At 48.7% G+C, this 71,659-nt stretch overlaps 1 protein-coding gene across 10 annotated transcripts; it reads right to left on the reverse strand.

Moving 5' to 3' along the window:
- Window positions 1-6: 6 nt before the first annotated feature.
- LOC139361282 (SH3 domain and tetratricopeptide repeat-containing protein 1-like) lies at window positions 7-25,373 on the reverse strand. Of its 10 annotated transcripts, none has more exons than XM_071089896.1 (5): window positions 16,854-17,698; window positions 9,804-10,042; window positions 6,992-7,248; window positions 3,154-5,363; window positions 7-978 (listed from the first exon to the last, which is right to left on the reverse strand). In XM_071089896.1, exon 4 carries the CDS (start codon window positions 4,372-4,374, stop codon window positions 3,829-3,831), a length of 546 nt encoding a protein of 181 aa, XP_070945997.1. In that variant the 5' UTR covers window positions 4,375-5,363; window positions 6,992-7,248; window positions 9,804-10,042; window positions 16,854-17,698; the 3' UTR covers window positions 7-978; window positions 3,154-3,828. The 10 variants fall into 10 exon arrangements, with proteins under 10 accessions (XP_070945997.1, XP_070945999.1, XP_070945994.1 ...); XM_071089898.1 differs by lacking the exon at window positions 6,992-7,248 and adding an exon at window positions 8,286-8,608 and having other exon boundaries at window positions 3,154-5,344; XM_071089893.1 differs by lacking the exons at window positions 6,992-7,248; window positions 16,854-17,698 and adding an exon at window positions 25,183-25,363 and having other exon boundaries at window positions 3,154-5,344.
- Between the last annotated feature and the right edge of the window lie 46,286 nt (window positions 25,374-71,659).

Raw genomic sequence — 71,659 nt, forward strand, 5'->3', positions numbered from 1 at the left:
GGCCCCTGCGCCGTGCTTGCCTCCTTCACACCTCTGTGAGCCTGGGCCCCATAGGCGGGGAGCCTGAGCGCAGACAGGCCATGCACCTGTGCCAGGATAGATGCCAAGCACACCGTGAAATGGGCACAGCTTGGTGCAGATGCTCATGGTACAGGCCGGCCTTCTTTACAACTCCCAGGGCCGAGGTCCTGGCCAGTCTCAGCCCCCGCACCAGGCCATCTATTTCTGCTTCACAAAGCCCCTCTGGCTAGGACCAGGGCCGCCTTCAGCCTGAGCTGATGAGGCCAGGGGCACAAGTAGCCGCTGTCGCAGATGGAACCCTGAGAGAGCAAAGCCAAGCGTCATGTCTGCCACACACGGCATCATGTTGGGGGAATGGGATTCAAAGCCAGCCCCTGGCGTTCCCACACATGCTTCTCTGATGCAACCAGTCTCCAAACCCACAGGCTCACTGGCCTCTCCCAAAGCCAGTGTGCTGGGAACGGTGGAAAGCTTCTGATTTTCTAGTGTCAGAAACATTCCGGAGATTCACACAGGAAACCAGGTACGCCGAATGGACATCTGTCACACACGCCACCCAACAACAGCTGAATACACAGTCCTCTCGAGCACCCACGGGACATTCCCCATGACGGACCATGTGCCAGGCCACAAAACGAGCCTCAGTGAATGGAGAAGGACTGAGACCAAAGCAGAGGTGTTCTTCAGCTGTACTGGCATGAAACTGGAAATCGACAGTGAAGGAAATGTGGGAAATTCAAAAATATGTGGAAACTACACACTCCTACACAACCAGTGAGTCAAAGAGACCATCAGGGAAACCGAAAACTAATTTGAGAAGAATGCAAACAAATGCACAGCCCGGGCCAGCGCAGTGGCTCACGCCTGTCATCCCAGCACTGTGGGAGGCCGAGGTGGGAGGATCGCTTGAGTCCAGGAGTTTGAGATCAGCCTGGGAAACACGGTGAAACCTCGTCTCTACAAAAAAAAAAAAAATACAAAAATTAGCCGGGTGGGGTGGTGCACGTCTGTAATCCCAGCTACTCGGGAGGCTGAGGCATGAGAATGGCTTGAACCTGGGTAGAAGTTGCAGTGAGCCAAGATTGCACCACTGCACCCCAGCCTGGGCAATAGAGCAAAACTCTGTCTTTAAAAAAAAAAAAAAAAAAATAGCACAGCCCATCAAAAATTCCAAGATGCAGTTAAGGCAGTGCTGAAAGGGAAATTTATTACTGTAAATGTCTACATTCAAAGAAAGAAGAAAAATCTGAAATCAAAAACCTAACCTTCCACCTTGAGAAACTAAAAAAAGAATGAACTAAACCCAAAGCGAATAAAAGGGAGAAAATAATAAACATAAGAGTGGAAACGGGAAGTAAAAATACAGAGAATGGAAAAACAAAAGAGATAGTCAACAGAACCAAAAGTGGGTTTTTTGAAAATAATAACAAAATTGACAAATCTTTCACCAGACTGACCAAGAAAAGAAAGATAGGACACAAATGACTAAAATCAGACTGAGCACCATGGCTCACGCCTGTCATCCCAGCGCTTTGTGAGGCCTAGGGGGAAGGATCGCTGAGGCCAGCATTCAAGACCAGCCTGGGGGAACATGATGAGACCCCATCTCTAATATAAATAAATAAATAAATAAATAAATAAATAAATAAATAAATAAGAACCCAAGTTTCTCAAATCAGAAATGAGAGAGGAAACATTATTGCCAACCTGACAGAAATAAAAGGATTCCATGAAAACACTACGAACAATCGTACACCAACAAATCTGACCATCTAGACACAACAGCCAAACTCCTAGAAGGACACAAACTACGGAAAGTGACTCAAAAATGACCCCAGGTAAGCACGTGGGGTATCAGCCCCGCCCTCGGTCTCCTCGACCGATCAGCCCAGGGTGGGGAGACAGGGAAGCATGATCCCCGTTCCCTGGCCTGCATTTCCAAGTCTGAATCCCCCAGCACCCGGGGGAGGGCCTCGTACGAGGAGGTGCCACAGGCCATTGTGCCAGGAGCCACCGGAGGCTGCAGTGGGGGCTGGGGCACTGGGTTCCTGCAGGGTCTCCTTCCAGTCAGAGAATGCCCCTGGGGAAGAAGCCTGGGTCTGAACCCCCCAACCCTCCTTGGGCAGATGTGTGGGACCGGGGCCCCTTCACACGGTCCTTTCCAAAATCTCATCCCTCCTAGGGCCAGGAGTGGGTGCCAGGCCTGCGCTGGGAAATGGGCAGATTTGACCACAGCCCCTAGGGCTCTGGTCCAGGCAACAGGAGGCACCTCTGAGTGGTTTCACTGTGCCATGACGTCCATCCTGGGAGGATGGCCAAAGTGCTGCAAGGCAGAGGGGACCCACAACAGTATCCCTTGTCTCAGCCATTTCCCTGGACTCAACTTCCTCATCTATCCTCTGTGGCCTAGATTTCGGACAGCCCTGCCCACCTACTGTCCGTTCACTGCTCAGTCTGCAGTGACTGTTCCATAGCACTCCATGGCTCCCCAGTGCTCTTGGGGAAAAGGCCAAGCCACAGTCTGAGGCCTCAGGCCCTGCTTAGCTCTCCAGAAGAGCTCACCATCCAGCACCCAACCCACCCACTCCCAACTCTGCACCTCCCTGCATAAGCCCTGCTCACTCACCCCCGCTCACACCCCACTCATCCCCGCTCACACTCCCGCTCACTCACCCCCACTCACTCACCCCCACTCACACCCCACTCACCCCCGCTCACCCCACTCAACCCCGCTCACAACCCACTCAACCCCACTCACTCACCCCCACTCACACCCCACTCACCCCCGCTCACACCCCACTCACCCCCGCTCACAACCCACTCAACCCCACTCACTCACCCCCACTCACACCCCACTCACCCCCGCTCACACCCCACTCACCCCCTCTCACACCCCACTCACCCCCGCTCACACCCCACTCAACCCCGCTCACAACCCACTCAACCCCACTCACTCACCCCCACTCGCTCACCCCTGGGCATTCACACAGGCTACACCACCAGCCCCTCCCCCACCACCAGCCCCTCATCCACCACCTATTACTAGACTAAATCCTCTCAACCCTCTGGTCCTAGATAAAAGAGGCTTCCCTAACCCGGGGCCAAGTGCTGCCCCACCATCACGCCACTCACCCTTTTGCGGCTTCTGTGGCCTGAAGCTCACATTCCCACGCTCAGTCTCTGTCACCCGCGGACCCCACAAGCCCCATTTGTGGGTGGGGCCTGGCACACTCTGCACAACGAGCTGCTTTTGCATGAACTACTCTGCGGCTTTGGGCAATCACCCGCCCGTGTCCTCTGTGAAGTGGGATGACAGGTGCGCAGGCTGCCGACATACCAAGCAGATAACACGGGCACAAGAACTGGCGTTCAGGGCCTGGCTCATGGAGGGGCCCCAAGTCCCAGCGCAGCAGATCCTGCCTTGATCCCAGGGTTATGTCTAGGAATTCCCAGCATGCAGGACTTTCAGTGCTCAAGGCAAGATGGTCCCTGGGCAAACCAGGAGGAGCTGGCTGCCTCAGAAGGGCACAGAGGGCCTGGCCCTGCATGGGAACCGCCTGTCTCCAGGGCGCTTGCCAACATCTGCTGCTGGCCATGACTCAGCACTTTCGATGGTGGAAAAACCACCACTTGTTTCTGAATCACAAACCCCAAGTGTGCCCTGACCCGAGTGGCCCCAGAAGGTGCGCAGGAGGAACTGGGGCACTCACTCTCCACATGGCCCATCTCCACGGCGACCAGAAGGGCTCACTCATAGTAGCCCTTGCCCTGCTGGGCCAGGCCCTGGCGGGTGCAGAGGTGGCCCAGCTACAGGAGCACGTGGGTGAAGTCCCGGCCACACTCCCTGCAGGGCAGGCACAGGGTCCTGAAGTTGGCCAGCACTACTGCCTGGTTCCTCCGCTGGCCCAGGTCCCAAGCCACACGTGAGGCACAGTAGTAGCCCTCGGCTGCCTGCCTCGTCCGGCCCGTCCTCTTCAGAGCCACGGCCACCATGTTGGCAATCACACCCTCCTGGTCCTCGCTGGCCACCACTGCGTCCTGGACAGACTGCAGGAAGTTCAGGGCCACAGGGCTCTGTCCATGAAGCACGTGCAGCCAGGCCAGGCCCACCAGGCAGTCCACGATGGCACGGACTCCGGCAACAGCACTGGCTTCCACCGCCTGCGTCATGAAGGTGATGGCTGGGCCGTGGTAGCCATGGTGGCTGTACAGTTGGGCCAGGCTGGCGTGGAGAAGGCCGCGCAGCGCCTGGCCTGTGCCCGGGGTTAGGGAGGCCAGCGCTCGCCTGAGGTAGTGGGAAGTCTGGGTGAGGAGGCTGTGGGGCTGGAGGGCGTTCTGGAGCACCAGGTTCATGCTTCTCAGCGATCCGGCCGGCGAGTCCTGTGTCCTCAATGAGGCCACCTTGACACAGCTCAGCACCAGGTGGGACAGGCACTTGCGGCCAGGAGTAGGAGCCAGGAGTAGATGTCAGCCAGGAGTGGGGAGCAGTCTGAGAGCCACGCAGCCTCTGGGGCTCCCGAGTCCCTGTGCAAAAGCAGCAGCCGCTCTAGGAAGGGCAGGGCCTCCTCGGGCTGCTTGAGGCGCACATGGTGTCTGGCCAGCAGGAAGCAGGCCCGGGCCTCGGCCGGCAGGCTCTGGCCACCCACCGCCTGCTGCAGCGCCAGCTGTAGGAGCTCTCCCTCCACCTCGGTGCTGCAGATGTTGCCGGGCGTCCCCAGGAGCAGGGCCATAACTTTGGGAACCGCCTGTGTACACTTCTCCCGGTTCTGCTTCTCTTAAACGCTGGCCAGGTTGGCGTACACAGCCACCACCAGGAACAGGTCCCCAAAGCTGCCCTCCAGGGCCCCCAGTGCTTCCTCAAAGTACACCCGGGCCTGGGACAGCTTGAGTCTCCTGCTGCACAGCCACCCCAGAAGGAAACAGAGTCTGGCCAGGGCCATGAGGAGGCCAGCTTTCTTGGCTGCCCCTTGGGCCTGTGCCAGGCACCCAGTCAGCTCCTCTTCGTTGCTAAAGCTGCAGAACATGCCACTCAGCCATGGCAGCACCACGTCATACAGGCCACGGAAGCTGGCCTTGTACCCGGGGGCGTTCAGGAACAGCAGCAGTGAGCTCAGGGCCTCCGGGTCCTCCCAGTCGTCCTCAGCTTCCAAGCAGAAGGAGGGCTCCTCGGGGTCCTGCAAGCTCACGTTGCTGGATGCCGCACAGAGACCCCAGGACGCTGGCTCCTGGGGGCAGCCTGGGCAGGTCTTGCATTGTTCCAGAACATTCTTCACCTTCGGCAGGGTCTCCTGTGGCTCCGGGCCCAGGCAAGGCGGAGGTATTTCTGCAAGTCACAAGAACACCTAGACAGATTAGAGTCCAGCAGTGAGTCCTTGGTCCACTGGGGGCAGGGTCCCCGCATCCCCGCCCTCTGTGTCCCTGGCGCAGCTTGCCATGAGCCCTTGAGAATTATGTGCAATGCAAACCCGGGGCCTGGAGCACGGAGGAACTCCGGCACTATGGGGACACAGAGAACACGCAGGCCCGTGGCCCGACTCTCCTACAAAATCACCCTTCTGTCCTGCTTTGTCGCCACCTCACAGCATGGTTTGAGGAGACTATGTCAGCTCAGTGATCCCTCAGAGATGCCTTTCCCTTTAGAAAGAATCAAAGCCTTCTAACTGGACCCATGTATATGCAGCACTACAACTACAAATGCAACTTTTGTCAGCATATTGGGCCCCCCGGTGCGGTACAGGAATCCATGAAACCCTCAACAGCCAATCAGAGCTATGGATCAGCTCAAAAGCTGCTATGCAAAATTGGTAAAGCCACCGACGGCACAGGACAGGGGTGTTGTACCCATGTACCCAGCTCCGTGCAGGGAAACGGACCATCCCTGCAGGAAGGATGGGAAAGCTTCCAGGCCCCTGTGGCCACCTTCACCTTGGATGGTCTGAAAACCTGAAGCCCTCAGTTCCTAAAGGGTTAACAAAGGCCAGCCTGCTCAAGCAACCCACTGGTGCCTGCTGGCTTTGGTGGATTCCTAGCCAAATCCCCCTCCCAGAGGTGAGCAAACAAGCGCATTTCCTGTCGGAAAACCTGGGATGAAAGGAGGCATTACTGGGAAGGAAAAACCTAGATTGAAACAGACTCTCTGTTTCAAGCTCACACGTAAAAAATATTTTCAATACAAACTGCCTCCTTATTCATCTGTAAAGCCTTGGAATTAAAAAAGTAAATAAATACGATTTCGAGGCAAATGTCTGACTTGACTACACTAGATGAGCTAAGAAATCTCCCCCACCCGGCAGAGGCACACAGCCCCTCCCAGCCACTACCCTGGCCTCCGGGGCAGCTGGAGAGCCACGTGCCTTGGCTCCAGAGACTTTGGCAGAGGGTGGAACCACCCCCTCCCCGAGGCAAACCTACAACAGCCTTCCCTTCCTCTCTGGCTCCCCTCAGGAAGGAGCAGACCCTTCAAGGACCTCAGTTGAGGCCCCTGCAACCTAAGGCTCTGAATTCTGCTACCCGCTGAGGACAGTGTGGCCTCCCATCTCTGAGGCGGAGCACAGGGTGAACTGTAGCTTCTCCAGGTCATGAAAAAGGAACCCACAGCTACATGTGGGCCCCAGCAGTGGAAAGGATGCCCCACCTCGGTCGGGGACCAGGCGGGGGTCAGCATGTTCATTGGAAGAAGTGTGGGACCCCACGGCCTCCAGTGCCAGAGTAGACGGGAGGTTCAGGCCCACCTCAGGCGATGTCCCTCAAGTCCCCGGCCCACACCACAGAGGGGTGACAGCCGCATCCAATGCCCACCGTACTCAGCTCTGTCCCCTCCCCCGGCGTTACTCCAAGGCCCAGCTCATAACCAGAGGAAGCCTGAGCCACGGGCAAAACCTATTTTGTTCCCGAGGCTGCTCGGTCTCAGCTTCCTCTACTGAGTCTGGCAAGGGAGAAAAGAGAAGCAATCAACACCCCCAGCCAGCACCTCTGGGCCCATGTCAGGTTGAGCTGGTGTCGGTGTTGCAGGGTGAGAGCATCGCAGGGTTCAAGGGTGGAAAGTCATATCATCCTCCTCCCTCCTGGATCATGGGAACAACATCACTGGGGGGTGGACACTTTCTGCGATATTGGGAGTAACATCGTCTTCTGTGCCTTGGAATATTCAGGACAATATCACGGGGTGGGGCTTGTACATCTTCTGCAGTATTGGGAATGAAATTATCCTCTCTCCCCCTGCAAATTCTGAAAGATATCACAGAGTGGGTGTTCACCTGCTGCGATATGGGGATTAGCACCATCTTCTCCCCTTCCGGATATCAGGAAGACTATCACACGGGGGTGTACGGTGTCTCCGATACTAGGAGTAATATCAACCTCTCAGCCTTGGAATATTACGAAGAATATCACAGGGTGGATGTACACCCCCTGCCATATTGGGAGTAATATCAGCCTCTCCTCTCCATGGATATTAGGAACAATATCCCAGGCTGGGTGTACGCCTCCTGCTCTATGGGAAGTCATATCATCTTCTCCCTTCCAGGATATTAATAACAATATCACAGGGTGGGTGAACACAGCCTGCGATACTGGAATTATGATCATCCTCTCCCCCTCCAGATACTAGGAACCATATCACAGAAGAGCTGTACCCTCCCTGCGATATTGGGAGTAATATCATATGCTGCTTCTGTGAATATTAGGAGTAATATCACCGGGTGGCTGTCCATTCATTGCTATGGTGGGAGTCATGTCATATTCTACCCCTCTCAATATTAGGATCAGTGTCACAGGGTGATTGTACCCCTACTGTGGTATTGAAACGAAAATCATGCTCTCTGTCCCTGGATATTAGGAACAACATCACAGGTAGGTGTTCACCCCCGGCAGTATTAGAAGCAATAATATGATTAATTAGTAAACATCAATGATCGATTTTAATAATTATCAGGCTGGTCTCGAAGTCTTGACGTCAGGTGATCTGCCGCCTCAGCCTCCCAAAGTGCTGGAATTACAGGCGTGAGCCACCGCGCCCGGCCAACACTTCTTGACATCCCTTTTTGGACCTCAAATTTAGCATGCCGAAAACACACTTTAGATTCCCCCTGCTATAACCCACTCCTCCCATAGTCTTCCCGATCCCAATAACAGCATCTCTAGTCTTCCAGTTACTCAGGCCAAAGTCCTTGACATCATTCTTAAAACTTCTTTTTCTCTCTCTTGTCATCCAACCCATTTAAACTCTCCTTTCAAAATATGTGCCAGACCTAACCACTTCTCACCTTTCTTATCATTTCCAACCAGGTCCAGCTCTCATCATAGCGCTCTGGGTTACTGCAAAAGCCTCCCAATCGCCAGGCACAGTGGCTCACGCCTATAATCCCAGCCCTTTGGTAGGCCAAGGCAGGTGGATCATCAGAGGTCAGGAGCTCAAGACCAGCCTGACCAACATGGTGAAACCCCTCCACAAAAAATATAACACATTAGCCGAGCATGGTGGTGGGCGCCTGTAATCCCAGCTATCCGGGAGACTGAAGCAGGAGAATCACTTGAACTCAGAAGGCAGAGGTTACAGTGAGCCGAGATCCTGCCATTGCACTCCAGCCTGGGTGACAAGAGCGAAACTCCATCTCAGAAGGTTTAAAAACAAAACAAAACAAAACAAAAAAAGCCTCCCAACTCACCTGTCTCCTTCCGCCTTTCACCCTGCCCTGCATTCTACCTTCCACTCTCAAATATTTCAGAAAAAAAAAAAGAATTATATCCACAGAGAGAGAAAGTACAAATGGGGTGAAAGGTTTGGGGAATCTGAGGGAAGAGTATATGGGAATTGTCTGTACTACTTTTGCAACTTTTCAATAAGTATGAATTATTTCGAATTCAAGAGTTAAACAAAGAGGAAAAAAACAAAACAAAAAAACACTATATCCCTTTGTGAATCCATCCTGTCTTTCCCCTGGCAACTTAAGGACGCTCTCGACTAAGCACATCTATTTTTTCATGAACACTAAAAGAACTCTTGCCTAGTTTTGACTTTCTGTGCTTGGCAGTAGAAGTATGTGTGTGTCTGTGTGTGTATTTCATATATATGTGTGTGTATATATATATGTGTGTGATGTGCATGTATATATAGAGAGGGAAATATATATATATGAACATATATATATAAATATATATTGTTTATTTATATGGTAATGTGTATGTATATAAATATATGTGTGTGTGTGTAGATATATATAATACATACGCCATAGCCTGTCCTTAACCAGTTTTAAACTTAGTCGGAAAAACACATACCTAAGCAGAGAATTTCAAAATAATATGATCAACATTTTGATAGAGGGATGTGTTGCTATGGAACACGCTGCTAAGACACAAAACCTCCTAGATGGGGCAATGAATGAACAAAGTTTTGCACCTACAGGCACCCCCTCTGATATCCCCTCCAACCTTTATAGTTATATGCATTTGCTTCCCCCAGGACCCCTATTTCATAAGGGTTAGTCCTAGAGTCTAGCAAGTTCCTACTACAGCTGGCACACATATGCCATTCAAGAAACAGTGGTGGAGTGAATGACGAGTTAAGAACCATTTGTCAGCCAGTGCTCAGTAATACAACATGCACTGGTATGCAAATTCTATTTTTGTTGAAAGCAACAGCAGGATCACAAATTATCTTTCCAGAGAAAGCAAACCTCAAAAGCTTCTTTACCCTACTAGAGCACGTCATAAGAAGCTCCCCTTATATAAAAGAAAACCTCCTTCGTTATCAATGGCATGTAAACCTAATAAGCCTTCACCTCTGATGACATCTCTTCCATCCCCAGGGCTAGAGAAAGGAGGTTCCGGAAACCCTGGTAGTTGTGAAGGTGGCTCCGAGCTCTGACAGTCTTGAACCCTGCGGGCGCGGAGGTCACACAGCAGAACAACCGAGGCAAGCATCATCAGGCTTCGAGTAGGTTTGAACCAGAGGTGGCAAATAGGCTGCAGCCAACCGAAAACACCAGAGATTCATGGTGGCCACCTGAGGGGTTGTGCTCTTAAAAAACAAAAATAAAAAATAAAAATTAAAAAATTAGAAAAGGAAGGGGTCAAGAATCCATCAGGTCTGACTGAGACGTGTATCAGTGACTAACACCCCGTATGACAAAAGTACTCCCGTGCGCTTTGGGTACTCACAGCTTCAGCAGTATTCAAAGGCGTGCGCTGCCCTAAGACTAAGCCACGGGAATACCCCCAGCAACACTGCCAGGAGAAACGTCTCCCATGGATTTGGCTAGAAATACAGTTGTCTTTAACAAATTAACATGGAATAATTAGAGCCTGTGAGAATGCCCTTCTCAATGATAACAGTTATCACTACAATCTCCAAACATCTGCAATCCTGCAGGGAGGAGCTGTGACAGTGCAGGCCACATGTTCAGATTGCTTCCCAGATTGCCTGTTACAGAATGAAAGAAATGAAACCGCCCTAAGAATGTCTTCAAGTCACATTTAGCCAGTTGTTCCTTTGTGTGCATCTCTGTGCTAAAATGGCCATTCTTCCCCACAGCCTGAAGTCATATGCTAAAATAAATGAGACTCACATGAAGCCAGAAACGTGCAGATGCGAGGAAACCCACACAAACGAAATGGGCTGGAGAGTGTGGCCAGGAGGATGGTACTTCCCAGGAAGCAATTACTCCATCTCTGCCCACGAAGCAGGCAGCTGTCATTGTCCCCAGGCCCACGCCAGCCACTCGAAGTAGGTTCTAACCAAACTACCTCCAACAATCAACGTAAATACACCACACAATTGGCTTCTGAAAGGACACCTTGCAACCAACAAGAAACTGTGAGCACAACTTTGAAAAACTGTGCAACTAAAAACCTTGGAAAGGGATCAACACTGCCACATTTTGACTCAAATACTGTTACGTGGTAGCACCGCAAGAATTCACTGAAACAAAAGAATGAATGAGGAATACGTTTCTATAGGAATCAGAGGAAGCATGACTAACCATTTAAAGAAATAGGTCAAGAAACTGCTAGGTTCAAATGCTACCGTGAGACACTGTCAGGGCCTTAGGCAAATTCACTTCTCTTGGTCCTGTTTCTAGGTTCATCAAAAACCCGCTTTGGATTAGGGAATCTGTTGCTTCCCAAAGCCTTCCTTCTGTGATTCCAGCCTAGATTTTAGGACTGCTCTCCCACTTGGTATATGAAAGCACTTTCTATGTAGAATAGCAGGAGTACATTTCTGTGTTGAATGCGGTTTGGGACCTACTCTATGAGGCAGAATATCATCATGGAACTTTAAGCATGTCGACAAGGTGCACTCTAGATAAGGATAACACAAAAGATGTGGCCATACACCTGTGCATGCCTGGCAGGGAGATGGGGAAGTCTCATTTAATGAAGCCGGGGTGCCCGTTGCACCTGAGCATCCTCAGTCCACGTCAAGTTCACAACGTCCTTCTGACATCAAACCACATGTATCCCATACTTTCCCATACTTTCTACCCAAGATTAAAATATGCAGAGCACCGTGATAAAGAGGCCTCCAACCCCAGCATGTGGGCTCTCATTCTGTAGAATTACATACTTTTGGTGCAAAATGATCACCAGGCTGCAGCGGCAAGCAAGACTGGGCTCCGTGGGGACAGCAGGCCCTGCAGCAGCCACCACTCCTGTCGCCACAGTCTGATGCAGCTGCAGAGAAGCTGTGGCTGAGGCCATTCACTTTGTGAGAGAACCACACAGGAGGGAAAAGGTAGGGAAGGTAGGGAAGAGGCCAATGTCAGGCTTCTGAGCCCAATCCGAGCCACCGCATCCCCTGTGACTTGCAGGTATACACCCAGATGGCCTGAAGTAACTGTAGAATCACAAGCTTGCAGTGAGCTGAGATCCGGCCACTGCACTCCAGCCTGGGTGACAGAGCAAGACTCCGTCTCAAAAAAAAAAAAAAAAAAAAAGAAGTGCAAATGCCCTGTCCCGCCTTAACTGATGACATTCTACCACAAAAGAAGTGAAAATGGCTGGTCCTTGCCTTAAGGGATGATATTATCTTAAGGGATGATAATTCCTTTTCCTGGCTTATTCTGGCTCAAAAAGCTTCCCCACTGAGCACCTTGTGACCCCCACTCCTGCCTGCCAGAGAACAACCCACCTTTGACTGCAATTTTCCTTTACCTACCCAAACCCTATAAAACAGTCCCACCCTCATCTCCTTTCCCTGACTCTCTTTTCGGACTCAGCCCGCCTGCACCCAGGTGATTCAAAAGCTTTATTGCTCACACAAAGCCTGTTTGGTGGTCTCTTCACACGGACACGCATGACAGGCAGGTGCAGAGCCAGGGAAGGACTTGTGATGAGAACGGAAAGGAATGCGTCTCCCTGTACACACACTCGGATTTTATGACAATGTGCGCAGGGGGCTGAACTGGATGCCTGAGAAATTCCTACAAGTTCTTTTGCTGATTTTCTAAATATTGGTGTAAAATCTGAACTCAGACAAAATTTTTTTAAATCACTTCAATCAACATTTTTGTCTAGTGCTCAGCATCATGTCTACGTGATCATCTAGAAAACCAACTTCTGTTCTAAGGCTCACATCCTCCTATAAAGTCCCAGGGATTTTACGGGGGAATGCACCTCTCATTCGCATCAAGAACACACACAACTACCATTCAAGAAATGCTTAATTTGCTTACATAATTTTTTTAACACCCAGATTTGAAATACAACAGAGAAGACAACTTTTTGATAGCTCTGCTTTCCAACTGCGAACTGTGGGTGGAGAAAATAACCTGCCATGATTTCTAACCAGTCAACAACCTGTCTTCCCTGGCTGCAGTAGGAGCAATCTTTCTGAGCTCAGGAGGAAAAAGAACCCAGCTGGTTAGGGGACAGATAACCATCAGTTCTCAGCGGGCTTCCCGGGTCCCAAATCCCCATGTGATACTGGAAGAAAAAAGCTATCAATGACCAAGCATCTGAACGCTTATCCCACCTCGCCATCTGCTTCTCCTGCCATCCAAATTTGAAATTAATACGCCTGCTATTAGGGAACAGAGTTGGTGCTGCATCTGTCTTCCTAAAATGACAGATAATTACCAGCCCACAATGGCTTCTAATCAGATTTGAGTAGTCCCTTAGACAGGAAGCTAAAGTGCCTCAGCACTAAACTGAGAAGAAAACAGGAACTGGAATGCTCTAGGTTTGATTTTTTCCCCCTTGTTCGAAAGTGGCTGTTCCCGAATCTCCTTCTACTGTCTTGTTTATAAAATGTATGAGAAACAGGGATATTCAAAGACATGATAGAAATGGCCACTTTTTCTAGGTACAAACTCGTGAACATTATTTTCAGCTGCTGGGCTTTTTCTCCACAAACTGTGAGCCTGGAGTACATTTTCTCCCTCGTGGTTACACATTCAGAGTCAGGGAAGGTGGCTTTAGCAGTAAAGAGGGGAGTGCAGTGAGAAGTGACCGGACACTGAGAAGGACAGACAGGGACTCTACCTCGGTGGCCTACAGCATTCCTGGGCCTCTGCCTTTACTTTTCTATCTGTACAAGGGATCTAAAAGCCCGTGATTCTAGGCCACGACAGCTCTTCATACACACATACACTAACATCACACGCCTATGTGAAAAGCTGTGACACTTGGCTGATTTCCTGAAGAAGTTATCTTGTATCATTTCCACTCAAGTACTCCACGTCCTTCTGAGGATGATGGGCTATCCCACAGCCATGTGTGTAACCTCTCCTGCTTACGATCCCTGTTCACATAGCATTTTCCAAAAGCATTTGGTGTGAAGTGACAGAAGAAAGAAGAATAAGGTTCTTTCAGCCCATTCATTCATTCATCCATTAACAAATATTGACTGACTATCTATGTGCCAGGCACTGGTGATATAACAGGGAACATATATTTTTGTAGGTAGAGACAGACAACCAAAAAGTATGTTAAAGAGTGATCAATGCTGTAGAGGAAAATACACCAAGAAACAGGAAAGAAAAATACCCCTAGCCACCCTACACTGGGGTGATGCTAGCATTACAAAATGGAAACAGCGGCCGGGCGCGGTGGCTCACACCTGTACTCTCAGCTCTTTGGGAGACTGAGGCAGGCAGATCACTTGAGTTCAGGAGTTCAAGATCAGCCTGACCGACACGGCTAAACCCTGTCTCTACTAAAAACATAAAAATTAGCTGGATGTGGTGGCACATGCCTGTAATCGCAGTTACTCAGGAAGCTGAGGCACAAGAATCACTTGAACCTGGGAGGCAGAGGTTGGAGTGAGCCGAGATCATGCCACTGCACTCCAGCCTGGGTGACAGAGCAAGACTCTGTCTCAAAAAAAAAATTAAATTAAAAAAATGTAAACAGAGAATAAGATACCAAAAGAAAGAACATGAACGATTAATTGTAACAAAAGCCTTTGTAAGCTGATACTTTCCTTCCTGGATCCTTGTCCCTTACAAATGGAAAAAAAGGGTGGGTAGGGGGTAGTATCTAGTCCAGGGTCCATCCCCAGCCTCCTCACTCTGGCAATCACGAGTCCCCAACTCCTGGGGAGGGGTACTTTCTCGGCTGGCTTCACCCACATGGAAGGCACTGCCACAGGTGTTCAGAAACCAGGAGTACCTTGAAATGGGCAATGTGCTTTGGGTAGGAGACCTACAATTTCCCCAAAGAAACCACGGCACAAAAGTGACCCACATAGGAGGAACCAACAGCTGTTAAATACTTGGTGGCAAAAACTGATGTCATACCTTCTGTACAGTAGACACACACCCAAATAAAACTTGCGAAAATAGCAGAGAAAAAGATACAGCAGACATCCAGTGCCATTCTGTTACAGAAATATTTTTATCCCAAAGCCAGGGACCTCTCTGGAACACTGTTTATTTCCATGTTTCATGGAAGATGTTTGAGTGCACTCACGTGCGTCTCAACAAACTTCCAGTCTCTGTTCTAAACCCTGTGGCTCCTCAGCAAAACCCAAAAACAAGTATCAGTTTTCCTTCCAAATGGGAAATTTCCTGACCTAGCGAAACCAGCATCAAATCCACTTATTATGAGATAGCTGATTACAGGTGAAGCCCTCTAGTCCAGGATGACTCCCCTCCTGCAGGAGCCGGAAGGATGGGCAGAGCACTGGCCTGCCAGACCACATCTCCAGGCAGTTTGAAACCATGGCTGCTCAGGTAAGCCGTGATAAAAATCAAAACCAAGTATTTCTGAAAAGTGTTCATGTCAAGAACCAGGCCGGGCGCGGTGGCTCAAGCCTGTAATCCCAGCACTTTGGGAGGCCGAGGCGGGTGGATCACGAGGTCAGGAGATCAAGACCATCCTGGCTAACATGGTGAAACTCCGTCTCTACTAAAAATACAAAAAACTAGCCGGGCGTGGTGGCGGGCGCCTGTAGTCCCAGCTACTCGGAGGCTGAGGCAGGAGAATGGCGTGAACCTGGGAGGCGGAGCTTGCAGTGAGCCGAGATCGCGCCACTGCACTCCAGCCTGGGTGACACAGCGCGAGACTCCGTCTCAAAAAAAAAAAAAAAAAAAGAACCAGACCTCGGACCAGACTCAGCAGAAATGGATGTTGCACGGTTTGTTCAGAGAGACCTCCTCACCATGTCCCCTCTCCGCGGGACCTCCCTCCTTGCACTAGGGGCCCAGGGACAATGGACCACTCTTTTACCCCTAGCCCAGTGCATTTTCAGGAACAGCTCCCAGACTGTACCAGACCCTGAAATGTATTCACTGAATGCACTATTTCTTGAAATGATCATAAATCACCTACTATAACAAGAATTGTTTTAAAAGTGTTCTCTCTCTCTCTCTCTCTCTCTCTCTCTCTCTCTCTCTCTCGGGAATCGTGCCATGAGTTGGAGCAAGCAGCTTTGCTTCTCTCTACTGCAATTCTATCACTTGCAAAATGTTAACAATTACTGTGTTCACCCATAGCATTGTTGTAAACAGCCTTAAGACCCACTTCATGTAGCCTGCCTGGAGCACAGACCCTGTCACATGGTAAATGCCCACTGAAGGTGAGTTATCTGTAGCTATTATTACCTGCGACTCCAGCGAACAAAAGGAGTCGATCAGGTCTCATCGTATCACCATGAAAGGATGTCCATGTAGACTGCTGAGTGGGAGTGGGGGGACTCAATGTTTATCAGGTACTATTTTGTTTTTTAGAATGTGTACATATATATTTGTAGGTACACTGGAAAGGATCTGGAAGGAAATACACCCAGTGTTAATCGTGACTACCCCAAAGACACATTCATACAAACACATAACAGAAAAACACTCACTATCTTTCTGTCTTCCATAGCATTTGAACTATTTTCAATAAGCATCTATGACTTTTGTAAAGTTTTGGAAAGGAATTTATTGCATTTTTTTCTGGAGAAACAAGCAGGAGCAGGAAAAAGGTGGAAACAGAAGGTAAAATGGAATGGGACTCAATGGAATGGAGTCCAAGCCAGGCTCGGCAGGCACACGAACCACACACCTCTCACTACAACTCAACACCAGCTCTCTCTTCTCTTGGTCCAATGGCCCAAGACTTAGAGATAAAATGTTTATTGTGATCACATCAATCACACCAAGGAGCTTGGAACCACCCTTCCACACTCCTCTGGTTCTGTATATCTGCCCGGGGCTGTTAGCTTTCCTCCTGTGTCTTTGGCTGGCCTGTAATCCCCTAGTGGCGCAAATGCACCCTGACATTTAGCCATCATCCCCACAACACTCAGCCCCGTATAGAGACCAGGGCAGTGATGCCCACTCGGACTGTGATTCTACTTATAAAGCAAAGGACCAGGGGCCAGATGCGACTTGTCTTTGGTAACTCACCAGCTGTTGCTTGAACCAGAACAAAGCCAGGTCTCCTGATGCCCAGAAAAGAGCTAGTGCCTGTCCCGCTAGAAACGTGGTGAAAATGTTTTGCTTGCTGTGAAAAGATGCACTACTGGAGAAGATGGGTGCAACTTCCCATGGAGGCACTCAGTCCAGATCACCAGGAAACAGGGCTGCCGGATGAGACACTCGGCCCAGATCACCAGGAAACAGGGCTGCCGGATGAGACACTCAGCCCAGATCACCAGGAAACAGGGCTGCCAGATGAGACACTCAGCCCAGATCACCAGAACACAGGGCTGCTGGATGAGACACTCGGCCCAGGTCACTAGGAAACAGGGCTGCCGGATGAGACACTAAGCCCACCCACCGGAAAGGAAATCTGGCTGGGCAGTGGAGGGAAATTCACACAGCGCAACCTCAGCAACAGCATGAACAAAACAAAAAATACCTGACTGGAAAGTCATAGTCTGGCTAGCAAATTCGAAACAGAGCCACAATCCTAGCAGCACACATCACTGCAACACAGAGCTTCAGTCAGTGTGCGCACACTTTAAGGAGAAATGTAGAATGTCCATGTTTTTGGAACAAGGGTGCTATTTGTGTGTGTGTGATGTCAAAGAAAACAGCTGAGAAGAAACTGTTGGCAAGGAAATAGAAATAGGCGCCCTTACACATTGACAGTGAGATAACAGTATGGCCCTAATGGAAGGGAATCCAGCAACACCCATCAACATTTAAAATGCGCAGAACCCTGGATCCCACAATTCCATTTCTAGCAATGCATCCTATGAACATATTCACGCAAATATGCAAGAATTAGAACTCAGCATTGATTAATCGAAACGGTTGGGAACAACCTAAATACTTACCGGTGGACAACCGTGTTTATCTTATGCCAACATCTGTGTTTTTAAAAACAAGACACATAGGCTTGGCGCAGTGGCTCACGTATGTAATCCCAGCAGTCTGAGAGGCTGAGGCAGGTGGATCACGAGGCCAAGATATCCAGACCATCCTGGCCCACATGGTGAAACCCCGTCTCTACTAAAAATACAAAACTTATCTGGGCGTGGTGGTGCACACCTGTAGTCCCAGCTACTCAGGAGGTTGAGGCAGGAGAACCGCTTGAACCTGGGAGTCGAAGGTTGCAGTGAGCTGAGATCACGCCACCATAGTGACAGAGCAAGACTCTGCCTTGGAAAAACAAACAAAAACTGGCAACAGTGGTCACAGGGCAGTGATGGGAGTAGGACTGCCTTTCACTCTCCAGGACCTTTTGAACGTCACTCATATTACATCTTCAAAATATGACTACAGTAAATATTTTCAAAGTAACTATGAAAAACTGGGAGAATAATAATATCTAACACACAGGACTGCTGTATAATTAAAGGATGAAAAACATTAAGCACTATCAGAGTTCAAAGGAAGAAAGATTAATTCTAGCTTGGATGTCAGAGCGGGGATCATGTAAAGGAAGTGAGTATTTCAAGTCTTGAAGGATGGAGAAGATTTAAAGAGGCAGAAGTGTGGAGATGATGCCCCAGATGGAGATAAGAACATAGGCGAAGACGATGAAGAGATGAGAAGGTATAAATTCTAAGTGCAGCTCTCAGGCTGGGCTTCAGAACAGGGCTTAGGCAACAAGCTGGAGCGCGAGGCTGACGGCGGGAATGGAAACACTGAAGCCCAAACTTGCGTATCACGCCCTGATCATGAGCCTTGAATGCCAAGCCAGGGAACCCGTCCTTGATCTTAACAATGAAAAATCACTGGGCCGGGTGTGGCGGCTCATCCCTGTAATCCAGTGCTTTGAGAGGCTGAGACGAGAGGACTGCTTGAGGCCAGGAGTTTGAAACCACTCTGGACAGCACGGCAAGACTCTGTTCTTACAAAAAATTTAAAAATTAGCTGGGCAGGATAGCACAACTGTAGTTCCAGCTACTCAGGAGGCTGAGGCGGGAGGATCACTTGAGCCCAGGAATTTAGGGTTACAGTGAGCTGTAACGGCACGCCTGCATTCCAGCCTGAGCAACAGAGCAAGGGCATGTCTCAAAAATCAAATCAAATGAAATGAAATCACTACAAGTTTGTATAGACATAAAGTATAAAATCATACCATATATGATTTAATCCAGATATATAATATAAATTAGAGGGGGAAAAGAGAATTTAGGAAGCTATTATAAGAAAACAAGACTCAACTAAGACATGAGCAAAGGCCCTGGGCTCACAGCACTATCTTTATATAAAGGAATGAACTACCACATTTATTTTCATGGCATCACCAACTTAGATGCCAACAGGCTACAGTATTCTGGAACCATCTCTGTATCAGTCAAATCAGATGGCCATAATACCATAGGCAAATACCATCAAAAACACCATAGGCTGTATGGTTGAAACATTAGTTTATTTCTCACAGCTCTGGAGGCTGGAAGTCCAGGATCAAAGTGTTGGCCAACTCAGTGCCGGGACAGGGACCTCTTCCTGGCTTGCAGACAGCCACCTTTCTTCTTGTTTCCTCACACCAGGGCAGTGGGAGCTCTCTACTTTCTCTTTTTTCTTTTTTTGAGACAGAGTCTCGCTCTGTCACCAGGCTGGAGTGTAGAGTGGCACAATCTCAGCTCACTGCAACCTCTGACTCTCTGGTTCAAGCAACTCTCCTGCCTCAGCCTCCCGAGTAGCTGGGATTACAGGCACGTACCACCGCAGCCAACTAATTTTGGTATTTTTAGTAGAAACAGGGTTTCACGATGGTCTCAATCTCCTGAGTTTGTGATCTGCCCATCACGACCTCCCAAAGTGCTGGGATTACAGGTGTGAGCCACCACACCCGGCCTGGTTTCTCTTCTTCTAAGGGCACTAATCCTGTCAGACCAGGGCCCACGCTCATGACCTCATCTAACCCTAATCACTTCCCAAAGGTCCTACCCCCTAATACCATCACACTGGCAGTTAGGGCTCCAGTACAAGAATCTGGGGGAGACATAAACATTCAGTGTATAGCAATGTCTTTTCAATCCTGTTGAAAAAAACAACCAAATGAGTAGGCAAAGAAGTACCTTATATGTAAACAAGTCAGGACTTTTCATATTTCTGCTAACACATTAAGGTCAATTTAAAATGTCTGATAACAAGAGTCAGCAGCAGAGATAAATGCAAGTTAGTTACTCTGCATTTTAGACCCACATTGAGCTGCCTTTCAATGACATTGTGGCACAAAGAACACTGCTTTCTATTCCTGATTTTGCCACCAAAAAAGCTGGAACATTTCCCTGTATTTCCGTTTATCTTGAAAATCACTGGGCTGACCTAGCAGACCTCTAAGGTCCCTCCCATTCACAAATTCCACAAATAACTTCCTACCAACAGATGCTATACAAATAAATTACACTGATGAAGGGGAAAGCTAACACTAGCAAACAATGAGATGCACACAAGACAAGACATATAGAGAAGTGGATCAACCAGAAACTGGTGGACGATGAGCCAGCGGTGGATAAAAACACATTCCCTAACGACAGACAGAGAGGCAATGGCGCCGAGGTAGTATTGTTGAAGATTTCCTATTTTAAATCTTTAAGATAAATGCCCAATTGTTTATATTCATTCTGATTAAATGTGAACGTGAAAACTGCCTCCAGGGGACACAGACATCTCAAATGTTCCCAATGTATCCAATTTGTCATTTGATATGTTTACTGACAAGAAGAATGCGGGACTGAATATACAAACGGACCATGCCTGATCATATGTATAAAGACAGAACTCAGACCACAACCTGTAGCTGCCCACCCAGGAAACCAATCCCCTATCTACAGTCAACAGCCAGGAGGCCAGCCAGGCTAGCACATCAGACAGGAAGTCAGACTGCTCTCTCTCCACAACCCAGAAACTAAACCACGACTCTGTCCCACGTGGCCAGGACTTGACTCAAAACTGACAGCCACCCTAATTTTGGCCCCTGTTTCCAGTTAGGATCATTTAGAGAAAGCCAAATATGCCCCTAACCAATCACATAGGACACCCCACTTCTGCACAGTCGCCTCCAGCCCCCACAACAGCCCCACTGAGAGCTGTTCTTTTCCATCCTGAAGTTTTCCCACTCCTCATCCGCCACTCACCTGCATGTCAGTCTCTGCCACACGCAAGTGATGGTACCGACTCCCTTGCCACAGCAGCTCTGAGAAAGTCGCCTCTACCTGTCTCATGTGGGCGGCCTTCCTTTATTTCCCCCAAAGAATAAGTCTTCAATGAGGGGCTTCTCTCTATATGGCCAAGCTATACAATTCAGAAGCCCAGCATGGCCGATTCCAAGCCTGGAAAGACCATACACCCCTCAGGTCCTCTTTCCACAAAACACAGCTTCCTGGAGTTCTTAGTCACTCCGAACAACCAGGGAAGGAACCACGTGTTATGGAAAGATCAAGGGCCTTGAGTCAAACTTCTGAGTTCATCAAGTACTTCATCTTTCCACTTAAGAAATTACGTGGCCTTGGCCAGGCCTGGTGGCTCACACCTGTAATCCCAACACTTGAGGAGGCCGAGTTGGATGGATCACCCAAGGATGGGAGTCAAGGCCAGCCTAACCAACATGGAGAAACCCCGTCCCTACTAAAAATACAAAATCAGGCAGGGCGCGGTGGCTCAAGCCTGTAATCCCAGCACTTTGGGAGGCCGAGACGGGTGGATCACGAGGTCAGCAGATCGAGACCATCCTGGCGAACACGGTGAAACCCCGTCTCTACTAAAAAATACAAAAAACTAGCCGGGCGAGGTGGCGGACGCCTGTAATCCCAGCTACTCGAGAGGCTGAGGCAGAAGAATGGCGTGAACCCGGGAGGCAGAGCTTGCAGTGAGCTGAGATCTGGCCACTGCACTCCAGCCTGGGCCACAGAGCGAGACTCTGTCTCAAAACAAAAAAAAAAAAGAAAGAAAGAAAATCAGCCTGGTGTGGTGGCACATGTGTGTCATCCCAGCTACTCAGTAGGCTGAGGCAGGAGAATCACTTGAACCCGGGAAGCAGAGGTTGTGGCGAGCCGAGATCGCGCCATTGCACTCCAGCCTGGGCAACAAGAGCAAAACTCTGTCTCAAAACAAAACAAAACAAAACAAAACAAAGCAAAACAAATGACGTGACCTTGAACAATTTTCTTAACTTCTCTAAGCCTCTATCTTCATGTTCAATAAAATAGTTTTCCCTCCAAGATTGCATTAAACGGAATCCCACATGTAAACCAGCTGACAAATATCAGGGGCCCAACAGCTGTGCGCTCCTACTGCCGCCCCACTTTACCCCAAGGGAGAAGCGCAAGATGTCCAGAAAAAGCCTGTTGATCCCTACACCTCAGCATCCTGTGTTTACACAAGGCGCAGTGGCATCCAGACTTACCGGGGTCACCCAAATGCAAGACATGTTTTGATTTTTCAACTTAGGTACACATGGCTTCTAACGTTCACCATATATGATACATTATTTAGAAGAGATTTTCCTACACTACCCCGTGGTTCTATTTTAGCAGACTTAGATGTGCCATAATAGCTCACTCTCTTAAGCCCTCTTCAGTATCAAAAACAAAACTTTAATCTGTAACACAGTTATCAGCAGTGAAAGTGGAAAAGGCACCTAGGAGTCAAAATGACCCTCTGCCCCGCCCCGCCCCACCCTACAAAAAGCTGTTCAGGAGTATTTGGGCTGCTTATGAGAATGCTGTCTGTATTCCCAGGGACAGACAAACGCCTACCCTGGTTAGAAGCTGCGCTCCTCAGCCTCCGGGGTAGAAAGCTCCCCATACCCTCTACCCAAGGAGAAGAGAAGCAAATGGGGTGGCCAGGCTCCAGGACGTGGACTGTTTAGTGTGGTTTCTGCAGTGCAGGTCACCGCCATGAGTGAAGCTCTTCCTTCCTTCTTTTCCACCCAAGTGGCCAAGTTCCTACAGCTGCTGTTCGGCCTCTACCCTATGAGTCAGCCTAGCCATTCCTCTTCCCCATTCTTCTTCTTTTTTTTTTTTTTTGAGATGGAGTCTCACTCTGTCACCCAAGCTGGAGTGCAGTGGCGTAATAGTAGCTCACTGCCACCTCTACCAACCGGGTTCAAGCAATTCTCCTGCCTCAGCCTCCCAAGTACCTGGGATTACAGGCACCTGCCACCAGGCCCAGCTAATTTTTATATTTTTAGTAGAGACGGACTTTCAACTTGTTGGCCAGGCTGCTCTCGAAATCCCGACCTCAGGTGATCCACCTGCTTTGGCCTCCCAAAGTGCTGGCATTACAGGCACGAGCCACTGCGTCTGGCGGAGTCAGCTCAGCCATCCTGACATTTTGTTCTGGCAAAATTACTCTCTTCTACATCTACCTTCCAAGTACCTAAATCAGAGATGTGGCCCTTCGGGCAGGCTTGAAGAATCCCTGTTTTTGGACCTCAAGAGGTCCTACTAGGGTCTGGGACAATTCCAAGACTTGTGTTCTTAAAGAGGAAAGAAACCTCACATACACAGCTCTCGCAGAGCTCAGGCGAGCCCATATCAGAGGCAAGGCTTGGGAGGCGGCCCTAAGGTTTGGGTGTGCCGTCTATGATAACAGCTAAGAGATCTGAAGCCAGCTGTCTGGGTTCAAACCTCAATTCCAACAGCACTGGCTGTGTGATGTTAGACGACGTCCCCAGCCTCTGTGTGGTTCAGTTTCCTCACTGTAAAAGGGCCACAATAATAGAGCTGCCCTAAAAATAAAGTGAATTGGTGCATATAAGGTATTCAGAACAATGCTTGGCACATGGGGGAGTTCAATAAACACGTATAGAACAGAGTAATTTAGCAATTACTAAATATACTCATGCAGGCCAGGCGTGGTGGCTCACGCCCGTAATTCCAAAACTTTGGGAGGCTGAGGCGACAGGCTCACTTGAGCCCAGGAGTTTGAGACTAGCATGGGCAACAGAGCAATATTCCATCTCTAAAACTGTGTGTAACATACATATATATACACACTCAAATGTTCACAGTGTATTTATAGTATACAAAATAGCTGGAATACAGACTTAACTATTCACTATGGTTACTTCTAGAGAAGGGGGAATGCAAATTTCAGCTTTTTAGCTCACACATATATTCTTTTTTTTTTGAGACAGAGTCTGGCTCTGCCGCCCAGGCTGGAGTGCAGTGCCGGATCTCAGCTCACTGCAAGCTCCGCCTCCCGGGTTCACGCCATTCTCCTGCCTCAGCCTCCCGAGTAGTTGGGACTACAGGCGCCCGCCACCGCGCCCGGCTAGTTTTTTGTATTTTTTAGCAGAGACGCGGTTTCACCGTGTTCGCCAGGATGGTCTCGATCTCCTGACCTCGTGATCCGCCCTTCTCGGCCTCCCAAAGTACTGGGATTACAGGCTTGAGCCACCGCGCCCGGCCCACACATATATTCTTGTATCATCTGAAATATTTTAGCAAATTGTGTGTATAAATGTGCCCCGAAACACATAGCAGAATAATGTAGTTTTGACTCAAAAATCTTCAAATCGTGATGGAATTGTCCTGTGAAAATAAAGTTATAGAGATGAAAAGTCTCCCTCCAGCCTAAATGCTCTTTCATATGACCTATATTACACAAACCAATGCAGACACCCCAATCCTTTCCCCACTGTCCGAAGAATTTTTCAGTGAACTGCATTCCCCTTTACAAACTAGATGATAGTTAGAGTTACCAGGCAAGAACGTGGATCCAGTTCTGCTTTTTCAAAGCCCAATGTTCCTCACATAATAGCAATGCATTCTTCAACCGGTCAACTGCCCCCAACACCTGAGCTCTCTGTTGTACACAACTCAACGAGGCCTGGGAGAAAGCAGGTACAAATTTCACTTACTCAGTAACAACACATCCCACCTGATTCCTCTGCTGGGCTAGTTCTCCAGTCATCTTTTTCTAAGCTTTCACTCGGCTCTACCACACGTACCTAGGCTGGGTAAAACGCTTTGCCAAGTTTTTTTTTTTTTTCGAGAGGGAGTTTCACTCGGTCGCCCACGCTGGAGTGCAGTGACGCCATCTCGGCTCGGAAGCCAGCGCCCGGGTCCATGCAGTCCCCTCCGCGGCAGACGCGGGGAGCCGGGGAGCAGTGGGGACCGGCCCCCACCCGCAGGGCGACCGGGACCCCCGCGCGGGCCCAAGCGGTATCGCAGCAGGCGCGAAGCCCCCGGTGCCACCCGAGGCCGAGACAAAGCCCAGGCGCAAGGACCTCGGATCCCGACCTCGGACCCTGCGGAACCCAGCTCGGAGCCGCCACGCCCGGGGCAGAGACCCCCGCCCGGTCCGGAGACCCGTCGCCCGGTCTCACCTCAGGCCGCCGGCTCGCAGCGCTCGCTACTCGCCGGGGCGCCTGGGCCGACTGGAGCGCAGCTGAGCAGCCGACAGAGCCGAGGCAGCCTCAACAATGGAGTTCCGGGGCGGGGCCGCCGACGCCGCTTCAGCCAGTGTTTCCCGCTCAGGATCGGGCTCGGATCAAGGAGCTGCAGCTGGCGCAGGGCTGCGGCCGGGACACACACCCTGCAGGTGCACACGGCCCCGCCCGCCGCCCGCCACCCGGCCCCCAGCGGAGCCGGGCGCCCAGGGCCCGCCCCCCGGCCAATGGAGAGCGAGCCGCGCGGAGAGGGCGGGGCTTGGGGGAACAAATGGAGGTTGGGCGGGGCGGCGCTGGGACTGGGCGTAACGGGTCCCGCGGGAGGACCGGACCCAAGAGCTGGCTGGATCCTGGCCTCCTAGAAGACCTGGCTCAACGTCCACCTGCAGTCTGGTCTACAGGACGCGCTCATCTCAAGCCCAGAACTCAGGCTTTTAGGACAGAGAGCGAGAGACAGGCTTGCTTTACAAAAAGTGAAACTCAGGTCCAAGGAATAGGATTGCCTGCTGCCCGAAGTCACGTAGTCCCATTCACTCGTTCCCCTTGTCATTCAGCAAACATTTGGAAGCACGTATGGTGGGCGTTAGGAGTGAAGTAGGGCCGGGCGCGGTGGCTCGCGCTTGTAATCCCAGCACTTTGTGGGGCCGCGGCAGGTGGATTACTTGAGGCCAGGAGTTCGAAACCAGCCTGACCAACAAGATGAAACCCCATCTCTGCTTAAAATACAAAAACTTAGCCGATCGTGGTGGTGCGTACCTGTGGTCCCAGCTACTGGGAAGGCTGAGGTAGGAGAATCGTTTGAACCCGGGAGGTGGAGGTTGCAGTGAGCTGAGATGGTGCCACTGCATGCGCTCCAGCCTGGGCGACAGAGTGAGACTCTGTCTCAAAAAAAAAAATTAATAGATGGGAAGTAGAAGCGAACTTAGGCTTTCCCTGAAGGAGCTCGGCCAAGGAGTACCTGAAATGTCTCTGCATCTCTTTAAGGTCTGATAAAGGAACCAGGAGCGAGCACTAATCACTTCCCTTTCCTGCCTCAGAGCTTTCATGTGCTTGCTGTTCCCCGCCTGAAATGCAAGTACCAATGGTATTTATTTATTTATAAAAATGGGGTCTCCCTATGTTGGCCACGGTGGCCTCAAACTCCTGGTCTCAAGCTATCCTCTCCTCTCAGCCTCCCAAAGTGTTGGGATTACAGGCATGAACCACTGTCCCCAGCCCTGATCGTCTTTAAAACCTCTGTCCTCATCTTATTTGAGCTTCCTGCTTCATGTGCCCCCACACCCTCGGTTTTCCTGTACCTCCATAGCTGCTCTGCCCAACTTGTATATGTCTGGGCTCAGGCCAAATGCCCTTCCATTTGCAGTGGGCACTGCCACAGGAAATCTCATGCCCTTCCGGGCTTCACAAACCATCCACATGCTCTGCTGTCTGCCAGAGACATCTATCCCAGTCAGATGCCCAGCCCTGACCTTTCCCAAAGCCCCAGCTGGACACAGGGAAGCATCTCCAATTTTCCGCGGGCCAAAACAGAGTGCTTTATTAGTGCCCTAACCTGCTCATCCACGTTCTTGTGATTCTCTGTGTACAGCCCCTCCATCCACCCAGCTGCTCAGGTGAAAATCTCAAATCCTCCTCCAGTCCTTCCTCCCCGAACCTCTCATGCAGCCCTCTGCCTTCCTAGGACGGTGAGCACCCCTCACTCCCAGCACCAGCTGGGGTGCTGTCTGAGTGGCTGTCTCCCACTTGGCATGAAGTGTGACCTCTCGCCCGGTGTGGTGGCTTATGCCTGTAGTCACAGCACTTTGGGAGGCTGAAGCGGGCAGATCGCTTGGGGCCAGGAGACTGGGACCAGCCTGGTCAATATGGTGAAACTGAAATACAACAAGTAGCCAGGCATGGTAATCCATGCCTATCATCCCAGCTACCCTGCCCAGGAGGCTGAGGCAGGAAAATTGCTTGAACCTGGGAGACAGAGGTTGCAGTGAGCCAAGGTCACACCACTGCACTCCAGGCAGGGCAACAGATTGAGACTCTGTCGCAAATTTAAAAAAAAAAAAAAAGAAGGAGAAGTGTGACCTCTCTAAGGCAAGGCAGTGTCCCACTCTGATTCACTTCCATGTGTAAAACAGGACCTGCGCCCTGAAGGCGCTCACTCAGGGAGGCTGCTGGGATGGGTGGATGCACAGTTAATGTCTTCATGGTGGCTGGGGCTGACCCCATCCCCATCGCTCTTCCCACACACACCTGCACACTCTTCACTCCCACGCTCACACGCACCACTGAAAGCCTGGCCCCTAATCTGATTTGCCTAACAAGGTCCCCAGATGAACAACACATGCTTCCCTACCTCTCCCCTGCTAGGGCCCCACCGTGTTCTGGGATGTACTCAGGGATCAGGAGAACAAAACCTCAGGGAGTGAAAGGACATTCCAGGGTGCAGGCCTCTGCATCCCCCTCCGTGCCCTCACCCCTGCCTGACACACCCTCACCCCTGTACCTGGCCAGCTCCTACCAACCCTTAAATTCTCACCAAGTTCAGTGGTGGCAACCACACCCTAAAGTGACTGACCCCCCAATGACCTATGCCCTTGCGCAGTCTTCCTGACCTTGAGTACGAGCAAAACCGGTGACTGGCCTCTAACCCACAGAGCCTGGCAAAAGCAATGGGATGTCACTGTCACGGTGCATCACCTTTGCACATTAGAGAGAAAGGTTCCGCCTGCAGACGCTGCAGTGGGGAGATGCTGTGCTGAGAAAGGACCTTTGGAGGGGCCCCGTAGGCAAGGAAGCAAAAACCTGGGCCCTTGCCAAGCGGGTCCGAGGAAATGAATTCTGTCAGTAACCTCAGCGGATGTGGAAATGGATTCTGCCCTGGCGGAGCCTCAGATGAGGATGCAGCCCAGCTGCTTAGCGTGAGATCCCAAGCACAGGACCCGCTAAAATGTGCTCAACTCCTAGCTTGCCAAAATTGGCTTAAAGGTGTGTGGTGTTTTAAGCTTCTAAGTTTTTAGTTATTGCCTGTGAAAGTGTTAAAATATGAGACAATAACTTAGGTCCCCTCCCCTTCACACACATTCTTCTTTCTGACATTCATCACAATTATACTTATTGACTTAAAATCTCTCTCTTGACTGGGTGCAGTGGCTCACGAGTTCCAGACCAGCCTGGCCAACATGGTTAAACTCCATCTCTACTAAAAATACAAAAATTAGCTAGACGTGGTGGTGCAATCCTGTAATCCCAGCTACTCCGAAGGCTGAGGCAGGAGAATTGCTTAAATCCAGGAGGCAGAAGGTGCAGTGAGCCGAGATTACAGCATTGCACTCCAGCCTGAGTGACAAGAACAAAACTCTGTCTCAAGAAAAACAAAAAAACAAACAAACATTGTCTCTTGCCACTAGCATGAAGGTCCTATGAGAAGAAAAATAGAAACTCTTGCTCATAACAGTGCCCCAAATGCCCAGCACGGTGTAGTTCTAGGGCAGTTGGTCGATGGTGGACGCTGCTGGTTGGAGGGCCCAGCTGGCCCTCCCAGCTGCCTTCTCCCTGGTCAGGTTCCATTATAGAGAAAAGAATAGTTTCTTGCCTTTCCAGAGTCCCTCTTAGTGGAGGTTGGGCAAGTGACATTGTCCTGCCCCAGGAGACATAAGTGGAAGTTGGCTAAAAGGTTTCTAGCCGTGGTGTGCTGGGTCGATTTGAACCAGGACATGAGAGCTGACTGTCCATTGTTTGGGAATTCTGCAAGTTGATTGTTCAACACATTCAGTCCTCCAAAAGATTAAATAATATAAACTCGCAAATTAACAAATGCATTAGACCACATGCGGTGACCCACGTCTAACACATTGGAAGCCTGAGGCAGGAAGATCACTTGAGCCCAGGAGTTCAAGACCAGCTTAGGCAAAAACGGAAGACCCTGTCTCCACAAAAAATTTTAAAATTAGCTGGGCATGGTGTTGTGTGCATGCAATCCTAGCCACTCAGGAGGCTGAGGTGGGAGGATCGCTTGAGCCATCTGTTCAAGGCTCCAATGAGCTCTGATAGTGCCACTGCACTCCAGCCTGGGTGACAGAGCCAGACCCTGTCTCAGAAATAAACATATTTCATATATTAATAAGTTTATTATAAATGTATATTTATATACACATTTATGTATTATAATTATATATTTAGACACAAATATATATATTTATTGTTTTATTTATTTATTTATTTATTTATTTATTTATTTATTTATTTTGAGACGGAGTTTAACCCTTGTCGCCCAGGCTGGAGTGCAATGACGCAATCTGGGCTCACCGCAACCTCCACCTCCGGGGTTCAAGTGATTTTCCTGCCTCAGTCTCCTGAGTAGCTGGGATTACAGGCACGCACCCCCACAGCTGGCTAATTTTTGTATCTTTAGTAGAGATGGGGTTTCTCCATGTTGGTCAGGCTAGTCTCGAACTCCTGACCTCAGGTGATCTGCCCACCTCGGCCTCCTGAATTGCTGCGATTACAGGTGTAAGCCACTGTGCCCAGCCTATATGATATATTTATATGTTATAATTATGTATATTAATTTTATATAATTATATATAAATATAAATATAAAAACTTTCCTTGTCTTCTCTTGTTTCTACTTACAGTCAGTTCCCTGACTTAAAACACTATCTATATGTAATAATTATAAATGTATATTTCATATATATATATATATATTTTTTTTTTTTGAGAAAGAGTCTCGCCTTGTTGCCAGGCTGGAGTGCAATGGCACAGTCTCAGATCACTGCAATCTCTGACTCACGGGTTTAAGCGATTCTCCTGCCTCAGCCTCCCAAGTAGCTGGGCTTATAGGCGCACACTACCACGTCCAGCTAATTTTTATATTTTCAGTAGAGACAGGGTTTTGCCATGTTGGCTAGGTTGGTTTTGAACTCCTGACCTTAATTGATCTCCCACCTCGGCCTCCTAAGGTGCTAGGAATATAGGCATGAGCCACCTTGGCCAAAATATTTTTCTGTTTCCAAACATTTTACATGAGAGGAAAGTGGAGAATAAATCACCCGACACTCTATTGTAAAAAAAAAAATGTTCGTGCGTCTCTTCTTTTCATCTTTCCTAAGTGTACATATTACCAAAATCTCTTTAGGTTGAGGTCTCCCCGTGAAAAGTTTACAGGGCATTGTGTCCTCAGCCACCCTCCTGTCTTTTCCTAGTCCTGGCATTTTAGAACCGTCTGGGGATGACCCAGGATACCCACAGTGGCCATGCGTATTGGAGGGTCTAGTGAGTATCAGCCCCGGGGTCATCTCACCACCAAGGACAGCCTGAGGTAGGGAGTAGAGTCTCTCAGGGGAGCAGCTGGATGCTCTTAGCCTTAGAAGAATCTCCTGGGATAGTTTCATCTAAAATGGTGACCCCTGAGGGTCATTAAAATTTTAGGACATTAAAATGAATGGACAATACAATGTAATGTCGTTAAAGTTAGGTCATTAAAAGTGTTCGTCCAGCCCGAGGTTTTATTCCTCAGAGACACATTGGTGGTCTGCCAATTGGATGCTGATATTGAGAGGAAAAGGCAGAAATGATTTCTGCTCTCTAGCTTGTCTCAGACTTGTGAAGAGAGAAAAACTGTCCCAAAGGACAAGGAAAACCCACCCCAGAGAGGATGTGCAAGAACCTGAATATGAAAATGCACTGAAGGCACACAGGAGGACAAAGAGCAGTGCCAGTGCCTCCTAGGTGGTCACTGAGTACTTGACTGAGCAGGATGGGTGTCCCGAGGGATAGAATGGCCTGCCGTGACACTTAGAAAGGTCTGTATTGGAGTCAGCACTGCCTCTCCCTGAGTCTGTTACCCTGAAAAGGCTTGTCTGCTTATTTGAGTTTCAGTTCTGAATTGACTGTAAGATACATTTGGTCAGTACAGCTTGAAAGACAAAAATACTATTTCAAAGAGGCAAGGTAAAATGATGTATTTTACTTGCTAAAAATTTGTATTTATTTCTTCCCCAGAATGAGTGTAGTAAGTTTTAAAGGTCTGTTCTTTTTAAGGGTAATTTCAAATGGAATTGTAGGACTTAGCTTTGTCAATGCTACTGGTGAAATAAAAGTGTGATAGATAAATTAATCATTTACAAAGATTCACCAAAATGTCAGTTCCCCTCTTGTAGGATGGTGAAGAATTTATGACAGTGGAAACATGTGTATCCTCTTATCTGGATATCTGAGGGTTTGTTGTTGTTGTTGTTGCTTGTTTTTTTTTAAGTAACTAGGATTATAGGCGGCCACCACCACACCCAGCTAATTTTTGTGTTTTTAGTAAACACAGGATTTTAGGCCTGGCACGGTGGCTCATGCCTGTAATCCCAGCACTTTGGGAGGCTAAGGTGTGTGGATCACGAGATCAGGAGTTCCAGAGCAGCCTGGCCAACATGGTGAAACCCTGTCTCTACTAAAAATAGAAAAAAATTAGCTGAGCGTGGTGGCAGGCACTTGTAATCCCAGCTACTTGGGTGGCTGAGGCAAGAGAATTGCTTGAAGCCAGGAGGTGGAGGTTGCAGTGGGCCAAGATCTTGCCACTGCACCGCAGAACAAGCGACAATGCGAGACTCCGTCTCAAAAAACAAAGAAACAAACAACAAAAAGATGGGGTTTTGCCACGTTAGCCAGGCCGGTCTCAACCTCCTGAGCTGGGGTGATCGCCCGCCTCAGCCTCCCAAGGTGCTGGGATTACAGGCATGACACATCATGCCCGGCCCACTCTATTTTCTTTTCTTTTCTTTTTTTTTTTTTTTTTTTTTTTGAGACGGAGTCTCGATCTGTCGCCCAGGCTGGAGTGCAGTGGCGCGATCTCGGCTCACTGCAAGCTCCGCCTCCCAGGCCGACGCCATTCTCCTGCCTCAGCCTCCCGAGTAGCTGGGACCACAGGCGCCCGCCTCTGCGCCCGGCTAATTTTTTGTATTTTTAGTAGAGACGGGGTTTCACTGTTTTAGCCAGGATGGTCTCGATCTCCTGACCTTGTGATCCACCCGCCTCAGCCTCCCAAACTGCTGGGATTACAGACGTGAGCCACTGCGCCCGGCCTATTTTCTTTTTACTCCTTAAATTTTAATATGTTTGACTTTGTCTGTTCCTTTATCACTTTTTTCTTACATGAAAAAATTCTGCCTAATCCTTCGTAAAAAAAAAAAAAAAATTCCTGTGACTTCTAAAATTGTTCTGGTTTTATCTTTCATATTTGATATATAATAAGTTGATTATGGTTCATGGAATAGAGAAGAATGCAGTGCATTTTCCCAAGTAGATGCCAGCCTGGTTTGCCTAATATCTTTTTTTTTTTTTTTTTTTTTTTTGAGACGGAGTCTCGCTCTGCCGCCCAGGCTGGAGTGCAGTGCCGGATCTCAGCTCACTGCAAGCTCCGCCTCCCGGGTTCACGCCATTCTCCTGCCTCAGCCTCCCGAGTTTTTGGGACTACAGGCTCCCGCCACCTCTCCCGGCTAATTTTTTGTATTTTTAGTAGAGACGGGGTTTCACCGTGTTAGCCAGGATGGTCTCGATCTCCTGACCTCGTGATCCGCCCGTCTCGGCCTCCCAAAATGCTGGGATTACAGGCTTGAGCCACCGCGCCCGGCCGGTTTGCCTAATATCTTAAAGTGCATGTGATTTCTTTTTCTATTGTACAGTGCCTACTCTATCATTCATCAACTTTCCATATAAATGCTGGGTCATTAAGACTTTTCTTCCCCTTGGTCTGCTTGCTCATCTCTCTGCTAATACTGTGCTGTCCTGAATATTTTCTCTTGAAAATCTTAGAAGTATGTTAGACAAGCCATCACTCCTTTTTTAGATGACTAAAAATCATTAGACATTTGTCATTTTTACTACGTATGAAAAAGTAGTTTTTCTTGCCTAAAACCACCTGATTTGGGAATTGATGTGATTTCATAGGAATAGCATCTGGAAGTGGTGACATTAATGTCATTTTAAAAATCGTGTGTCATATTTCCTCTTATTCCTTTCTGCCTTGATATTGTGAATTAGAAATTTTAAAATTTGTTGTATTAGTATTGTTAGACATCAATTATTGGTTTTATTTACTACTCAATTAAATTTAATCAGCCTATTGTCTCTTGGTGTAATCCCATGCAATGGGCTCAACTCCCCAGTAAACAAGTGACTGCACATCTAAAATATTGTGTACCAGGGAAACTCATTGAACACTTTGTGTTCAGACTGTGATTTGGTATCTGGTTCCCTCAGCACCACTGCAGTGACACAAAATAATAGACCTTCAGCAGAAGAAGTTTTGGCAAATATATTGCATAAGGCATTTAGAAGCAGTGAGTCATTCTTATAACTTGGGTTGGTGGAATCCCTTTCAAAATGTAAGTTACTAATACAAACAAAGATGGAAGTTTGCGAGCAGGCATTTTTAAGAATAAGTAGACTCAGGACTGATAATATTAACTCACTTATGCACATCAGGTAGGATTTTACTTTGACAGATACTAGAAATGTACAAAGTGAAGTTGAAAGGTGACTCCTAGCAGCACATCTTACTCCCTGGATTCTCTAATGAGATGGGTGTTTCTACTTTGCTGTTGCCTTTTTGAATAGTTCACTTCTAGCATTAGTACTGCTGTGTGGGAGGGAGCATGTGTGAACAGTGTTTAGAGTTGTGACAGTCAAGTCGTAGAATAAATGCTTGGAAATTTGAGAATCATGTAAACAGCTTATGAATTGAATATAGATTCCCAGTGCTCTCAGTCTCACCCATCCTTCTATCCACATATGTGGAATGTTCCAGGACTCTGTGGCTTTTGAGGATGTGGCTGTGAACTTTACCCAGCAGGAATGGGTTTTGCTAGAATCTTCTCCGAAGAATCTCTACAGAGAAGTGATGCAGGAAACCTGCAGGAAACTGGCTTCTGTAGGTAAGAATGACAACACATTTCACTTAATTACAGGAGTATTGCCCTATCATCAGTGCTATTTGTGATTTGGAATGGGGCAAGGGAATGATGTGGTGAAGAAATCAGGCATGGGCACTGTGTACAATGAACATGAAATCTAGTAATGTTTCTACAGTTTGTAATAATTCATGATAATTTTGTGGGTCTGCATTTTAGGAAACAAATGGAAAGACCAGAATATTGAAGATCACTTCGAGAAACCTGGGAAAGATATAAGATAATGTGCACTGAGAAGAGGTAATTAAGTCCTCTGAAGGAATCTTAACATGTCATAAACTTAAAAACAAGCGATCGAAACAAATAAGAGTCACTTGACACTTATTTCTTTTTAGAAAAATTTCACCCAAAATGTAACATACTTCAGTGTAGCAGTCAGTGTTTGGAAAACAGTTTACCTGAAAATAGTACTACAAAATTGTGTATATGAATGTGACTATTTTGGTCATAGCCATGCAGGTGGTAGCTGTGTTTTCAGTAGAAACCCATGTACTTTCAAATATCAGTCATGGCAAAAAAAAAAAAAAAAAGTGGCTCCAGCCACTGGGGAACAGACTTCAGCTTACACCCACCTTCCAAATTCCACCCTCTCACCTTGGCAGAAGCTGGCCAGGAATTGGGGCTGACGGATGGATGGGGTCTGCAGACGACACCGTGTTCAGGTCCCCATGATGGCCTCACACATGGGTGGTGGTCGTGCAGTTCCAGGTGCCACACACACGCCAGCCCCTGCTCGGGCCCTGATCTTTGAGGAGGGGGAGCAATAGAACCCGGGCACTGACCCCACAGTGCCACTCACACTCACAGACGCTTCTCCACACAGGCATCAGGTCTCGGTCCTGGCCACCTACCCCCGCAGGGCCTCAGCTCTTTCCCGGGACTCACGTGGTCCTTCCTCACATGCAGCTCTGGTAGGATGCATTGCTCTGTACCCAGGGGCTCTGAGGTGACAATGGTCACACTCATGCAGAGTGCAAGGGCACAGGCTGGGTGCCCATTGTGGGGACCCTGACTGCAGCACCCCCAGAGTATCATCGGACATGTTGGCCCCCAGGCTTAGCTAGGGCACCAGCGGTAGGAGTGCACTGCTCTGGACTCTGCAGGAGGAGGACAACTGTCACCGCATCTTTATGTTCTCCTGCTGGTGTCACTCTGTGCTGCTCATCTCCTTGTTGTAGGATTCAGGACAGACTCTCTGACCACCTTGTGAGAAACAGTAGAGTCCAGTAGAGAAGAGGAGAAAAGCCCAGCTGCAAAGACGAAAAACTGGCAGGTATGACATGGGCACCCAATTCCCATTCTGTATTTAAATGAGGTCTTCCGGAACACCTGCTCTCATTGGATAATGCTTCAAATATAAATATATTTGTGTGTGTGTGTATTTATATAAATAAATTTTTATTATTTATTTATTTATTTATTTATTTTTGAGACAGAGTCTCACTCTGTAGCCCACGCTGGAGTGCAGTGGCATGATCTAGGCTCACTTCAACCTCCACCTCCCGGGTCCTGGTTCAAGCAATTCTCCTGCCTCAGTCTCCCAAATAGCTGAGATTACAGGCATGCATCACCATACCCTGCTAATATGTTTTTTTTTTTCTTGAGACAGATTCATGCTCTGTCACCTATGCTGGAGTGCAGTGGCACGATCTCGACTCACTGTAGTTTCCATCTCCTGGGTTCAAGCTATTCTCCTGGCTCAGCCTTCCGAGTAGCTGGGAGTACAGGCACCTGCCACCACGCCCGGCTAATGTTTTGTATTTTTAGTGGAGACGGGGTTTCACCGTGTTAGCCAGGATGGTCTCGATCTCCCGACCTCGTGCGAAAGAGCGAAGTCGCCTGGGTGACAGAGCGAGACTAAGTCTCAAAAAAACAAAAAAAAAAGAACAATATAACCCAAATTCACTCAAATGAAATAAAAACAAGATGACAAGTCAGTGGCACTGAAAACAGAAAATCAACAGAAGAACTCAATAGAACAATAGCTGTTTCTTCATAAAGATCAACAAAATTGGTAACTATCAAGCCAGGCTAACAAAGAAAAAAGAAATCACACAAATTATTGTAAGGTGAGTACAAAAGTAATGGCAGTTTTTGCATTCTTGGAATTTGCTATTTGATACTGGAATACCCTCTTTAATAAATGTGGTTATGTTACTCATCATTTTAACGGGCATTTCTTGCCTTTTTTTTTTTTTTTTTTGTGCTAGTGAGTGTACACCGTCCCCAACCCCGGGGTATAGTTCCTAATATCCAGGCGGGAAGAAGATGACATGACTGACAATATCGAAGGGGGTGGACACCTCTTCGGTGATATGGTTCCTCTTATCCAGGGGGTGTGTGGATGATATTACTCCCAATAAAGTAGGAACCGTACAGCCACCCTGGGATTTTGTCCTTAGTAACCACAGGGGAGAGGTGATATTACTACCAACATTGCAAGGGGTGTACACCCCTCCTGTGATATTGTTTCTTATATCCTGGAAAGGAGAAGATGATATTACTACCAATATTGAAGGGATGGACAGCCCCCAAGGGATATTGTTCTAAAGATACAGGTTAAAGGAGGATGAGGCTCCATCCAATGTAACAAGGGGTGTACACCCCGCCTGTGATATGAATCGTAAAACCTAGAGGAAGAGAGAATGACATTGCTTCCAAAAACACACGAGGTGTACGCTCACCCTATGATATTGTTCCTGTCATCTAAAGGAAGAGATGATGATACTACTCCCACTACCGGAGAAGGTACACACCCCCCTGTGATATTGTTCCTCATAAGTTGTGGGGGAGAGCATGATATTTCTTCCAGTATGACAGTGGCTTGACACCCAGTCTGTGATACTGCTCCTGATTTCCAATAGATAAAGTACTATGTTCCTGCCAGGAGAGTAGTGGCTGTACAGCCGCCCTGTGATATGTCTCCGAATATTCAGGGACACACAGGAGGACATTACCCCAAATCTCCCAAAAAGTGTACACCCATTGTGTGATATGGCTGCTAATATCCGGAGGTGCCGAGGATGGTATTCGTTCTCCTGTCGCAGGCTGTGTACACACAACCTGTGAAATTCTTCCTAATATCCTGAACAAAAGAAACTGCTAATAATGTATACACATTGCAGGGGGGAGTAATTGGCTATTACAATCCACATCGCAGGGGGTGAGGCACTCCCCAAGATATGGGGAATAATAGCAACCCCCTCTCCCCACTGGCTATTACGATCCACATCGCACGGCAGTTCAGGACACCAGCCCTGCCCCAAACTTGACCCAGACCGTGGGTGTCATGGGACTACCTCAGGGTGGGTGGTAGCTCAGCTCAAAGGTATCCCTGCTGCCAAAGACCAACTGCTCCTGCTAGTTTGAATCTGGTCACAGGGTCTCTGTTGGGGAGACAGGTGATCATGAGGCAGATACCCTGAAATCTAGCACGACAGAGCTCAACGCCCCCATGAGAGGCACCATAGCACGCAGACTTTGCAGACATACTAGCGAAGGCCACAGAAGGCCCTGAGTGAGGAACAAGCTGACCAAGATCCTGGAGTTCTGCCGCACAGCCCTTATACCAGGGACTGGAAACTATTTCCCTAAAGAGCCAGGAGTCAGTATTTTCAGCTTTGCCAACTGATCTTTGCCTCAAGGATGCAACTCTGCCATGGCTGCATGACAGCAGCCTTCTGCAGGTGGCCTGTGAAGAGATGGGCATGACTGCACCCCCATCAAACTTTACTCATGGACATGGAAATTTCTCAGTGTCATGAAGTGTTAATTTATTATTTGTTCAACCATTTGAAAATGTAAAATCTGTTCTTGATTCACGGGCCACAAGAACAGGAAGGGACAGGCTGCCCCTTGCCGACCTCTGGAATGAGCATAGAGAAGGAACGGACAGGCTGGGCCAGCGCAGCCTACTCACAGGGGATTGGCTGCAGGAGGGTCCTTCGTAGCAACCACTTCTCATCCTTCCTCTTGGCTTCAAGTGCAGTTCAGGTGGAGAAAGAGAACAGAATCGGCCTCAGCAACAAGAAGGAAGGAGATGCAGGGTCAAGCAACTGTGTGGATCCATCACACTCAACATTCACACCAAGCAGAGCACAGGCAGGACCAGCCCGGGGGGGCCGAAGTGGAGGCTCTCTGGGGTGGGGGCCCTCTGGGTGGGCAAGATTTTCTACCTAAAACTCAAATAGAAGATCTACACAGCAGTAGTTACAGAAAACACACACTAAGAAAAAGGCCAAAATAAAAATAGGACACCAAGTTTGGACAACCGGGTCTCACAAGCCACTAGGTAAGAAATCCCAGGAGGGCCCACCAGAGGCGCTGGGGGTGGGTTCCTGCCTGCAGGGGGCCTGGGACAACCCATTCCCACAGAGGAGGACTCGAGCGTAGGGGAGGAAGCTGTCAGATTCACCAAGTGAGCTGCTCAGAGCTGGAGCCACAGAGCAGGGGAGGAGCCCTGGCTAAGTCCCCATGCGGGCTAAGAAGCTGGGGTGGGGGCACACCCCCAGGGGCCGATGCAAACAGTGGACCGCGGGCCCTTCTCCTGCCCCGAGGATGCTCAGCTCCCAAGGGACCACGAAGGCCTGGAACCCAGGGACACACCACCTGACCCTTATGCCCAGGCCTCCTGGACCAGGCAATGTCCAGTACAGGCAGGCAGTCTGGGCTTGGGGCCAGGATAGGGCTGGATGGTCCTGCTAGGCAGGCCTCCTTCTCCCTACCAGCTGGGCTGGTGGCACTGTAGTTTTGGTTCTGGCGACATATTGCTGCCCTCTTTGGCCACACCAGTCCCTGGCTCCCTGGTTAGACCCAGTGCTGTCCAACCCACCTACACAGTTCCCACACACCCAGTGCCCACCAGGCTCCTGTCAGCCAGGAGGACCCGTGCTCATCCCCTGAAGTATCTGTGGAGCCTGCATCCCACAGGGACCCACATCTCGGGGCCAACCTCCATGGGGTTTTCCTGGTTGTGGTGGCAGGGGTGGGGGGGTGTTGACCTCCAGCCCTCCCATCCTGGCCACTGTGTTTTATGGGAATCATTCAGTCCTGGGAGCCTCCTGGGGACCCCAAAAGGAAGAGAACAGGGTGGCCATGGCAGCCTCAGCCCCAGGCTCTGCGCCCAAGCGCAACAGAAGGAAGAGAACAGAGTGGTCACGGCAGCCTCAGCCCCAGACTCTGGGCCCAAGTGCAACAGTCTTCTGGTTCTGGTTTGATCTGGGCGGTAACAACAGGTCAAGTCATTCACACAAGGATTGGCTTCAATATAATGCATCAAGGGACTGTGGGGGACACAGATCAGCCTCCAGACCAGTTATACCTGGTGACTTACCCAGTGCAGGTTGGGGAGTGGAAAAGCTGACCCCCGACCTCCCCACCTATCCTACCCACCAGATGCCAGTAGCGGCCAGGGATCCCTGACGTCAGGCAGAGGCAGACAGCACAGTTGCTGCCTCCTTTGATCCCATCCCAGGGCCCACAGGGCCTGAGTTGGGAGAATCAGGCAGGGCGATGCCAAGTGAAGAATGTGAGGGACTGGGTATGAGGGGCACTAGGGCACAGGGTCTGCTTCCCCTGGGAAGGTGGCAGTGAGACATAGAGTAGCCAAGCCTCCACAGGCACCACCCTGCTGCCAGGCATGTGTGGTGTCCATATCCACCCCAACGGCTGCAGGAAGATTCTTCATCAACAAAAGGGGAGGACGCGCCCACATCCACATAGGCATTGGTGCCCACACACATCACAGAAGAAAATTGCTGCTGTGCCCAAGGTGTGGGGAAAGGGGCAATGTCCCCTTCCTTCCCATGGCGGGTCCAAAATTACCTGTTACTGCCAGCACCCCCACCCCCAACTCCACAAGCTGCTGACCTCCACCACAGTGCCATGCCACGTGCCAGGAAGAGCTCAGCGGTACATCCCAGAGGGTGCTATCCTGGAGCGGCTGTGCTGCGCAAGGGACACGTTTCCTAGTCACAGAGGTTTTCTTTCTTTACCGCTCACCGGCCCTGTGTCTCGGTTTCCCCCACTGTGGCACAGTGTAAAAATCCCATCTTGAAGGCGAGGAACCCAGAAAGGTCACCACACCTGGTGAAATGGGCGGTGAAACTCCCTGTCTTGGACCTCTTGCTCCAGGACTGATGTCCACTGGGACATGGCCAGGCCAGCATCCTGGGGAGGGCTGCATTCCCTGCCTGGGGAACCTAGCTCCCAGTTAGGGATCACTGGAGTTGAGGTCCCTAATGGATTGGGGGAAGCACAGGAGTAGAATGGAGGTAGCCCCATCATACAGGCCTGTGTAGACCCCAGAAAACAAGCATTGAATTCAGACTCTTGTCTGAAGTTGGCCACCTGAAAGTATTTGGGCTTTGGGGTGTGATGAGGGCCTGGGGTCAGGGAACAAAGTGTTCTGGTTTGGACACGAAGGAGGTTCTCTGTAACTCTCTCAGGTATAGCGTATGTTGCTAAGTATATGCTTTTAAAAACCCTAGGAGGAGGGGGCAACTAGAAGGGGCCCTGAAGTCAAGGGCATGGTCCAGTCTTTCCACCTCCCCAGCTGAAGACAGGCTGCCGGACAGTTCTCCAGAGTTTCCTAACAAAGAAGAGAAAAAAGAAATCAAAAAGACCTGGAGGATAGGCAAGCCAATGAGGACTGACTGGGATTACCCTGCCTAATCCTCAAAACAAGCCTTCCCTATCTGTCCTTTGGGCCAGGTGAGGAAACAGGTCACAGTAGGACATTCAGACCCTGGGCAGACAGCTGGCAGCCTGGAGCCCAGGCGGTGCAAACACATTTTCACTAAGGCACGTCCTGCACAGCCCTAAATCCATTCAACCTTGAGTCAATAGAGCACATGCTTCTGTGAGCACAGGGTTGGGTCTAGGGTTACAGATTAACAGCATCTCAAGGCAGAAGAATTTTTCTCAGTACAGATCAAAATGGACTTTCTTATGTCTTCGTCTTTCTCTATAGACACAATAACAGTCTGATCTCTCTTTCTTTCCCCCACACAGAGTGTCACCACTGTATGTCAGCCACCGGGGGACAGGCTTCAGCTTGAATCCACATTCCAAATTCCACCCTCTCACCTTGGCCGAAGCTGGCCAGGAATTGGGGCCAACGGATGGGTGGGGTCTGCACACGACACCGTGTTCAGGTCCCCGTGACGGCTTCATACATGGGTGGTGGCCCTGCAGTTCCAGGTGCCACACACACGCCAGCCCCTGCTCGGGTCCTGATCTTTGAGGAGGGGGAGCAGCAGAACCCGGGCGCTGACCCCACAGTACCACTCACACTCACAGATGATTCTGCAGACAGGCATCAGGTCTCGGTCCTGACCACCTCCCCCTGCAGGGCCTCAGCTCTCTCCCAGGACTCACGTGGTTCTTCCTCACATGCAGCTCTGGTAGGATGCATTGATCTGTACACTGGGGCTCTGAGGTGACAATGGTCACACTCATGCAGAGTGCAAGGGCACAGGCTGGGTGCCCATTTTGTGGACCCTGACTGCAGCTCTCCCAGACAGTCATCAGGCATGCTGGCCCCCAGGCTTAGCTAGGGCACCAGCAGTAGGAGTGCACTGCTCTGGACTCTGCAGGAGGAGGATAACTGTCACCACAACTTTAGGTTCTGCTGGTGTCACTCTGTGCTTCTCATCTCCTGGTTGTAAGGGCAGACTCTCTGAACATCTTGTGAGAAACCAGCAGAGTCCAGCAGAGAAGAGGAGAAAAGCCCAGTTGCAAAGATAAAAAATTGGCATGTGTGACATGGGCCCCCATTCAGATTGTGTATTTAGATGAGGTCTTCCAGAACACCTGCTCTCATTGGATAATCCTTCAAATATATATGTATACATAAATATACATATACATATACATATACATATACATATACATATACATATTTTAGACAGAGTCTCACTCTGTATCTCACGTTGGAGTGCAGTGGCATGATCTCGGCTCACTACAACCTCCACCTGCCGGGTCCTGGTTCAAGCAATTGTCCTTCCTCAGCCTCCCGAATAGCTGAGATTACAGACATGCACCCCCATGCCGGGCTAATTTTGTGTACTTTTAGTAGAGACGGAGTTTCACCACGTGGGCAAGGTTGGTCTTGAACCCCTGGCCTCGGGTGATTCACCCACCTTGCCCTCCTAAAGTGCTAAGATTACAGGCATGAGCCACAGTACCCGGCCCATTGTGGCAGCTTAATCACAGAGGAAAAGAAGGCCTGGACCCAGCACGAAGATGATGAAAAGGGGTAAGAGCAGCTCTCTCACCTATGGTGTTGCCAGGTGCTTCCAACTTTCAACATAAGGGACACTAAATAGCTTTCCCAACAAAAACAACTGAGATGTTGGGTAAAACCTACCAAAATGCATCTTTGTAAGTGCATTACTGAGCTGGCATTGAAGGATGGAATCCACAGCAGTCAATAAAGAATTGGCAGGAACCAAAGTGGCATTTTTTTTCCTGTTTAGACAGTTGCACAGAGGATGGGGCATCAGAAACAAAACTGTATGTCTCTCCAAAATGAAGTCAGAAATCTGACATCTTAGACTTAAAATGAAAGCCCACCTCAGAGCAGGAGCAGCGAGGAGAGCAGCTGTCCCTGCATTGGTGCTGGGTGGAGGGAAAACCCTGACCCTGAGAACCGACGAGAAACAGTCCTCCAGGAGTTCATGCTGGAAGACCTGGAGAGCATGGGTCAAATCGACGTGGCACCAGGCGGCTGCTCACTTCACCTCTACCCCATGTGAGTGAACATCTTTGCTGAAACAATGCAACCCTGTCCTCAAAATATCTCCCCACATAAAATTCCAAGGAAGATAAGTCCGCGTGCAAAGAGTTACAAAATATAAGTCAACAAAGTACTGTGGATACCTCCAATAATTCAAGAAACAAATTCAGCAGAGCCACAAAAATCCAAAAGGTGGAAAAGATCAACTGGTGGCAAAGGATCCACTGCTGTTGCTCCTGTTAAGAGACTGTATTTCATAAAAAGCTAGACACGCCCCTCTGTAGCTTCACACTTGCCTTGTCAGGCATGTCTGTCCCAGAAATGCCCTTGCACTATCTTCTCCAAGAGAAACGTATGGGACAAGAAAATTTAGGCAGTGATTGCAGAAATAGAAAACACCTGAAAGCCATCCAAACACACACCTATCAAGGAAAAAAGCTGGCATAGTCACATTGTGGAATATGATAGAGCTGTGAAAATGAACTGCAGTTAGAAGCATCAACAATGAAAAATTACAGTGAACAAAGGAAATTACTGAAAAATACACTGCTATTCCATATACAGTTCACAAACCATAACATATGACATTGCTTAATAATATACAGAGAAATGATAAACCTTATGAAAAGCGAGACAAACATTAACACATTAGTCCTATCTCTGGGTGAAGAAGGGAGACCCAGGTGATCAAGGAAGGGCATATTGTAGCCTTTCAAGACAGTTGATGCTAATGGATGATGACATCAGTGCAATTATTAATCTTTGGTATTATGCATTCAGTTTTGTTTGTTGGTTGGTTTTTGAGGCAGAGTTTTGCTCATGTTGCCCAGGCTAGAGTGTAATGGTATGATGTCAGCTCACTGCAACTCCTCTCTCCTGGGTTCAAACAATTCTCCCACCTCAGCCTCCTGAGTAGCTGGGATCACAGGTGCCTGCCATGATCCTCAGCCAACTTTTTGTATTTTTTTAGTAGAGACAGGTTTCACCATGTTGGCCAGGCTGGTCTTGAACACTTGACCTCAAATGATCCACCTGCCTCAGCCTCCGAAAGTGTTGGGGTTACAGGCATGAGCCACCTTGCCCAGCCAAATTTTATAGACTCTTATGTGTGATATATTTCAAAATTAAACATAAAAAAATAAAATATTTACTGTAGTTTGTAAATGAAAGAGCAATAAAAAACGTTGCAAACTTTTAAACATCAAACCTGTCGTATAGCTCATAGTGACCCTCGTATTAAGCTGTGGTAAGCTCCAAGTTGCATTTCACTGTAAGTTTCTTTTTTTTTTTTTTGAGATGGAGTCTGGCTCTGTCGCCCAGGCTGGAGTGCAGTGGCCGGATCTCAGCTCACTGCAAGCTCCGCCTCCCGGGTTTACGCCATTCTCCTGCCTCAGCCTCCCGAGTAGCTGGGACTACAGGCGCCCGCCACCGCGCCCGACTAGTTTTTTTGTATTTTTTAGTAGAGACGGGGTTTCACCGTGTTCACCAGGATGGTCTTGATATCCTGACCTCGTGATCCGCCCGTCTCGGCCTCCCAAAGTGCTGGGATTACAGGCTTGAGCCACCGCGCCCGGCCTTCACTGTAAGTTTCTAAAAACTAGGTGAACAGATGAAAAACAGAATTCAGTTTTAAAGCAAGATATTAAGATAATGTTACTGGTTGAAGGTTTCCAGGTTCTTGGTGCCTTGAAGCAAGACTCGGACACAACGCAAAAATGGAGCAAGGAAAGAAGGAAGCAGCAAAGCAGAGATTGACGGAAAATGAAAGCACACTCCACAGGGTGGGAGCGCCTGAGCACAGGGAGCCCGTTACTGAAGTTTCTGGAGTTTGAATCCCCTCTAGAGGTGTCCTCTGGTTACTTGGTGTGCACCCTATGTAAATGAAAAGGAGGAAGTACAATTACAATGTCATGTACTCGGTGTATGCCCTGTGTAAATGGAGAGGCTATTTCCTGTCATAGCCCAAGAGTTTCCATTTGATTTCGTTCTCCGAAGTCAGGGTGAATCGGCCTTATGTTCCTGCCTGCAGATCCTTTTCTCCTGCCTCCGTGGAATGGATGGCAGCACATGGAAAAGTGTTCTGTCCAAATGACATGCCCCAGGGCACTGGCAGCTGAGGACGAGAGAGAACCAGTTGGTGTCACTGAGGAACGCTCCCCCGTGTCTCCACACCGCACAGAACAAAGTGAGTGTCCTTGTCCTGAACCCTCTGAAGTGGGTATCTCGCCTCAGGGCTTTCATGAAACCCTTTTTAGGAGAGGCTCCTTCTCTCTCCTTCTGCAGCCACAAGGCAGCAGGGATAGCCCCTCTCTCGCTGAAGTTCTTCTTAAAAAAACAAAGAGAATAAAATACTAGAATTAATGTAATGAATAATAAAATAATGAAAATGAAACTTTTTTTGCAGAAGCAGCTCTGGAATTTCATGTATTGGTGGCATTAAAAGCAGAAAGTGGGCCTATAGGCGTGGAGGAGTGGCTCATGCCTGTAATCCCAGCACTTTGGGAGGCCAAAGCGGGAGGATCACGGGGTCAGGAGATTGAGACCATCCTGGCTAACACGGTGAAACCCCGTCTCTACTGAAAATACAAAAAATTAGCCAGGCATGGTGGCGGACGCCTGTACTTCCAGCTACTCAGGAGGCTGAGGCAGGAGAATGGCGTGAACCGGGGAGGCGGAGCTTGCAGTGAGCTGAGATCGCCTCACTGCCCTCCAGCCTGGGCAACAGAGCAAGACTCTATCTAAAAAAAAAAACGAAAGAAAAGAGAAGAAAATGGGCCTATTATAGAGCTCAATTGAATGGCAAAATTTAAAGAAAGAATAAAAAGACTCTGCTAATAATGACAACATGAGGTGCTCATATTGTCATTTTCTCTGGGAACCAATATTGGGGAGGAGGTGGGGCCACCTGCCACCAGGCTCCAGGTGATTTTCAGGCTGTTCCCCCAAATCAGTGCAGCCTCTTCCCTGCTCGTCCCTTTATGCTGCTGCCGTGCCCGGGCGTCCTGTGTGGCAGGACACACCTCGGCAGCTTCCAGTGGGATAGGCTTGTGGCATTCTGAACCTGAACGCCGTGATCACTAGGAAGTGAGGAGACACAAGCAGGAAGGGTTCAGGGATGGAGAGGCCGCTTCTCAGGGATCAGTCTCAGGCCTGAGCTGGGAAGAATCCCCTTTCAGGACAATGGCTCCAGGCTGAGGTCAACGCTGTTTCTGTGCATTATGATGACTGACCTGCATCCACAGGGAAGCGTATCTGGGCTCCTTTTTTCCAGGCGATGTTGGGAACACCTTGAAATGGGCACTGGTGGATTTCAATTCCAGCCTTCCAGAAGCCACTCCAAATGGAAATTGAGCTCAGGGATGTAGCTGGAGTAAGTAAACAACTTGAGATCCTGAACAACAATTTTCACATACAATATAGTATGCAGGGAAAAATGAAGCCTCAGGACCCCAATTCACAGCCAAAAAGAAAAAGATATTAAGCTGGAAGCTGAATCATGCAAGAAACTGCCTTTCCTTTTGTTCCTAAGCGGATAGCTACAGATAAAGGGTTACATATCTCCACAGGAAGCTGGTCTATGTTCACCTTATCTTATGTAAAGGACTCATTTACCGCATGTGAGATGAAGACATAACTGACCATTCCCCACCTGCTCTCTTTCTCTTGCAACCTGAGGACGACCACAGGCTCCCTCTTTCCCCTCCAGCCCACCTTTTTCCTCCAGCCCACCCTTCCCCTCCAGCCCACCCTTCCCTCCAGCCCACCCTTCTCTCCAGCCCACCCTTCCCTCCAGCCCACCCTTCCCCTCCAGCCCACCCTTCCCTCCAGCCCACCCTTCCCTCCAGCCCACCCTTCCCCTTTAACTACTGAAGCCCTCAAAATCATCTTGGGAGGAAGGCACAGACCACAGACTGTTTCTGTGATTCTGTGTTTTTTTCTTCCAAGCATGTCCTTAACCTTGGCAGAATTACCTTTTAAATGGATTGAGATTGGTCTCAGGTACCTTTTGGTTTACAATCGCATGCCTCAGCCATCACACAGCTCCCTGGCTTTTGTCCTCTTTTACCAAAGGAGGAGGGTGAATTCCATGATCCTAAAACCCCTTCAGCTCTCCATAGGTTTCTGGGGGGACACAATTACCTAAGAGATTAGAGAGAGCGTCATAAAATAGAAGTAGACGGTGTGTGGCAGTTAGGGTTAAGTTTGGCTGCATAAAAGAGAAGACACAAGCTAACAGAGGCTCACACATAGAAAGGTCTGTCTTTTCACATGAAAGGAATCTGAAGGCAGGCAGTCCTCCCTGTGCACTGGATCTGTGATCTTATCAGAGAGCCCAGCTTCTCCTATCATTCCCTCAGGCACTTTGACTGAAGGTGGTTGTATCTTCTAGATCACCTCATGCCCCAAGAGAGCAGCTTTGTTCCTGCAATCACAGCTGCATTCAAAGCAGCAGGAAAAAGAAAAAATAAAACAACGTCATACTCAGTAGTTTGGCTTCTTTTAAGTCCTTTTGGATGTCCTACTCAACAATTCCACTTCTATCACATGGGCCAGAATGCACCAACATGGCCACATGGGTGCACAAAGACAGCTGGGAAACGAAGCATTTAGTGCAGAGCCTTGGTCAGAAGAGGAGGAAGAAATGGATGTTGAACCAACTGTTTCTGTCACATGGCGTTTTAGTTGAGCTTGGAAGGATGAGTGGGTTATTCACAGACAGGCTTGGAGAGAGACACAAGCAAGGATCGTGTGTGGAAGAAGCACGCTGGGAATTCGGAGGATAAAAAGAGTCTCCCCCTCGCTGCAGATTCTTCTTGCTAAAAACTCAAGGGCTTCTGAATTATTTCCATACTTTTTCTTTCTGAATTTAGAAGATTTACAATTCAATTATAGGTAACGCTGAGACGTCGTCTTCTTGGGGATTGTTTAAACACTAGTCTGTTTGGGTTGGGAAAGAGAAACCTAAGACCCAAGTGCAGGGGGAGGGAGTTTCAAGGTTCCTGGAACAAAATGCTGGAAGGAATTCAGGCAAAATATTCCATAGTCTTCTGATTGCTCTCTGGTGCCTGTTGTGAAGTCTAAAAGCTGTGATGCTCCCCAGGAATGGCTGTGTTCTGAAAGCTTTTCAAGGAAACTGTCTGGAGCTGGGCTACATTGTTAGCTCTCTGCTTCACAGAAAGAGCCTTCTTGAAATCCAGAGGGCACTTAGCTAAGACGGATTACATGGCACTCAAGGTTTCCTCCGCGGTTTTCTTCCAGACATCTCTGAGGCATCAGAAGCAAGGGTCAACAACTCAGTGTAATAGAAATTTTAAAATGAATAAAATATTTGGATGGAAGGAGAAACCTTCAAAATTATGCCTATTACTTAGCATTTTATCTTGCACAAAGCAAAACAAAGCTATAAACTTCTCACTGCAACTGTGAGGGAAGAGAATCCTAAAACATTTTGTCTTAGCCTGTTTTCTGCTTCTCTTAGCAGACTGCCTGAGACTGGGTAATTTACAAAAACAGAGATTCACTTCTCACAGTCCTGGAAGTGGGAAGTACAAGGTTAAGGGGTGATGGGCATCTGGCAAGGACCTTTGTGCTGTGTCATCCCACAGGTAGGTGGAAGGGCAAGAGAGCATGAAGGAGTAAGAGGGGTCAAACTCACTTTTGTAACAGACCAGTTCTTGTGATAAGGAACCCGCTCCCCCAATAACAACATTAGTCCACTCACCAGGGCGAAACCCTCATGACCTGATCACCCCTTTAAGATCCCTCCGCTCAGCACTACTGCATGGGGGATTCAGTTTCCAACACTTGAAATTTGGGGGACACTTTCAAGCCATAGTAAGAAAGAAATGGCAAAAATAAATTACTTAGACAGTGTTTATCACTAATAATAAGGTATGCACAAAACATTTATAGTCTATATTCACTATAATATGTTGTGCTCTATCTTCATGTTACTTTATGCAAAGAAATAAAAAACAAAGAGAAGGATTTTTGAGAGAGGATTTAAGAAACAGCACCACAACTTTAGTTAAACTGAGAAACTGGTGGAAGTAATTGTTTTAAAAACCTTTTTTATTTGTTGGTTGTTTGGAAGTCAGTGGTGACATTTCAAGGAGGAGTTGTGATTGGGAAGGCAGATTTCAGGAGGCTTTAGTAAGAGTGCGTGAGGAAGATGGGGAAGGAAGGAGGACAGGTGACTTAGAAAGATTCTTGGTGGCAACTGGAAGTGCAGAAATAGAATGGTGACTTCAGGGAGAAGCAATTCAAGGAATGTTGTGCTTTTGCTTCCCTCTTTCTGTCCCTCTCCCCATCTCTCTTTCCATCTCTCTCTGCCTCTCACTTTGTCTGTCTCTGTTTCGCCCTCTCTGTGCCTCTTTCCTGGTTGCTCTGTCTCTCTTTGTCTCTTTTCAAGACTCTGTGTGTGTCTCTGTCTCTCTCTTCCCCTCATTTCTTTCTCCATCTTTCCATGTCTCTCTGTGTCTCTGCTTCTCTGACTTTTTCTGTCTCTCTCTCTGTCTCTCTCACTCTCCTTTTTTCTTTCTTTCTTTCTTTCTTTCTTTCTTTCTTTCTTTCTTTCTTTCTTTCTTTCTTTCTTTCTTTCTTTCTTTCTTTCTTTCTTTCTTTCTTTCTCTGCGTGTGTGTGTGTCTCACTCTCTTGGTTTCTCACTCTCACTCTCCATCTCGCAGCTCTCTTTGGTTTCACTATGCAAGCTGACTTTCCCCACCTGATGATCCAGTAGTATTAGCAGGAACCGGGTGGACCACCCCCACCACCCGCATCCTGTACCCATCCATGAACTGGGGCAGAGGAGAGGACTGATCTCGCTACTTGGCCTGGCTGGACGTGCTGACCCTCAGGATCACAGGCAGTGGAAGGAGCAGCTCCTGGAAGGTCAGAGTGGGTCCTGTGATGGATGGAAGTGACAAGTATGTTGAGCAACAAAAATGACCAGCACTTGGTCTATGGCAGCAGGAGCTCAGAAGTGAGGAGTCCTAGGGCCTTAAATGAGTGGCTCATTGTGGCAAAAACTTTTTTAACAAAAAAAATAGCCCCTTGGGCCATGCGCGGTGGCTCAGGCCTGTAATCCCAGCACTTTGGGAGGCCGAGACGGGCAGATCACGAGGTCAGGAGATCGAGACCATCCTGGCTAACACGGTGAAACCCCGTCTCTACTAAAAAAATACAAAAAACTAGCCGGGCGAGGTGTCAGGCGCCTGTAGTCCCTGCTACTCGGGAGGCTGAGGCAGGAGAATGGTGTAAACCCAGGAGCGGAGCTTGCAGTGAGCTGAGATCCGGCCACTGCACTCCAGCCTGGGCGACAAAGCGAGACTCTGTCTCAAAAAAAAAAAAAAAAAAAATAGCCCCTAAGGAGTGTTCCAATGACCACCTCTTAGGCAATACAATTGACCCGTGAACAATGCAGAGATTCGGGCACCAAGCCGCCACACAGTTGAAATTTCTACAATAACTTTTGACTATACCAAAAGGAATGTACTAATAGCCTATTCTTGGGTGGAAGCCTCAGTGATCACGCAGAGAGTCGGTTAATGCACATTTTGTGTGTTGCCTGTATTGTATAGTGTATTCTTAGAGTAAAGTAAGCTAGAAGAAATCATAGGAAAAATGTGTTTACTATTCATTAAGTGGCTCATCATAGAGTTTCTTCTCCTCATTTTTGCATTGAGTAGGCTGAGGAGGAGGAGGTGGGAGGAGGAGGTGGGAGGAGAGGAGGAAGGATTGGTCTTGCTGTCTAAGGGGTGACAGAAGTGAAAGAAAGTCCAAGTGTAAGTAAGTGACCCACGCGGTTTAAACCCTGTTGTTCAAGGGTCAACTGTTTGAACAGGGAAGTTTTGAAGTGACCTCTTTTTTTTTCTTGAGACAGTCTCACTCTGTTGCCCAGGTTGGACTGCAGCGGCTTGATCTTGGCTCACTGAAATGGAAGTGACTTCTTTTCAAATAGGGCATGGCAGGGAAAGGGGGCGGAAAATGGCAAAAGTCTGCCCCACAAACTGAGGACCAAGATCCCCAATTTCTTCATCTGGTGAGTGGGGCTCTCATTCCCTAGACCACAAAGTCTATTTGGGTTCAAAGATCACCTAGGCTCTGGGCTTGGCCTTCCAAGAGAAGAGGTATCTGGGTCCTCCCAAGAATGCAGAGCTGTCCATTCCTGGATGAGTGACCGCAGCTCTGACGCTGTCCCTGCTCTGGGCTTCACTCCTCCTCCTGTAGGCGGCCGCGGCCACAGGCTCAGGAGTTCTCTAACCCAGGCAACACGTGGTTGTGGGTGGGCGTGCTTGCAGGCAGAGGAAGAGGTCTGGGGCTTACTTGAGAATCTCAATGCTGACACCCCAAAAAAGGTAAAAGCTCCTGCGGGATGCTGGCATATACAGCTAACAAGATAACACTGTGGGTGTACATCCTGGCACACAGGAAGAGCATTCTTGTTCATGGCGGTGGTTTCAAATATTTCAGTGAGTTCTCCCTTGAATGCCTCTGTCGGGAGCCACTTCAGTTCAGCGTAGGCAGCAAGGGAGCGTCAAGGACTGGTAGCTACGAATTCAAGCTTGTACACAGCGACAGGTCACAGGTCTGTGGAAGATGCCTGTCAATCAATATTCAGAGGTAGCATTCCGTAACTGAAGCATAGGGCATATCTGACCTCATCTGACATGGCTAAAATCATGATTGTTTTTCTAACTGGGAAATTTAGGTAACTGATTTGCCAATAAAGAACCATCTCTCTCCCCCATTTTCTGACATAACGCTAGTCATTAGGGAAATGTTCCGATGATGTTCGTGAAAGAACAAACCAATGTCTTCCGCTGTAATACCACCCATTTCACACATATGACTCTTGCTGCTTCCATGTGACACTAAAAGTATCAGGAGTGCCAGGAAGTCTCTTTAACCATCGTTCTCCAAGGTGCTCAGGAGATGAAGTCATTCCGTGAAGTGGACTTCAGTTAACACTACTGAGAAAATGTCCTAGAGAAAGTAAAACTTGTAATGGCCTCATACTTTACAGAAATAATGCAACTTTCTTCTTTCGTTTCTTTCCAGTTTTTAGATATTAATATTAATTGGTTCAGGGCAACCTGTTTCTGCATCAAAGTCTTGGGAAGCTTCCACCTGTTTTTGTTTTATTTTATTTTATTTTATTTATTTATTTAGAAATAGAGTCTCACTGTGTCACCCAGGCCAAAGTGTAGTGGTGTGATCACAGCTCACTGCAGTCTCAACCTCCCAGGCTCAAGCCAATCCTCAGGCCTCCACCACCTGAGCAGCTGGGACTGCAGGTGTGCCACCATGTCCTGCTAATGTTTTATTGTTATTGTTTTATTTTGTGTAGAGTCAGGATCTCGTTATGTGGCCAAAGCCGGTCTCAAACTCCTGGTCTCAAACAATACTTATGTCAGCCTCCTAATGCGCTGAGACTATAGACATGAGCCACGGCACACAGCTGATTTATTTATTTATTTTCTCAGAACTATGCGACCTGATTCTTAATACATAAGGAAATAGAAGCCAGACAAAGGTGGAAGTAGTTACACACGAAGTGAGTGTCATTTGGCACTTAGACAAGAGAGGCGGATTATAAAAATAAAAGATCCACATGTCGCAATTGACTGTGGGCTTGGATATGAACTCCAGCACTTTTTATTTTTATTTTCTTAGGAGATAGTGTCTCACTCTCTTACTCAAGCTGGAGTGCAGTGATATAATCATAGCTCACTGTAATCTCAAACTCCTGAGTTAAAGTGATCCTCCTGCCTCAGCCTCCCAAGAAGCTGGGACTACAGATGTGCCATCGCTCCAGGCTAATTTTTTTTTTTTTTTTTGAATTTTGTAGAGATGAGGTCTCCCTGTGTTGCCCAGGCTAGTCTCAAACATGTGACCTCAAGCAATCCTTCCGCCTTGGCCTCCAAATCGGTGGGATTATAGATGTGAGCCACTGTACCTGGCCAAGAAATCAGCTCCACCTGTTTTCTGTATAAAGTTTAGCATCTGGATACAAAGCAAAATAACGTGTAAAGATCAAGGAATCTGAAGGGAAGCTTGTGGGAGGGGAATGGGCTGAAGGCAGCGTTTTTTGGTCTACGGTTTTGCTTATTCTTGGACTTTCCAAAGTCCCGAAAGAAGCAGAAGGCAACTGAGAAGGGTGGAAGAGGCGGGAGGAAAGGAGGAGGGCTGCGCCTCTGAGGTTGCAGATTAGCCCAAGGCGGCTCAGTGGCTGGGAAGGAAGGAAGGAAATTCCCAAGCCCGAAGGTAGAGACAGAGTCCTGGGTCCAGCAGAGACTGGAGAGGAGGAGGGTGCCGGGAGCCAAAGACCTTCCTGCTAGCATTGCAACCTCTTAAACTGCTTAGGCTTTTATCCAAATTTGGTATGTCCGCATTTTGTAGACCTCCAAACCAAGTCACTCAGGGTTACCCAAGCAGGAAGGAGAGGATGATAGGAGAAGGTGCCCCATCTGATGATGCTCTTCTGGCTTTTATCCATTCCTGGGAATGACGCTTTCTCCAACTCGGGGGATGCCCCTCTGGGAGAATACAGTGGCATGGACCAGCAGTGGAGAATTCCAAGTCCAAAAAACGATTGGCATTTTAAAGGACAGTAAGAAATCATCCTGCATATATGAAACATTGGGAAAAAAGGTTATTACTAATAATTCTCAAGAGACCACTCTGGTGAGATTGGGTTTCTTGGGGATGTGTGGAGCAGGGAATATGTACTGAGTGGGCACATCCCACCATTCAGACTCCTCCCTCAGCTCCTGTCTACTGTAGCAGTCAGAGGGCAGCTCCGGTCCTCATCTCCGCTGAGCGACCCACTCACTCATTCACTCACTCGTTAACTCATTCACTCACTCACTCACTCACTCATTCACTGCTTCACTCGCTCACTCACTCATTCACTCACTCAGTCCTTTATTCATTCACTCACCATTTTACTCCTCGCTCATTCATTTACTCATTCAATCAACCATTCACTTACTCACTCACCCATTCACTCACTCACCCATTCACTCACTCACCCATTCATTCACTCACCCATTCACTCGCTCATTAACTAACCCATTCACTCACTCATTCACTCATTCACTAAGCCATTCACTCACTCATTCACTCACCCATTCACTCACTCATTCATTCCCTCATTCACTCACTCAGCCATTCACTCATTCGCTCACTCATTCACTTACTCACTCATTTCCTCATTCATTCAATCATTCATTCACTCAATCATTCACTCACTCAATCATTCACTCACTCATTCACCTCTTCATTCATTCACTCACTCACTCACTCATTCACTCACCCTTTACTCACACACTCACTCATTTATTGACTCATTCACTCACTCATTCGTTCATTCACTCACTCACTTCTTCACTCACTCACTTCTTCACTCACTCATTCACTTGTTCACTCACTGATTCATTCACTCACTCTTTCCCTCACCCATTCACTCACTCACCCACTCGTTTGTTCACTCACTCATTCACCCACTCACCCATTCATTCACTCACTCACTCATTCATTCACTCACTTGCTCATCACTCATTCCCTCAGTCACTCACTCATTCACTCACTCATTCACTAAGTCGCTCATTCATTCACTTACTTATTCACTCACCCATTCATTCACTCACTCTTTCACTCATTCACTCACTTAGCAATTCACTCACTCACTCACGTTCACTCATTCACTCATTTACCCACTCACTCTCTCATTTACTCCTTCCCTCATCCACTCACTCACTCCTTCACTGACTGACTCACTCACTCACCCATTCACTCATGTACTCACTCATTTACTCCTTCACTCACTCACTCACTCCTTCATTCATTCATTCAGCAGCATCCATGACAGGTTCACTCTGTCGTGGGCTCTGCTGTTGCCCTGGGCCTGCAGCAGGGAATAGTCAAAGATCTCTGAATCCATGGCATTCAGAGTTCAGCAAGGGGACCTCTGGAGAAGCCCAGTAGATAGGTGAAATGTCCCATGTGTGACAATGATGAGGATGTTTTAAGAGAAGCAGGGAGGGAACAGGAGTGTGCATGGAGCCCAGAATTTCTAAGAGGGTGATCTGGGGACACCTCACCACTGCAGAAGACCTTGCAGGACAGACTTGAGGAAGGTGGGCAGAGTGGGTAGGGAGAGGAGGGCCTGGGCTGAGGAAAGAGCAGGCTGGGCCTGAGGTTGTCGGGTGCCTGCATCGGCCTCTGGGCAACACCAGGATCTGAAGGGACCAGAGGACAGGCCAGTGTACCATGTGTGGGGCCTGTGACTCCAAGTCAGCAGAGAAGATGCCTGAATTACCTCCTGATAGGTGCACCCTGACTTTGAAGTTGAGCATACCCGAGGCATGGAGGTGGGGTGGATGTGGGGGCAGAGCAGGGGATGGGGAAGGAGCCTGTTCCGGTCCAGGTCAGAGGAAGTGACTTGGCCCCAGTGGCTCCAGATTCAATGAAGAGCCAAGAGGGACTTTCCTGAGGGACTTAGATGCCGGGGCGGAGGAGCACTGCAAGGCTTCAGCCTGAGTCCCTGGGAGGATGGAGTCACCAGGAGCTGAGGTGAGGAAGTCTGAGTGGTGGGGGGTTGTGCGGGGGTGCAGAGGCCTGAGCTCAGTTTGGCCCCTGCAGATTTGAGATGCCCACTCCATGCACAGGCAGAGACGGCAGGGAAGGGGAAGAGGCTGCAGCTCAGGTAGCCCTGGAACGTGCAGCCCGACATGCTGGGGCACTGGGTCATGGTGTCCTCATGGCTGGTAGCTGCTTCCCTCCTGGGATGCCACAACTCCTTCAGAGCACATCGGCATCTCCTGCGCTCACCACAGAGGGGAAGCGGGAAGGACATCTGTCCCTATGCATGTTCTCCTTCACCTGGTCCTAGGCAGGTCCCAGGCAGCACCTCCCCTCCCAAGTGGCTCACCTTGGCCCCTGCCCCTAGTGTTCACAGCCAGACCCTCGAAGAGGGCTGGACTCAGCGGCTCACTTCTAATGAATAGAAGCAGGCAAAAGAGATGGCGGTCTCTCCTGAGATTGGATTGGGAGGGCTGCAGCTTCCATCCACTGGTACTCTCCCCCTGGGTCTTCATAGGTGCTAGTTCTGGCATAGCCAGTCACCTGCCCAGGGCAGAGGGAGGCCTTAAGCTGATGCCACGGAGAGTCAGGGGCCTTCAGTCCAATAGCCTGCAAGCAATAGAATCCTACCAGCAACACAGAAGCGAGCGTGGAAGCAGCTCCTCCCCTGATGAGCCTGAGCCTTCAGAAGACACAGCAGCCCTGGGCAGACACCTGCTGCAGCCGCGGAGAGCCCCTGGGGCAGAGGGCCCAGTGAAGCCTGAACTCCCGGCCCAAGGAGTAATCATTCCTGGGGTATAACTGTGTGCTGGTGTGGGCCACAGTTTGGAGTAACCTGTCAAGGGACAATGAAGAACAAACACACACCTCAGGTCCTACTGGGTGGAAGCTGTACGGTCAGCAGGGCATATAGTATCTGTCAGGCCTCTGAGCCCAAGCCAAGCCATGGCATCCCCTGTGACTTGCAGGTATACGCCCAGATGGCCTGAAGTAACTGAAGAATCACAAAAGAAGTGCAAATGGCCTGCCTCGCCTTAACCGATGACATTCCACCACAAAAGAGGTGAAAATGGCCGGTCCTTGCCTTAATATTATCTTGTGAAATTCCTTTTCCTGGCTCATCCTGGCTCAAAAAGCTCCCCCCACTGAGCACCTTGTGACCCCCACTCCTGCCCGCCAGAGAACAACCCCCCTTTGACTGTAATTTTCCTTTACTTACCCAAATCCTATAAAACGGTCCCACCCTTATCTCCCTTTGCTGACTCTCTTTTCGGACTCAGCCCACGTGCGCCCAGGTGAAATAAACAGCCATGTTGCTCACACAAAACCTCTTTGGTGGTCTCTTCGCAGGGACGAGCATGACAATATCTTCCAGTTGAATTAGAAGATTCATTGCTAAGGCCAAAGATTTAAAAAAAAAAAGAAAACCTCTAATTGTAGCACCATTAAAAAACATGACTTGCAAAAAAAAAAAAAAAAAAAAGAGCCATAGCCATTCTTTTCCATCTTAGCTACAGGTATATATTAATATGTGTTAATTCCCTGACTGACTGAGCAATGGGCCAAACTCATAAGAACAGATGTGTGAGGACCGTCAGTGACCACCCTGACCTCAGCCCTTATATACAGACAAACTTTTGAACATAATCTGTAGCCTTGGGGGTCTTGACACTCTAAATTTTATTGTTTTTAATTAACTATTTCTATTCCCTAAGCAATATCGGTTCATCGGAGAGAAAAAATGGCATTACCTATACTAAGCAAAAGAAAGGAAATAAAATGCTCAGAAACATTTACATATATATGCAGACACACACACACACACACTCGCACACTCGCACACTCGCACGCACAGGCTCGCACTGTGTCTAGGCCTGGCTTTTCACTGATTTGTATGTCCTGAACTTATTTCCATGTCAGTAGACACTTATCTTCGTAGCGGTAACAGCAACTAAATATTATTGCAGCGTCTATTTTTACCATCATTTCTTTAACTCATCATGTTTGAACTCTTAGGTTGTGTGTATTGTTTTCTGTGTTATAGACAATTTGATGACAAATGATCCATCCCCGAACGTTCAATATAAAAATATCAATTGTATAAGGAGATAAGGGGTATTTGGCTAAAATAAAATTCAGTGTGCCTTACCTTCTCCACATGTAATATGCTCTGAAAAGGCATGAATAATTAAATTAGCCCTTCTATTCTCCAGCACAGATCCTGAGCCCAGCGGTGGGTGCAGGTGCTCAGAGCCTCGGTCTGCTCTTCTGCCCGCCAGAAGGCAAAGGCCACTCAACTGCCACCTGAAGACACCCAGGATTCTCCTCTCCTTTTTTATTAATAGAATAATGCTCAGGCTCAGTGCATGAGAGCAGCGCTCTCTGACTTTGCATTCATCAGAGTAACCTAGGTGGTTTGTTTAAAAATATACATTCCCTGGCTGCGCTGGCAGAAACTGGACTTCAGTGGTTTAGTGGGGGTGTGCATAGGACAGGTGATTCTGAGGACCACGAGGGGTTAGGAATTTCCCCGTTAATTCTGGCCAAGGGAGAGATCAGACCATCCAGCATTGTCCGCAGCATATTTTTTTTTTCCTCTTTTGCAAGGAATATTTGATGCTCAGCGGGATGAGCCCCAGGATGAGGCACACATCCAAGAAAAATCCATGCCTCTCCATCTCTTCCCCAGGATTGCCCTTTGGCGAGACTCTCCTTTGCGATTGCTTCGTATTCCCCGGTTCATAGAACAAACCTCTTCTTAGTCTCTTTTGTTGTCTCTTATCTGTTCAACAAACACCCACTGCGCAGGACCATCCTCCGGTAAGCCCTCGAGTGGGGCCGTTTGGCAGCCCTACTTCGTGGGGTGAGCACTGAAGGAACCGGGGCCCCATAGGCCCGTGCTTTTGTGGGGGCTGCCCCCTCTCCCGTCGCAGGGTAACCGGCACCAGGCTGTTAAGCTGTGGATGGACAACCGCACATCCCATCGGGTGTGCGTATTTCAGTAGGTGGAGTTGGCCAGTGAAGTCAGCCGAGGTCAGCACAGCGTACAGCAGCGCGCGTGTCCGTGGGGAGGAAGGGTCGTCCCGTCTCCCCTTCAGGCCAGTCCTGTTGAGCCTCCTCCTGCCCCACTCTGACTTCGGCGCGCCCAGGCGTCTCTGAGGGTCGCGCCCCGATACCCTCCTCCACCCCAAGGCTTCTTCTCCCAAAGGGCCGGGCTGGTGGCTCAGGAGCGCCACAGCCCCCGTGGGCCCGGGAAATCGCAGCTTCGTTATAGCTAAGCCCGCCGCGCTCAGCTTTTCTCGCCACCTGAATGATCCACTCTCCGTGCGTCCTTCCCGACCTCAGGCTGCAGAGAAAACTTGGGGGCGGGGGTCGAGGAAGCCGCGCCCCGGGGCTCCCAGCGCAGCCCCCAGAGGAATCCTGCGGGCAACAACGAGCTGTGCGAGCGGCCGGGCTAGGCGCCGACAACAGCAGGAGCGGCCGGGCCTGCCGCGAGCCTCCGCGTCCAGGTAGGGTCTCCGCGCCCCAATTCCATCCCGCCCCGCCATCGGCGCTCCCAGCAAGTGCGGGGTTTCCACCCGCCCCGGCGTTCGCGCCCACTCACGGTCTCCCTTCCCCCCCCCCCCGGGAGATGCTCCCCGCGTTCTATTCCGCCCCGCCATGGCGCGCCCAGCAAACGTTGTGACCTCGCCCCCCTGCGGTCTCCCCCTCCCCGGACGCTGCCGCTGCCCCCACCTGTGGCGCTCCGGGCATCTCTAAAGCCCCCAACCAGAGTCCTCCAACCCACCCGCGAGGCTCGCGCACCAGCAACGCGGCCCCACCCACAGGGACCCCGCCCACCTGTGGCGGTACCTCCGCATCTGCGACCTCCCCCATCGCTAGCGCGGCCCCTACCTACGACGACCCCCGCGTAGGTGCTCCTGCCTACACACGCGCCCTCCCCGCCAGCCCCTGCCCTTTCCCTGCCCCTTTCCCTGCTCCTGCCCCTAGCCGCGCCCCCGTCCCCGCAGGCCCTCCGGTGCGCTCGGGCCCCGCCCGTCACTGCCCATTGGCGCTGGCGCCAGGCGGGGGCGCGGGCGGGGCAGCAGTTCCGAGGCCGGCGCCCGCGGGCAGGGTCCCCATTGCCTGCCGCGCACCCGGACTAGCGACTACCCTCGGCCTCCTCGCCATGGACGCGGACGACTCCCTGGCCCCCAAGGGCTCTTTGCGGAATTTCCTGGAGCACCTCTCCGGGGCCGGCAAGGCCATCGGCGTGCTGACCAGTGGCGGGGATGCTCAAGGTGCGCGCCCCCCTCCAGGCGGCGAGGTCGGGACGGACGGAGAGAGGGAGAACAGGGCGAAGGGGATGGGGGGATAGGGCAGAAGAGGGGGGGAGCGATGGGAGGACCCGGGGAAAGATGGGGAAGCGATGGGAAGAACCGGGGAGAAGAGCGGGGAAGCGATCGGGAGAACTGGGTCGAAGCCGGTGCCCGGGAGCGGCAGGGCAGGGGTACCTGCGGGGCAGCGTGAACCGTCAAGGCAGCCCCGGGGTCCTTGCCGGGTGGGGCGGAGGAGGAAGGGACATGGCCGTAGGAACCTCCATCCGAAAGATAGTGAGCTTTCCATCCCCTCCGGTTTATGTTTTAAATTGAACCTGGCAGAGGGGTCGCCTGGAGCGCCCTCGGGGGTCGTTCTGCCTCTGAGCTGTAGGACTGGGCCGGGCTTCCCCTCCGAAGCGAGGGTACAGCGCGATCACTTCCTAAGTGGCCCCCCGCCCCCCAACTCCGCCCCACGCCACCACCCAGCGTGTCGAGGAAGAAACGGCGGGTCCCCGCACGCTTCCTGTAGCCTCGTGCCCCGCGCAGTGTGGGCGGGGTCCCGGCTGCTGCAATGCAGGACGCGGCGTGGGTGCTCTGGGTTCCCGCCTGGCGTCTCCGAGGCGGTCCGGCAGCCCCTCGCGTTTCCGCTGGAAGATTTACAAAAAGGGTTTCTTGTGCTCGCATGTGCTGTCGCCTTCCGGCTCGTGACAAAACTGAAAACTAAAATGGGTCCCAGGCACTCCCGCCAGCCTCCGCTCGGACCGGAAGGACCAGAAAGCTGGGACTCCGGGACGTCAGCGGCGCCGCGGCGCGGGCTCTGGGCTTCCCCTGCCCTGCAATGTGGAAGCGGCTCTCCAGGAGGGGCCCGAGCCTGGGCCCACGACGCGGGCGCGCCGGGAGGACATTTAACATTGAAGAGCGGGAGGTGATGGAGAGTGCGCTCCCCAGGCCCCGGGTGCACGTAGGGGCGCCTGTGCCCGGGATCAGGAGGGTGAGGCCTTCTCCGTCAGGTAGACTTGTTAAATCTATCTGAAAGTCACAGATAACTAAGTGTCAAGTCGTCACAGATATTTATGTATCCCGAATGAGATGGCTACGGAAAACATGAAAACATCGTTACTGGTTACGTGCATGATGCATCCAAAACATTGTTACCTGCACAGTGGCAGCACTGATATTTGTGGGCTTTTGAACGTGTGGACTGGAGTGTTAAGAGCCCTTCAGAGTTATGACAGTAGTTTGATTTGAATGTTCTTTTCTTGGCGAATAAATGCTGTACATTGAATTCACCCAGGAAACTAGGAAGGTGAACCCACACGAAGGACACAGACCTGTGGGCTGCTCCAGGCACCATTAGGGCGTTGCGGGGCCTGAGCCATGGGCTTCCCGTTCAGCCTCCTGAGAGCCGTGACGGCGTCTCTGTTCTGCCTCACACTGGACCCGCTAGTTTCATATTCTTGTTATGGTTCCGAGGCTACAAGCGGTTGGATTCTGCGAGTCGCTCTGTCTTCCTCCTCCAGCTGCTTTCAAATGGGTCGTCTCTTTCTTTACAACTGCTTTTTTAAGCAGTGATTGATGGGGTGAGTTGTAGTGCTGTCCTGAACTGCAGAGGGAGTGCATTGAGGAACCTGGGTTTTGATGCTGTGCACATCAGCTGAGTCACCAGCCCAGGACCCTGTCAGTCCCATTATTAAGCTTATTTGTTGCTCTTCGACGTCTTAAAAAAAAAGCAAACTCCTGCTTGCCATCACTGGCTGTTTGGCAAATGGGTGTTTAACCTGGAAAGAGGGATATTTTGTCCTCTGGACCGTCTAAGGCGCCCTTTAGTGACGTGGTCGGTTTCTGACCACTCTATTCTGTGGGCGCCCTTCCTGCTTCCACCTTCCTTTTCCGAACGCCTCCGCCTCCAGGGCTTTAATTTTCCTTCTGTGTGTGTCACGCAGAGGTTATGACTATTGCGCCAGTGCCCTTTTTTTTTTTTTTTTTTTCCTGCGGAGGTCCCAGAACTTGCTACATCTCAAAAGAAGCAATTGCATCCATTTGTTCGCGATGATCATAAACAGTGCCCTCTAAGGGAGACTAATTGGTCAACCCGTCTGCTGTGGGTAGAAAGACAGCGGTGGCCGAGGAACCGGGGCTCTGCCTCTTCAGAGCCTGCACAACCATCCTGCTTTCTTTCTTCAATATCTAGTAGGGGGGTTAATTTTAATAAGCCCTTGAAACCAACAAAGCAGGAAAGTGCAAAGACATTGAGTTGCGAGATTTAACATGACAACCAGCAGCCTCTCATTCTTCCTTCACTGGGGGTTGCCGCTTCGTTTTGGGGCTGCAGGGTATGTTTGGCAGCGACATGGGACCTTTGTGCTGTGCGACTCATGAATTGAGATAGTTCTTTACTAAGTGCTTTGTGCTGTAGGTATGAAAATGGGGAAAGAGGGAGCACTGTCTGGGGTGGAGAGGCGTGGAGAGACACTGTGATACATAGCGGGTCCTTTTCTTCTGGGCTCCTGGTTATAAATCTTTTTTTTTTTTTCTAATAGCCTGACAGATGGTTTTTGTGTTTTGTTTTTTTGTTTTTTGTTTTTATTTTTGAGACGGAGTCTGGCTCTGTCGACCAGGCTGGAGTGCAGTGGGCAGATCTCAGCTCATTGCAAGCTCCGCCTCCCGGGTTTACGCCATTCTCCTGCCTCAGCCTCCCGAGTAGCTGGGACTACAGGCGCCCGCCACCTCGCCCGGCTATTTTTTGTGTATTTTTTAGTAGAGATGGGGTTTCACTGTGTTAGCCAGGATGGTCTCGATCTCCTGACCTCGTGATCCGCCCATCTCGGCCTCCCAAAGTGCTGGGATTACAGGCTTGAGCCACCGCGCCCGGCCCTGGTTTTTGTGTCTTAATTAAAAGATTGAAGACTGTGGGCCAGACCCAAACTAATTCCATTGGCATCAGAGAGAAGGATTCTGTGCATATTTATCTATAGGCATAACGGATTTTTTTTTTTTTTTTTTGTCGAATTCTCTGGTCAGTCAAATCATACATTAGAGAAGTAATATTTAAAATTAAAAAACAAAAAATAAAAAAGTATCTGTAAACCTATCCCCCTTCCATTCCAGTCTTTGTCTGTGTGTAATTTTAGAACCGTGAACCACGATGCACATAGAGTTTATACTCTTTTAATATCTTGCGACTTCATTGTTTTAATGTTTAATCTTTAGGTTGATGTATCACAGGTTGCTTGATCATTTCTTACAGGTGTTTGGTTTAGTTTTTTTTTTTTTTTTTCCTTTAACTCTAATGTAAATTTGAGTATTTGGCTGGTAGTTTTAGCAGGATTTAAGGCAGAGCCTCAGTTAGGGCCGTGGATCGATTTATGGTCCCTAGTTTGAGGAGGGAGGTGGCAATCTGCCCTTTCTTCTATAATTGATATGTTAAATCACAATGGACATTTACTTGATTTTGAGCGCTTGGGACTCCCCTGGGGTTCACTGATATTGCAAGGTCAGGACTGGGGATCTCCTGCTGGAGAGGCCCCCAGCGTGCCCAGCGCAGGTCCTGAGCGCGTTGCTGCAGGACAGAAGCCCTGGGCTTTGTCCTCCAGCAGCCATCACTCTGGGAAGGACTGGCTGCTCCAGGAATGAGGTCTATGCTCTGAAGCCCACAGTCAGCAGACCAGCAAAGGTCAGCACAGACGACCTTATATGAATCATTCATTTAGCAAGCATTCATGGAATACACACTCCGTGCAGTTGGAACTTAGAGTGGAGGGCCATCAGCTCACTGTTGTCTGAGCAGAGCTTGGTCTCTGGCTCCCTGTTGTAGCCTCCGCTCCTAGGAGGTGCACGGTGAGTGTTGGGGAACCCTCCACAGGCACAGTTGCCGAACAAGGACCCCTCCCAAGGGCGTCAGCCCTGGGCCCTGAGCTCTGAAGAGGAGGAAGGCATTCCTAGAGCCGACTTCCCTTCTGGATACTGAGCTCTGCACAGAGAGAAACTCTTCCACATTCACTGCGGTGAAGTTCCTAAAACAAATAACACTTTAGAGACTGGGGCCTGCATTCCCCGGAATTTCCATGGCCACAGGTGGTGGCTGCACCGTGCGACTGGAGTCTGCGTTCCCCAGAATTTCTGCGGCTGCAGGTGGTGTCTGCACCATGCAACTGGTGTCTATGTTCCCTGGAATTTCCGTGGCCAAAGGTGGTGACTGTACCATGTGCATGAGGGTCTGTGTTCCCTGGAATTTCCATGGCTATAGATGGTGGCTGTACCATGTGTCTGAGGGTCTGCCTTCCCTGGAATTTTTGTGGCCACAGATGGTAACTGTACCATGTGACTGAGGGTCTGCATTCCCTGGAATTTCTGTGGTCGCAGATGGTGGCTGTACCATGCAACTGGGGCCTGCATTCCCTGGAATTTCCATGGCCACAGGCGGTGGCTGCACCATGCATCAGGTCCTGTCTCAGGAGTGGGTGCCATTCTCTCTGTTACTCCCTCACCTGACACAGAGCGGCAGTTCCTGACCTTATCACTCCCAGGAAACACACAGGCATCTGTTTTGGATCCTTGTTTTATTTCCCCATTACCTTTGTCATCAAAGGGAAATTCACATCCCTATAAAGCCGAAAATGGTGTGGGGCCCCCTGGTGGTCTTTCCAAGGCATTATCAGCAGGTAAACTAGACCGTATGGGCCAGTGTACCTGGAATGAAAACAGAAAGGTAAGTCGTGTCACTAAGCTTTGCTGGGAGATTCAGGGTCTTTGTCAGTGACAGAGTCATCCAAAGTAAGTTGTTTGTTCACTGCAGATCGACACGGTTAGCTGTGTCGGGATTAAACTTAGCCAGTGTCGACAGAGTGTCGCTTAATCCTCACGGAGGGGTGTCAAGTACATTGAAGAATAGCTGCCGAGCCTGCTATTGTCAGGAGAGGGGCAGGTGCCTCTCTCGCTTAGCCCAGTGCTGAAGGAGGCCGGGCTCACGTCAGGCCGTGCGTGTGAGCGAGCTGGATTTTTAGCACGCTGGGACGATAGAGCACAAACATCTATTTTTAACTTGTGGGTGACCTTCTTCTGTGCTGCTTGAGTCTCTGTGGACCTTTCTCTGTTTCCTTCCTGAGGAGTCTATGCCAGGGTCCCAGGCGTTCTCTGCGCTGCACCTCGGCGCCTGCCCACTCAGGAGCCTCCTCCTGGTGGCTGTGGGACCGGGCTGGGCCCACACTGTCGGCATCGTCCGGGGTAAGCAAGCCCGTCCCTCCACACCTCAGTGTCCCCAGCTGTTGAACAGGGCTAATCAACTGACCGTCAGGATTAATGGGGATCAGATGCGCTCATCTCATAGCCCTGCTTGGTAAACAGCCACTTCCACTCTGTCCTCCAATGTGCTACTCTAGACTTTTTCTTTACCTCCATTTAGCCAGGTGATTCGAGGTGACAGTGACTATCAAGAGGGACGTACAGAGGAAATCAGTGGAAGAGAGCTCGAGGAGCAGACATGGGTGCAGGGAACACAGTGCGGGGAGCACGGGTGCAGGGAACATAGGCATGGGGAGCACAGATAGGTGTGGGGAGCATGGGCGTGGTGAGGACCGGTGCGGGGAGCACGGGTGCCCGGAGCACAGGTGTAGGGAGCACGGGTGCGGGGGGCATGGGAGCGGGGAGCACGGGGACCCGGAGCACAGGGTATGGAGAGCATGTGTGTACTTGTTCTGCTCTGACAGATGCTGCTGAGCACGTACTCAGTGATCAGATGGGTCAGAGCCTCAGTGACTCTTTTTTAGAAAAATTATTTCTTTTTTTAAAGATAGGACTTCCCTCTTCCTGGTGGCCCCTTTTAGTCGATACTCTTTTAAGCCTGCTTTTCCAGAGGAAAGCTAGGAAGGATGGCCTATATAAGTCCCAGTCTGGGCATATCTGGAAGAATGACCTGTTTTAGGTTTGAGTCTAGCGTATCTGGGGACAACTTTGAACCTCCATTCAGAGTCCCAGAGCCACCTGTAGAGGCTCCCCAAGTGTCTGCTGGGACTTTCCCCTCTGCTCGGGAATGATGAAGAGCAGAACCTCATCCTGCCACGACCTCTGGGGTCCTCCTTCCTGGAGGGCAGTGCCTTGGTGGCCAGTGTGTAGGAGGCTGGGCTGGCACCTTCGGGCTATGCTCTGCAGCGGGGGCTCGTGACATGGGGCATTCTGTGCTCTGCACCGGGACTGTTGACATGGGACATCCTCGTGCACTGTGGACCACATGCGGTGCACATGAGCCAGACAGCTCCCGGAATTCAGAGCCTGATTCTACCTCAGGCCATCCACCTGTCTGTGGCACTTCTGGGGGATTGTGGGGACCATATGAGTCTGTGTCCCCACCCTCACTGGCTGGACACCTGTGCCAGGCTGGAGCTTTATGTGTCACCATCCCCTGTTCTGAGTTGTGTGAATATTTATTTTCGTTTTTTGTTTTTTTTTTGTTTTTTTGTTTTTTTGAGACGGAGTCTTGCTCTGTTGCCCGGGCTGGAGTGCAGTGGCCGGATCTCAGCTCACTGCAACCTCTGCCTCCCGGGTTTACGCCATTCTCCTGCCTCAGCCTCCCAAGTCGCTGGGACTACAGGCGCCCACCACCACGCCCGGCTAATTTTTTGTATTTTTTAGTAGAGACGGGGTTTCACTGTGTTAGCCAGGATGGTCTCGATCTCCTGACCTCGTGATCCGCCCGTCTCGGCCTCCCAAAGTGCTGGGATTACAGGCTTGAGCCACCGCGCCCGGCCTGTGAATATTTATTTTCATTACCTACTCTCATAAGCTTTCCTTTTTTTAAAAAAAATTCAGAGACAGACTTTGAAGTCCCCTGGCCCCACCCTTTGTGGACCTAATGGTATTGCACAAATTATGGCTTCAATTATGTGTAATAACTGGGGCTACTTTAAAAGTCATGTAAAGGAACAAGGTAGAGTGGCCATTTCAAGCAGTACATCATGCTGGATTCTTCAGTGAACATTATCAGGCTTTCAACACATTTTCTCTTTTTATTTTCTTTGGAGAATATAATGGGTGCTCAGAAGCTGTTGGAATTTAGTAACAGGAAATCATCCTTAAGGAGCTATTTAAGCAAGGGGACAGTTGGAGTAAATGTAAGTTATGAACACACACTTATTCCAAACCAGAGAAATAAAAGCATCAACTGTGCTGGGGTTGAAACTTGGTTGCTAGTGTGTCTTTCCTGCCCGCAGTGACTGTGGCAGTGTTGTGGCCAGGAAATTCTGGAAAGAAGACTTGGTGCCAGTGGTAGTTTTTGTGACGATTCATTTGCTTTCAGCTCAAGTGACTATAGTCTAACTTGCAAATGGCTAGGTCTCCACCAATGGACCACGACATTGACATAGGACAAATGAGAAATGGCCCTTGGGTTTTTAACAATTATTATTTTTAATGGACACATTATGGTACATATCCATGGGATACAGTGTGATATTTCAATACATGTTTATCATGTGTAATTAGCAAATCAGGATAATTAGCATGTCTGTCTTCTCAAACATTTGTCATTTCTTAATGCTGGGGATATTTAAAATCCTCTCTTTTAGCTGCTTGAAAATATACAATAAATTATAAACTACAGTCACCCTACAAGGCTATAGCACACTAAACCTCATTTTTACTATCTAGATGTAATTTTGTATCCATTAGCCAACCTCTCCCTTTCTGCCTTCCCGCCGCCCTTTCCTGTCTCTAGAATCCACTGTTCTACCTTCAGAGGGTAGAATATCATTTTCCTCATAGAGATCTTTAACCCTCTTGGTTAGACTTCTTCTGAGGTATTTTTATTTTTATTTTATATTTTTGTAACTAAATTGGATTGCTTTCTTGATTTCTTTTTCCACTGGCTCATTGTTAGTCTATAGAAATGCTACTGACTTTTGGCCGGGCGCGGTGGCTCAAGCCTGTAATCCCAGCACTTTGGGAGGCCGAGACGGGCGGATCACGAGGTCAGGAGATCGAGACCATCCTGGCTAACACGGGGAAACCCCGTCTCTGCTAAAAAATACAAAAAACTAGCCGGGCGCGGTGGCGGGCGCCTGTAAGTCCCAACTACTTGGGAGGCTGAGGCAGGAGAATGGCGTGAACCCGGGAGGCGGAGCTTGCAGTGAGCTGAGATCCGGCCACTGCACTCCAGCCTGGGCAGCAGAGCCAGACTCTGTCTCAAAAAAAAAAAAAAAAAAAAAAAAAAAAAAAAAAAAAAGAAATGCTACTGACTTTTATATGTTTATTTTGTATTCTGTAACTTTACTGAATTTGTTTATCGGTTCAAAGAGATTTTTGCTGGAGCCCTTTTTTTTTTTTTTTAAATATATAAGAGCATATTGTCTGCAAACAGACAGTTAGAGTGCCTCCTTTCCACTTTGGGTGCCCTTGATTTCTTTCTCTTGCCTAACTGCTCTTGACTAGGACGTTCACTGCTGTGTTGGATAGGAGTGGCACAAGTGGGCGTCCTTGTCTTGTTACAGGTGTCAGAGAAAAAGCTCTTAGTATTTCCCCATTCACCATTATGTTAACTGTGGGTTTGTCACCTATGGCCTTTATTGTGTTGAGGTATGTTTCCTTCAGTGCCTCGTTTGTTGAGACTTTTTATCACGAAGCAGCGTCGAATTTTATCAAATGCTTTTTCTGTATCTGTTGAAATGATATGGTTTTTGTCCTTAATTCTGTTGATGTGATGTAGCGTGTTTATTGATCTGTGTTTGTTGAGCAATCCTTGCATCCTGGGATAAAACCCACTTGATCATGGTGTATAATCTTTTTGATTTGCTGTTGGATTCAGTTTGTTAGTATTTTGCTGAGGATTTTTGCATCTGTGTTCATCAGGGGTATTGACCTATAGTTTTCTCTTTTTATTGTGTCCTTGTCTTATTTTGGTATCAGGGTAATGCTTGGCTTGAAGAATGAACTTGGCAGAATTCCCTCCTCTTCAATATTTTTGGAATAGTTTGAGAAGAATTGAAATAAAAATTTGTAGAATTCAGCTGTGAAGCCACCAAGTTCTGGGGCTTTCTTTGTTGGGAGACATTTTATTATTATATAGTCATACGTGTTACTCATTATTGGTCTGTTTAGGATTTCCGTTTCTTCTTGGTTCCATCTTGGTAGGTTGTACATGTCCAGGAATTTATCCATTCCTCTAGGTTTTCCAATCTCTTGACATACAGTTGTTAAAAATAGTTTCTAATGATCCCTTGTATTTCTGTGGTATCAAATGTAATTCTCCTTTTTTGTTTCTAATTTTATTTATTTGGGATTTCTTTTTCTTTCTTAGTGTAGCGAATGGCTTGTCTATTTTATTTATCTTTTCAAAAAACCAACACTTTTTTCTTCATCTTTTATATTTGTTAGTTTCCATATTATTGACTTCCTCTTTGATCTTTGTTATTTCTTTTCTGCTACCACTTCTGGATTTGATTTGTTCTTGCTCTTCTAGCTCACTACAGTTCATTGTTAGGTTGTTTATTTTAAATCTGTTTTTTAAATGTAGGAGTTTATGGTTATAAACTTTCCTCTTAATACTGCTTTGGCTGTATGTCATAGGCTTTGATATGTTGTGTTTCTGTTTTCAATTATTTCAAGAAATTTTTAAATTTCCTTCTTAATTTCTTCATTGACCCATTGGCTATTCAAGGACATATTGTTTAATTTCTATGTATTTATACAGTTTTGAAAGTTCTCCTTGTTGTTGATTTGTTTTTTGTTTGATTGTTTATTAAACTTTATGTTCTAGGGTACATGTCCACAATGTGCAGGTTTGTTACATATGTATATATGTGCCAAGCTGGTGTGCTGCACCCATTAACTTGTCATTTAAATTATGACATTTAAATTATATCTCGTCATTTAAATTATATCTCGTAATACTATCCTTCCCCCCTCCCCTGCAGGCCCCGGTGTGTGATGTTTCCCTTCCTGTGTCCAAGTGATCTCACTGTTCATTTCCCACCTATGAGTGAGAACATGCGGTGTTTGGTTTTCTGTCCTCGCGATAGTTTGCTGAGAATGATGGTTTCCAGCTGCATCCATGTCCCTACAAAGGACACAAACTCATCCTTTTTGATGGCTGCATAGTATGCCATGGTGTATATGTGCCACATTTTCTTAATCCAGTCTGTCACTGATGGACATTTGGGTTGATTCCAAGTCTTTGCTATTGTGAATAGGGCCGCAATAAACATACGTGTGCATGTGTCTTCATAGCAACATGATTTATAATCCTTTGGGTATATACCCAGTAATGGGATGGCTGGGTCATATTGTACATCTAGTTCTAGATTCTTGAGGAATCGCCATACTGTTTTCCATAATGGTTGAACTAGTTTACAATCCCACCAACAGTGTAAAACTGTTCCTATTTCTCCACATCCTCTCCAGCACCTGTCGTTTCCTGACTTTTTAATGATTGCCATTCTAACTGGTGTGAGATGGTATCTCATTGTGGTTTTGATTTGCATTTCTCTGATGGCGAGTGATTATGAGCATTTTTTCATGTGTCTGTTGGCTGCATAAATGTCTTCTTTTGAGAAGTATCTGTTCCTTGTTGTTGATTTATAGCTTTATTCTGTTACAGTCTGAGAATATCCCAGATGTTATTTCAATTTTTAAAAAATGTATTGAGACTTCTTTTGCAGCCTAGCATGTGGTTAATTCTAGAGAATGTTCCATGTGCCGATGAGAAAAATGTGCATTCTCTATCTGTTGGATGAAACGTTCTGTAAATGTCTATTAGGTCCATTTGGTCTACACTCTACTTTCAACTTGATAATTTGTTGTTATTTTCTGTCTAGATGATCTCCAGTGCTGACAGTGGGGTTTTGAGGCCCCTACTATTGTTGTGTTGGTGTCTCTCTCTCTCTTTCTCTCTCTCTCTCTCTCTATATATATATGTATGTGTGTGTGTATGTATGTGTGTGTATATATATATATATATATATATATATATATATATATATATATATTTGAGACGGAGTTTTGCTCTTGTTGCCTAGGCTAGAGTGCAGAGGTGCAATCTCAACTCATTGCAACCTCCACCTCCCGAGTTCAAATGATTCTCCTGCCTCAGCCTCCCAAGTAGCTGGGATTACAGGCGTGTGCCACCATCCTGGGCTAATTTTTTGTATTAGTAGAGACAGGGTTTCACCATGTTGGCCAGGCTGGTCTTGATCTCCTGACCTCAGGTGATCCACCTGCCTCCACCCCCCAAAGTGCTGGGATTACAGGCATGAGGCACCATGCCCAACCTCTCTCTCTAGTTCTACTAATATTTGCTTTATGTATCTGGGTGCTTTGTTGTTGGGTGCACAGATACTCGTAATTGTTATATCCTCTTGCTATGTTGATCTCTTTATTATATAATTACTTTTTTACAGTTTTTGACTTAACTTGTGATTGGTCTGAAATAAATATAGCTACTCTTGCTCACTTTTGAGTTCCATTAATGTGGAACATGTTTTTCCATCCCTTCACATTTAGTCTCTGTGTGTCTTTACGGCTGAAGTGAGTTTTTTGTAGGCAGCATATAGTTGGTTTTTCTTCTTTAAATCCACTCAGCCCGTCTATATCCTTTAATTGGGAAGCTTGGGGTTATTTTGCTATTGATATCACAGTCCAGACATTAAGATTTCCTCACTTAAGTTATTTGTACACAAATTAATATGAAGAGGAAATAGAGTTTTTCTTTTGTCTTTTAAAGATAGCGATGGATTATTATTTTGATTTCATGCAAGTGAGGGACTCACCATGCCTGTTGGAATTTTAGAATTTCTTTCCTGTTATTAGGAACAGCAATGATCTGTAATGAGTTCCCGGAATCATCCAGTGGTGT

The sequence above is a fragment of the Macaca nemestrina genome, unplaced genomic scaffold, assembly GCF_043159975.1.
Source record: "Macaca nemestrina isolate mMacNem1 unplaced genomic scaffold, mMacNem.hap1 Scaffold_130, whole genome shotgun sequence".
In the NCBI taxonomy this organism is placed as follows: Eukaryota; Metazoa; Chordata; class Mammalia; order Primates; family Cercopithecidae; genus Macaca; species Macaca nemestrina.

Excerpts from the sequence above, each read along its gene's own strand:
- LOC139361282 (XM_071089893.1), bottom strand. The coding sequence starts at position 9,948 with ATGATGCTTGCCTCGGTTGTTCTGCTGTGTGACCTCCGCGCCCGCAGG. Across the intron at positions 5,345-9,803 it reads TGGAAGAGATGTCATCAGAG|AAATACCTCCGCCTTGCCTG; the intron begins GTGAAGGCTTAT and ends TGTGACTTGCAG.